General features: G+C 48.9%; 1 protein-coding gene and 1 long non-coding RNA gene across 2 annotated transcripts; one reads left to right on the top strand and one right to left on the bottom strand.

Moving 5' to 3' along the window:
• The first annotated feature begins 35,420 nt into the window (after positions 1 to 35,420).
• Positions 35,421 to 43,294, top strand: KLF6 (KLF transcription factor 6). The gene is made up of 4 exons (XM_060659396.3): positions 35,421 to 35,634; positions 38,522 to 39,095; positions 40,458 to 40,581; positions 41,087 to 43,294. Exons 1-4 carry the CDS (start codon positions 35,533 to 35,535, stop codon positions 41,136 to 41,138), a joined length of 852 nt encoding a protein of 283 aa, XP_060515379.1. The 5' UTR covers positions 35,421 to 35,532; the 3' UTR covers positions 41,139 to 43,294.
• A 14,651-nt stretch (positions 43,295 to 57,945) lies between these two features.
• On the bottom strand, positions 57,946 to 69,492 carry LOC132695156 (uncharacterized). The gene is made up of 4 exons (XR_009617769.3): positions 68,965 to 69,492; positions 60,988 to 61,191; positions 58,599 to 58,769; positions 57,946 to 58,221 (listed from the first exon to the last, which is right to left on the bottom strand). It is a non-coding gene; the product is annotated as an uncharacterized LOC132695156 (long non-coding RNA).
• Positions 69,493 to 71,340: the final 1,848 nt, after the last annotated feature.

The following is a 71,340-nucleotide window of genomic DNA, read 5'->3' as shown; positions in this document are numbered from 1 at the left end:
TTCTGCTCTCCAGCTGCAGGAGAGCTCAGGGTCACTTCACAAAGCCCGCTGCTTCACCAGCCCTGGGAGCGGCGGCTGACGCCCGTCCGGCTCGCAACCTCTCCCGTGTGCCTGGAACCACGACTCACCACCCCGTTGCTCCTACAGTTGCTATGACAGAGCCAAGTGCAGAAGGTTACATCAGATGATGCTAAGTGACCAGACTTAGGGTCAGCTCTGTGCAGAACAAACATGGTGATGAAGGTAAACACAATTGGCTGTGATTAACAAGATTTCTCTGTGCTCATCAACCAAGCTGCAAGTTTGATTGATCCCAGCCAATTAAGAACAGCAACAATTTTATTCCTTGTAACGGCTGAGTAATATTCCATTGTAGATACGTATATACCACGTCTTTATCCATTCACCTACTGATGGGCACTGGACTGCTTCTGGGTCCTGGCTATTGTGAATAATGCTGCAAAAACACAGGCATGTATATCTCCTGTTGAATTAGAGTTCTTGTCTTTTTTTTATGTTTATTTATTTTTGAGAGAGGGAAGCAGAGCACGAACAGAGGAGGGGCAGAGAGAGAGGGAAACACAGAATCCGAAGCAGGCTCCAGGTTCTGAGCCATCAGCACAGAGCCCAACGCAGGACCTGAATTCACCATGAGATCATGACTTGAGTCGGTCAGGCACTTAACCGACTGAGCCACCCTGGTACCCCTATGGTAATCGTATTTTTAATTTGTCGAGGAACCTCCATACTCTTTTCCAGAGTGGCTGAACCAGTTTGCATTCCCACCGACAGTGCATGAGGGTTCCTTTTCCTCCACATCCTCTCCAACACTCGTTATTTCTTGCTTTTTTGATATTAGCCATCCTGATAGGCGTGAGGTCATATCTCCTTGCATTTCTATGATGATGATTGATGTTGAGCACCTTTTCATGTGTCTCTTGGCCATCTCGATGCCCTCTTTGTAAACATGTTTATTTAGGTCCTCTGCCCATTTTTTAACCAAATTGTTTTCTTGGTGTTGAGTTGCACCAGCTCTTCATATATTTTGGATATTAACCCCTTATCGGCTGTATCATTTGCAAATATCTTGTCCAATTCAGTCGGTTGCCTTGTTTTGTTCTGATGGTTTCCTTTGCTGTGTGAGAGCTTTTTATTTTGATGTGGTCCCAATAGTTTATTTTTGCTTTTGTTTCCCTTGCCTCAGGAGACATATTCATAAATACGTTTTGTAAGGTTGATGTCCAAGAGATTACTGCCTGTGTTTTCTTTCGAGAGTTTTACAGCTTCAAGTGTCACATGTAGGTTTTTAATTCATTTTGAGTTTATTTTTGTGTAAGATATAATAAAGTGGTCCAGTTTTCCAGTTTCATTCTTTCGCATGTTGCTTTTCATTTTTCCCAACACCATTTATTGAAAAGACTGTCTTTTCCTCATTGTATATTCTTGCGTCCTTTGTCACAGATTAATTGACCGTGTAAGCACGGGTTTATTTCTGTTCCACCGATCTATGTGTCTCTCTTGCCATTTGTGACAACACCGGTGCACCTAGAGGGTATTATGCTAAGTGAAGTAAGTCAGACGGAGGAAAACAAATACCACACGCTTTCATTGATGTGTAGAATCTATAAAACAAAACAAATGAACAAACAGACTCTTGAATGCAGAGAACAAACCGGTGGCTGCCAGAGGGGAGGGAGGTGGCAGGGTGGGTGAAATAGGTGATTAAGAGGCACACATTTCCAGTCATAAAATAAATTCGTCACAGGCATGGAAAGTACAGCACAAGGAATACAAGCAGTAACACTGCAATAGCACTGCATGGTGATGGATGATGACCGTATTTATCGCAGAGAGCACTGAGTAATGAACAACACTGAGTCACTATGTCGTACACCTGAAACCAACATAACCCTGTGTGTCAATTATATTTCAATAAAAAAAGAAGCAATAGCCATGACCCAGGCAGCCTTCCCACTGAACATTAGGGCAGCAGATTTACAAGCGGGCTATGAATTGAGCGTGTGGTATCCACTTTAGATCTGACGGAACACCTTTCTCTCACCTTCTATCATGCCTTCACTCGTTAGACCTTCTCAAGACAGCCAGCCCAGGGCTATCCCTTCTACTTTCTACAAACTGAGCTGCAGAATGAGAAGTAAATATTTTTTAAGGGATAATAATGAGCTGTAGAATACATTTACCCTGAACATACATACGCTTGAAAAGGAACTTTGGCAACAATTGTGACGAAGGTGGTAGGCAATTACGGGAGACAGGATGTGTGATATATCCCAGCAATGTTCCCATGCAGGCACTTTTTGGAATATGAATTGATGTGCTCTTGGTATCACACAAGCGTGCCTCCTAGGGAAGGAACTTTTCCCCTAACTAACTGAGATTTCCATTAATCCGTATTCTTTTTTTTTTTTTTTAATTTTTTTTTTTTCAACGTTTTTTATTTATTTTTGGGACAGAGAGAGACAGAGCATGAACGGGGGAGGGGCAGAGAGAGAGGGAGACACAGAATCGGAAACAGGCTCCAGGCTCCGAGCCATCAGCCCAGAGCCTGACGCGGGGCTCGAACTCACGGACCGCGAGATCGTGACCTGGCTGAAGTCGGACGCTTAACCGACTGCGCCACCCAGGCGCCCCTCCATTAATCCGTATTCTTGAGTGGAATCTCTTACTTAGTGGTATATTTACAGATGGATCCCCTAATTTCTGTGGGGGAACAGTTACTTTTTTAGGTCCAGAGACCTTGAGACCACAGACAAAGGGTGGATGATAAGGAATGAAGCCCCCCACGTGTCCAACTGCTGGTGAACACTGGGTTGGTTTGGATTCATTCCTGCCCTGGGAGGGGACAGGGCTCTGGAATGGGAAGTGATGTCACAGCGGCCTCGGCCAGCTTGGAGAGCTTCTACTTTGGCAGCTTGGCTTGGGGAGTGGGAGCACGCTTAATACAAACATAAATGAGCCCTTCTCGTGGGTCGGAAGTCCCTTCGGCTTACTCGAGCTCTCGGAACACAGGACTCTTCAGACAGAAGAATGGGCATGTGCTTCCCAAAAGGAACCTTAGTGTAAAACATAGTATGCTCATGAAGACTCCCCAGTTTTCTCCTCTGATGTCAGAGAAAGACAGAGAACGGTCCATCAGCTGCTTCTGTTTCAAACCTTCTTTAAAACTCATGACTAGAACGTGGCGTGGAACACGCTTCAGCTGATTCCTAAGAGGTTGTGGAGGGCTGGCAAATCCCACCTCAGTGCTTACATCCCAATAGAAGAATGAGTCTGGGTCATCAAGAGTATTTTCTCCAGGGCTCATTTGTGGGAGGAACCATTTACGTTTGCCGTCAGAAACATCCCACACAAAATCTAATTGCAATTAGCAAACACCGACCCCCCAGTCGGCCACGTCTATCACCGGAATCCAACGTGTGATGATTCTGTGAGCAGAATTCTTCCAAGTGCTGTGCTCTGTTATGTCTAAGCAGACCAATGAAAACACAGAGTATAAGGAAGTATGGGTATAATGTCAATCTGGTCACTCAAAAAAAAATGCATCATTGGGGCGCCTGGGTGGCTCAGTCGATTGAGCGTCCAACTTCGGCTCAGGTCATGATCTCGTGGTCTGTGAGTTCGAGCCCCGCGTCGGGCTCTGTGCTGACAGTTCGGAGACTGGAGCCTGCTTCGGATTTTGTGTCTCCCTCTCTCTCTGCCCCTCCCCCACTCGTGCTCTGCCCCTCTCTCTCTCTCTCTCTCTCTCTCTCAAAAACAGAAAAAGATTACAAATTTTTTTCAAAAATGCATCATTGAATTTGGAAAGTGCATAACACAGCACTGGTTGGGGCTGTTTAAAAAAACGGCTCCGTGGGCACCTGGGTGGTTCAGTCTGTTAAGTGGCTGATTCTTGATCTCAGGGTCATGAGTTCAAGTCTTGTGCTGAGCTCCATGCTGTGCGTTCTTTTAAAAAATGGCTGCAAATTCTCTGACTTTCTCCCACTGTGGGGTGATGTCTGTCACCCTTCCCTGTGACTCTGGCTGGAGGTGGGGGGGGGGCTCCGACCCACGGCGTACGATGGAATTCACCCGCCCTGGGAAGCTAGCTGCTCATGTGCTGTCCGGCCGCCCCGAGACAGCCTTCTGAGGGGTCACCTGTAGGCGGCCCAGGGGGCAGCCCCGGCCGAGCTCCCAGACCGCGGGCCTCACCAAACTCCTCCCTAGCAACGGGGCCACGTGGTCCAGCCCAGTCGGCCTTCGGGTGACAGCAGCCATGCCAAGCCAAGTCCGGCACCAAGTGCGTGAGGGGCCCGAGAAGAACGGCTTGCCCGAGCTTTCCCCAGACTTCTGGCCCACAAAGTCACAAGACAAAAATAAAGCGGTCGTGTTAAGTCACTGAGTGTGGAAGTCACTCCCAGACGGCGCGGTCTGCATCCTAAACAGAACCAGACTCGGGAGTATGTCAGGTGCGCTCCCCTGGCCGCAGGGAGAGGGGAATTCGAACATCCAAGTCCCTGGATCTCTTCTAAAGAAACCTGGGAATTTGGGAGGAGGAAAGTAAAGAGAACAGATGAGGTGCCAGTCCCAGAAAGTGTCAACGGAGCCCCGGTTTTAATTCGACAAGCGCCTGTCATGTAGCATCGGTGACAAAGTGACGTGCTGGGGGGTTGGGTTCTCTTTTTTATCCCAACGGTTACACGTTGGGGCCGCATCCTTTTGAAGGCGTAATAACACTAAGCCATTTAAAGCTGCTGGGAGCCATCACTCGCGGATGCTCACGAAACACACACAGATGTGCCTTTCTCACGTGACTAACACTGTACTCAAGTGAGGAAGCACGTATTAGAGACCAGATTCGTAGATGCTTTTAAAAGAGTCTTCCTCCACCCCCCACCGCCCCGCTGTATATTTGCAAAGCCAGAAAGGAAAACGAAGGAGACACAGCCATTCCTCTAATTCGCACGCGACTCTCTTGTAGCAAGAGAGAAGACTTAGTCATGGGGAGTTCGTCCCAGTACATCCCCGGATGCCTAAAATGCGATGCCCAAAGTCACATGAAGAAAGAGCCTGTGGACTTAACTTCTTCCAAAGCGCTGGCGAGCCTTTGCATTCAGAAGCCTCTAATGCACCGTGCATTCAAAATGAATGTAGCAGTGATATTTTAAGTGCTCATGTGAACCTGGCTAATGGGACCAAATTATGTGGTTGCAGCTTTTGCAATCGTAAAGGGCAGGCGGCCCGGGTTCAGACTCTGGTAGGTGCTGGTGAGTCCTGGCGGCAGGAAGACATCAGAGACAAGAGACAATGGGGAGTAATTAGGCGCCTGGGCTGGGGAACCAACTCAACTTGGGCCTAAATTCTGGCTTTGAAAACTACCTATCGTGTGACTTAGAGATTGACCACAATTCTGCAAGCCTTGGTTTCCCTCACATGTAAAGTAGGAACGGTACCAAACAAAATAGGAGCATCTTTTAATTCCAACAAGGGGGGCTTCCATCTAACCCGAGGGAAGGTGTGGCTTGCGTGAGCGACTACTGTGGTATGTCCTCTTTCCAATGTTTAAAACTTGGAGCAAATAGGAGGGTGGGTGATGGGTATTGAAGAGGGCATCTTTTGGGATGAGCACTGGGTGCTGTATGGAAACCAATTTGACAATAAATTTCATATATTAAAAATAAATAAATAAATAAATAAATAAAAAATAAATAAATAAATGTTAAAAAATTTTTAAATAATAAGTAAATAAATAAATAAATAAAACTTGGAGCAAATAGTTCATGCTTAAATGCCAGCAGATTTGTAAAACTTACGCTGTATGTCCTCTCCGAGACATCATCTGATGGGAATGCAAATTGGTATCACTTTTTGAGAACATAATTTTTAAAATATTTTTAATGATTATTTATTTCTTTTTGAGAGAGAGAGCGAGAGAGAGAGAGAGAGAGAGAACACAAGTGGGAGAGGGGCAGAGAGAGACACACACACACAGACTCTGAAGCAGGCTCCAGGCTGTGAGCTGTCAGCACAGAGCCCAACATGGGGCTCAAACTCATGAACCTTGAGATCATGCCCTGAGCCGAAGTCGGACACCCAACTGACTGAGCCACCCAGGCACCCCCTGAGAACGTAATTTGGTGAAATATATGAAAGTCCCTAAAAACGTGTCTGCCTTCTGACCTAGCCCTTTGAATCTCCAGCCTTCTCGCTATAGGTGCACAGGTAGTCACTGCAAATTAACTATGTATTTATACAACGTTTTATTATGTAGATGTTTAAATGGGTATGTGTTCATTGATACGGAATAATACACCTAATATATATTTTTAACTATAGTTAGCAGGTTCCCAAACACTATGGTGACTATTATTTCGTCTTGAGAAGTTGAAGACATGCATGGCTGTGTCAATAGATAAACACAGAGGAGCGAAAAGTGGAGCCGGTTGGACACGCGCGAAAACTCAGAGCGATCCGAGCTTCCGTGAGGCGACACATCCCTCTGTCCATGGAGAAAGCTATTCCCCAACCCGACCGCCACTGCCACCCCCCCGCCCCCCGCTCCCGACCAGTGGCCAGGCCCGTCAGCCCTGACAGCACGTACCTCTTTGCTCGTTTCTGTTTTCTAGTTTTTCTACCCTGCGTAAGTATGATTATCTAGTTTGTGAAAAACGGGGCCCCGAAATCCCTTGCACCACCCAAAACCCCCATCACCCCCAGCCCCACCCTTCGCGCCGAGAGGCGTCATAGGTATGGGGTTGTTGGCCGTGAGGCCGCGGCCCGGCACCCCCTGTGTCCGCCCCGCCGACGGCGCTGATGTGGGATCTCTCTGGCCATTGGCTCCTGTCTGCTCCAATGGTCTGAACAACACAGACTCAAAAACTGGACAAGGGTCAGCAAAGGTGGCTGGAGCAAGGAGGAAAATGAACCAAGAACGTCTCCGATACTTCCGTTTCTTATGGACTTGGTACATGTGGGATGATTTACGTTTAAAATACATGGCTTCCGTCTTCCTCTGAATTCTTCCACGTGTAACAATAATACCTCTTTTTTGTCTTTTGCTTTTGGCCTGTGCCTGTGGCTGAAGAGATATGAATAGGCTATCTTCCCGCCCTCGGCCATACAGGAAACACAGTGCCTATGAAAATTGCCTAGACCAGAAATCTGACCATCCTGCTGGTAAATGGTGACACTCTAACCCGGGCGGGGGGAGGGCGGAGGTACAATAAGAACAGGTCACAGCCACACACACCCATCGCTTTCCAAGTCATGTCAGCGTCAGTCAGTACAAGATACATTCATGGGCCCATCCTTCCAAAATACCCAAAAATCCACTTAGGTAAAGGAAACAGTAAATTCCTGGGATTTCCGCCCACTGCTCTGTATTTTAATGGCAGCAGCCCTTTCCGTCTTGGGCATCTACTGACAAGAAAGAAATCGTCCCAAAACCTTGCGGCTTGAGGCAGTGAATGCGTATTATGAAATAGTCCGTGCTTGGAGCTCCAGCCCAGCTCAGCAGGTGAGCTGACTCAGGATCTCTCGGGAGGTTGCACTGAAGATACGCATGAGGCTGTCGTCTTTTGAAGACTTGACCGAGGCTGGAGAAACCACAGTGGAGAGAATCTGCTCACGTGGCCCCTGGCACGGGCCTCTTCCCGGGGTGGCTGAGCTTCCCCAAGGCAGGTGATCTGAGCGACCCAGAGAGGAGAAGGGGCACACGTGCAGTCAAACTCACTTCTGCCACATCCTATCCACGAGAGGCTACTCACCGAGTCCAACCCACACCCAAGAGAGGGACTATCAAAGAGCTCGTGGACATACTGGGAACCACCACCGAACCTTACTAAAAACAGGAAATCTATCTTTTATTTCTGACTTAGGACTATATCAAAACACATCTTTCTCTGACTTAACCCAATAGAGTGCAGGTATTTTTCTTACTTACTTGCAATTAAAGCGTATTAATTCTTACTGTCTAGACCTCAGCTATTTTGAGGAAGGTAAGCGAATTCTAATCTGCCTCCAGAAAACACAAAAACCAGCTACGTTGGGTCACAGACCCAAACCTTGGCCAGGATGGAGTATATTATCCCTGAGATAGACTCTCTATGACAGCATGCAGCCACCATCCTGGACGTTCCCACTTTTTCGTAAGAAACAAGCCAGGCACGGTTGGAGCCAGTTGAGAAAGATGAAGCCCGCGGGCGTCTGTGGGAGGATGGGGTGGCCACGTTCAGAAGTGAAATACAACTCCTGTTATGACTTCTGGCCTCCTTTTTTCTCTTTCATTGACTTGGAGAGCTGCCAGAACAGAAAAGGAGACGGATGGGGAGGCCAGTAACAGCGAGACAGAAAGTCAACTTCACACATGCACAGCTAAGGACTCTCCGACTCCGCGTGTTGTCCTCAACTACCTACCCACAGACACTCTGTGACTCCCAGTGCGGTGGCCTGTGCATCGTAAAACGTGGCAGCAGGAGATAGACCTATTTTAGGGGCATTAGGCTGATATGAGTGAGCTCTAATCCAGGAAGGGCGGTGAATGGTCGTGGTGCTGATGGAATCACCATCATCATCTAAATAGCGAATGCGCTTTCTATGGTACTCGGTACAGCTGGGCAGAGGAGAGAACCAGCTCGTGAGACTACGCGACGGGAAACCATGTCGCAACTCTGGAGAAGGTGTCCCAGTGGGTCCATCCTTGAGTTATGTCCCAACCTCAGTCCCCTAGTGCAAGTCAAGAGCTCATAGCTTTAGGACTTTTAAAAAAATAGAAATGCTGGCTCTCATGCCGGTAGGTTTTGGATTTACGGAAAAAGCGCTTCTTCAAATCACTGCCACAGATGTATTTATAATGTGCCACAGTACATTGTGTTTGAGGAATATGAAGTCATATAAGTACAGAGCAGTGTCTCAGGCATGACGGCTTTGGGGAGGGGTCGCTCTGTCACATTACAGTCCCATGTGAGTCCCGTCCAGGCCTCCTAGAGTTCCGTACTGCCCTCACAATCACTGCAGGAATGGCGAGTGTTACCATGGTGACATGGGACACATGTGAATAAAACGGTCACAAAGCCAGTGATCTGGAAGAAGACTAATTTTTAAATATCTCCTGATAATCATCTGCATAGCAGCTGTGTGACGGGCCCAAGGGAACTGGGGTGCTCACCAGCCCCGCCACGGACCGGCTGGGTCATATGAGTCCTTTGAGTTCCTTTGGGATCTCCAGCTTCTACTTACTCAAAAGCGCCCGGTACATATTTGCTGATAAGTCAAGGTGCTGGGTTGTTTTCTTTCCTCTCCAGCTGGGAAAAATTAGTGCGCTTATATTCTATTCTGCTAATCACCATTACCGTAAACGAGTAAACCCTACTTTCGAAAGCATATGATACGTATCTACTGGGAAGGGCCAAAACGATTGCCTTTGTGAACCAAGTTTCAAAAGTGATTGTATCTCCATTAAGGAGAAAAACTCAGATTCCCAGGAAATGTTTTAAAAGTTCTGCCTCTTTTTAGAATTTCAAGAACACAAGGGAAATCTCTCTCTCTCATTTCAGGGAAGTTTGTGGTCTGTAAGTTGTACTCTTTTAACCAGAACCCAAGCTCTACCAGCCATTTGATATGCGGCCATCTTTGATATTCTGAGTTGAAGACGTGAGTATTGAGAGAAGGAAATGTATGGTGGCCTCAGGAGGGGAGTTGCGTTTGGGGCATGGACACGGAAGAGGTCGTGCTGTCCTGGCAGGCACCGACCACAGAGCTGCAGGAGGTGGTGGCAGAGAGCTGAGCCAAGGACTCCACGTGGAGAACAGTCTGGGTAGTGGGGGAAGCTGCCGGCTACTTCCACTGGCCAAGGTGCAGAGAGTGGATGTGGGCATTGACTGGATGGGGCACTGGTCGAAGACTGACTTCCGTGGGCCTCCTGATGTTCCCAGCCCTGGACCCGTGAGGCTTCTCCCTGGAGGAAGGGAGAGTTGATGCTCTCTGGCAACTGGCTCCTAAAGGCCCCGTGTCCTCCCTCTCTTCCACCATGGGTGTCTCCAAGTCGATGATCTTTGACATTTTGACGAGATTGATGACAAAGAGCCAACAGTTGGATGCTGACCCTCATGACACTACTCCGCACCTGAATTTCCGTAACTGATCCATCCCCGAAATGTGTGGACACCGCATCCTTGGGACAGCATCCCGGCCCACAGCTGCCCCCGTGCCTTCCCACCTCAGCCCCTGCACTTCGGTCGGCTGTCTGGAGACTGAGTCTAACACACTAGCACTTTGGAGATACTATTATTATTTCTTAATACTAACAACAACAGCTGTCGTGTAGCCTTGCTTTGCTCAGCTTTGCATCCTGAGTTTGCCCAGACTGGAGTGTTCCTCTACAGCTTTCTCACCAGGAGTTTAAATCTCCAATAAAGAGTCTGCTTCTCTCGGCTGCCCTTCCACAGTGGAGCGCTCTTTTGAAATCAATGCGATCTTTAAGGCGACCATTAAATAGGAGGGACCTGTAATCTCCTTGGAAACATAAGTTTGGAATGCTTTCTGGACTCTGACCCGGCTGCCCAGGGTGCCAGCTGATGGGAGTCTGGGTGATGAAGTCACCTGATAGCATGCCAGGAAACCATATCGCAGGACTTGATTTCAGTGCCCGCTCCCTGATCTGAAAGGACGGCAGTGCAGTCTAAGAGAAACGCCACGGACACTTGATAACTAGCACCGATGAGTCCCTATCAAAGTGGATCCCCTGTCCGCGCATTTCTTGACATATTTATGTTTACCCCGGAAAAGCAAAAACACATCATATTAGTAAGAATTTAATTTTACTCTTTGAGCAAAGTAAGTTATGTAACTAAGCTAAAAGAAACACAAAAGCAATTTGCAAACATGAAATTGCTTTCAGGAGTAAATGTAGAATGGCACTCTGAAGATTATCATCAAAATTCAATTAAATGTTCACTGGATGCTCGTTACGAAACGGAGAACACATGCAGGAGAGGAACGCTGGCCAGCTGTTAAATAATAATTGCTGGAAGCAACGTTTCCTGATTTGGCCCTGAAAGTCAGTGAAGCATTTCAAATATATTTTATAAAACCAAAATTTGAAAACTACCTAGAATGTCACTAAGTCAGTCGTGGAAATCTGGCCTCTTTCACAAATGAAAGTGTAAGTACTTTCTGTTCTGTGCAAAAGTTTTCCTTTTTTTTTTTTTTTTTTTTTTGCTTCCTGTTGAAATTGTTACTTTCACCCATATATGGCTCCAAACAGACAAGCCATTTTAGAATGGTTGTTGAAATCATTCACTCTTGGCCTGAAGCGAGCTTGGGTTTTCCCTCCCAACTATATCTTCTGGGAAAGCTGTAAGTGAAAATAGGATCATAATGCCCGTGTAAAAACTGTGTGGCATTCTTCAGCAGAAACCACGTACTGTCTTTATTTTTCTGTTTTTGTTTTGGGCACATCTGTTAATCAAAGGGCGGCCCGTGGCCTTTCGGAAACACATTTTTCAGTGCGTGTGTGCGTGCTGGAGGACTTTGAACGCACTTGCTGATTCAAAACAAGGCAATATCTCTTCGATGACATAAACTTCCACTCCCCGGTACCGGGAACTCACCGCTCTCTGAACTCCAAGTTGGAGGTTGGGCCAAAGGGTGTCTCACCTGTGAGCGCATTTGCCGCGAGCCCGGCTGACTACGCGTGGGGAGCCGACCGGTTCTGACAGTGACGCAAACCTCTTCGGGTTTTACATGCATCGTCCTCAAGACTAATTCCCCAGGTATCTCTGGATTATGGAAAATTCCACATAGAGTGGCCACACTTACCAGCCTGCCCTGGTCCTCACACAGCTGCCCAGTCACCTGAATGACATCGAATGATCGATACAAAGTACACTGACCCCTGTGAGTAGGAAGCGAATCTTGTAGTTTTTAATAGGTGGTGTCAAGTCATATTAAGTACCCACGGCCAAAACTCCCAATGCCAGTCCCTCAATTATGAGACAATCACATGCTAATGTTCTTCGGGACACGAGTATTGACAGACTTCTCTGACGGGTGTAAGGAAAGCCTCTTTCCTGGGATCCCAGGAACAATCCCGTTCAGAAAACCCAGGAATAGATGAGGAATTTCACCCCCAACACACACACACACACACACACACACACACACACACACACACACAGACTGTAATCACCCCCAACACGCCCACACAGACTGTCATGTATGCATCTAGACATTCTAGAATGTTCTTTACAATTTCTGTACAATTTCTTCCCATAAATTTGCAATTTATAGAATGTCTAGAATGCTTATTACACAGAGACTGCAATGTACATATACAGACATTCTAGAATGCTCTTTACAATTTCGGTACAATTTCTTCCTATAAATTTGCAATTTATAGAATTTCTAGAATGTTCATTACACAGAGACTGCAATGTACATATACAGACATTCTAGATGTTCTTTATAATTTCTGTACAATTTCTTCCTATAAATTTGCAATTTATAGAATTTCTAGAATGTTCACTACATATAGACATTCTAGAATGTTCTTTACAATCACACATCCCTGGGTAAATCTGATTTCCTTTAACTCAACGTATAAAAACAAATTTTAAAATGTCCTGGGATATCTCCCGTGTTTAGAAAGATACTTTTAAAACCATTCTTAGGGGCGTCTGGGTGGCTCAGTCGGCTAAGCATTCGACTCTTGATTTCGGCTCAGGTCACGATCATGATCTCATACTTCGTGGGATCGAGCCACAACAGGCTCCTGCACACACAGTGTGGAACCTGCTTGGGATTCTCTCTCCCTTTTTTCTCTCTCTCCATGCCCCCCCAAATAAACAAACCAACGTTAAAAAGACACTCTGAATGAAAGATCATTGTTAACATCCCCCATCCCTTATTTCCTCCACGGGTGACATCTCACGACGCAAAACCAGATGGAGGCTGAGGAGGAGCCCCTGGCCACGACACAGCCTGCCCTTTCAGAGCAAGGCGGTGCCAAAATAGATGCTGAAGGAAACGAAACCCAGACTGAACACCACTGGCCCTAAAATAGCAGCAGGGTTTGTAACCACCGCAGCAGGAGCGGCTGCTGATCACTGGCCAGGGCCCTTTATTCAGCTCGTCACTGTTGGGGGGTGTGGGGACGTGGGGCTCAGAAGCGAGCGGGCCGCCCAGCACACAAGTTCAGAACCACAAATCAGAAACTCTAACAATAACACCTGGGGCAGAGTCACCTTTCTGGGGGGTTTTCACAAGAGACTAGCTCCCCCGGAGACCTGGGAGGGTCGGTAAGTGATGTTTGCCGCGCACCGGCTCTGTGCCAGCAACAGACCAGGCTTTCGCCCTCACGGAGACCCTACAAAGTCTGTCTTCGGGTCCTCATGCTTCGGGTCCTCATACAAATGAGGAGACCGAGGCCAACGTGAGACTGGCCCAAGGGCCCACAGCTAGAGAGCTCTTTCTAGCAAACCACGCATCTACCGGTGAGCTGGGGGTCAAGGAAGCAGTTACCACAGACACACCTAACGGAAGGCGGCCTGGCAGATGGAGTTACCCATTTCCAATTGCCGAACAAACCGTAGGACACGGGGCCCCGCAGACAGGCAGGGGAAGGACATCAATCAAACCAGGAGTGGCCAGAGGAAGGGAAGGGACGCCTTAGCAAAGAAAGGGGACGGGGACGGGGGCAGCTCACAGGAGATGAGCCGAAAGAGAAGATTTGAGTCTGCAGGTCTTAGTCGCGGGTAGGCTGTGGGGCTTGGAGATCAAGAAGCTTACAACTCCCGTGGCCGAGCTCTGGGACTCGGGCCGGAGGGACCCGTGGGAAGTGAGAGCGAGACATAGAGAAACACCTGTCCCTTTGCTGCAGGAGAACCAACGCCTCAAAGATGCTCGAGTGAGGCAGCAGGACAGGGCCTGGAGGGAGGCCACAGATGACCGACCTGCTGCCTTAATTGGAGCAGAGACAAGAGGTAACCAGCCCCATTCGCTGCCCAGCCCATAAGCTCTTGATAAGCAGAAACAAATTCAGGGGTCGACTTGGTATTTCTTGGGTTCTTCTCGGGACCCGGAGATCCAAATGACTTCTAAATGCTAGAGATGAGCCGAGTCGTTCTGGAATGGATTGAAACCCTGAAGTGAGCTCAATCCGCTTCAGCACGCCCAGATTGTGTCTGACTGGGACCCGAGCCCATGCCTACGGCCCATTACAGATTGTGGGCCCAGCTCCTGAGGACGATACGTTCCCCCTCTAGGAATTTCTGGCTTTGGCAGAAAACAGGGGTACTCATATGTCGTCAGCAGTTATGGGGCAGCATAATCTTAAACCGTGTCTGCGTGACTGAGGCCCAGGAGGAAGCACAGTGACATTAAGAGCGTTGGCCCCGACCGTGGGGGCCCAGGGACAGTGTGTGATGCGACAGGCCGACCGCACAGTTCTGTCCGCCCCAGCGCCACTCACACACCACTCACGCCGAAGGCCACCTTGGGCAATCGGGGACAGGAAAACAGGGTCATGCCCATTTTATTCATTCTTTATCACTGAGAGCAAATATTGACTTAGCAATCCTAGAATGCCTTCCACTAGATTAGACACTTGGGTAGAAGTCTACTGAATGTAAATAAGATGTTAATTATTATAACTTCATGATGCCTTCAGAGCGAGGCTCCAGATGAATTTTTAACACACACTTGAGAGCGCAACACGGTCATAACGTAATTCTCTACGGGGGTTTTGAAAGAGGAATGGTTAGTACCCAGATGCTGCCACATAGGCGACAAGATTTTAAATTGGGGCAAAACCATGACTTCGTGTTTGTCTGAAGTTCCCTTTCCACCACAGGAAGCACTGCTCCCCTCTGAGAAGGCCTTGCTCAATTCTCACTCTCAGGGCCGCATCACACCTCATGAGTCACGGAGGTGGCTCCCTGCTGGGACAGTCTGCAAGGGCCTTGGAATGCGTCTCAGTGCACAGAGAATCTGCCCCCAACCACGTTAACATCCGAGAAAGTTAAGGATACTATTTCAGAAGTGGTCTGACTAGATACACAAATTCTCTCCCTCCCCCTGCCCCGCCACCGGCCATGTCCTCAGAGGGCTGGACGACGTCTCCCAGACCAGCTGACCAGGGGCAGCATGGGGCCCTCCAGCTGCTGAGCTGCAGCGATTTGCAAAAACACACCGGGGCGTCAGCTGCCTTGTCCCGAAGGTGGTGTGGCCGTGAATCACACAGGGGAATCACTGAAAATGTGCCCCGTTGACATCTCTGGGGGGCCGGGTTCTAAACTCAGGGAGCATCGGGGCCCGATCACACAGAAAACTACCAGCGCTCTTTCGTGCTTCTGGGGAAGAGCCGTACAGGTCTGTCATTGGAAGAAGCCTGGGGAGATCATGCTAGTGGACGCCCACCATCATTTCGGAAATGTGGAAATGGAAGTCCGAGATCCAATGGTCACGTGACAGCCAAGCCAAGCCAAGAGTCCGCTCTTAGGATTTTCTCTCTGTCACACAGCTGGGGCCCATCTCTCAATCTGGGGGAAGTCATTGCTCATTTGTGTCAGGACTTTGAGGACAGGAGTAAATCACCACTTAGCCGGGCAAAATTACAACTCTTGTCTATGCTGCCAGGCAAGCACTCTCTCTTCCATTAGGGAAGCTTTGGTTCTCGCATAAATAAGAAACAAGGCAACAGCCGCGACCACAACTGCGCACCGAAAGTTTCTTTTTTGGTATTAGAATGATGAGTGTATTTTCCCTAAGAACTTTCTGGCAACGCGTATACATAAAGCCACACACACACAGCGACAAACTGTGCTGGTTAGCATTTAGCTGATGACACTGTTGTTATTGAAACAGGAAGTGAGTCAGCCAGGACAGATCATATATTTTATTCCGTTGTGTTGGCTCCCTTGAAAAAAAAAAAAAAAAAAACCTATCGCAAGGCAACAGCGTTTGTTTTCCAAATAATGCATTTTCTTTGGATGAAAATGTAACACAGAGACTCATACTTTGAAATTTTAATTAATGGCTTCTAGGAAATTAAGAGAGATTTCCTCCATCAATAGCTCATCATTAAAATATTGCAAAATGGGTTTCACGAGTATTATGATAGAACCAAACGAGTGTTTTTTAATGAAAGAGAAAGCACGTTTCATACTTTCCAGGGCATGGATTTTGGTATTTGGTAGACTTCGTTAAACCTACAAACTCAACACTAGTGTGGTCACTATACCCTGGAAGCTTAACATCAGTCAGGGGAAGTTTTTAAGACACTAAAAGGTACTGATTTTTCCAAAGTGACTGGGTGGCTCAGTCCGTTAAGTGTCAGACTCCAGCTCAGGTCAGGATCCTGAGATTTGTCAGTTTGAGCCCCGCGTCGGGCTCTGTGCTGACAGCTAGGAGCCTGGAGCCCGCTTCGGACCCTGTATCTCCCTCTCTCTGCTCCTCACTCACACTCTATCTGTCTGTCTCTCTCTCAAAAATTAAACATTAAAAAAAAATTTTTTTAAGGCACTGACTTTTTTAGATATTACTAATTGCAGAATTTTTATTCATTGTGACCAGGGCTGGGGATAAAACCTGTCTTTGTCCACTAAATCTTTGCATCTATACCGTGTAAACTGGCAATATAAAACCTATATTTCAGGACAAGCGCTTAAAACATTGAAACGCGATTCCATATACAGAACTGAAGCTGTCTGTCTATTGAATACTGAGAGTGCCTTTCTAGTGTGTGGGCTCTTCAAGAACAATGCCTCTGCTGCGGAAATATAGAAAAAAAGGGTTTTAAAAATTCTACGATTAGGTGCTCACAAATGGCCCCACCCAGCCTTTCAATGAGTCAGACAGAGAGGCTTCTCTGGGTTAGGCAGGTGGTGTTCTCGTCAGTTGCCGGCTTTCCTGGTGGAAACATTCTCCACCTGACCCACCGCTTGCTCTGAAGGAGTGTCTGCTACGGTGGGAGGCTGTGGACGGACCCTGGGAGACAGGGCCCTGGGACGCGTGCCCAGGCATGGGGGGGCGGGGGGCAAGGAGAGCCAGAGCCACCGCAGGGTCCCTGTGCCTCCCTCCCTCCCTCCCCACGTCCCCCCTGTCCCTTCGTGGGCCAGTCCGGATCGCCCGGGCTCAGGTACCTGCAGGGTGCTCCAGGGGTCAGGACACCGGCTCTTGTCACTTTGCGTTCGGCTTGCCCTGCCACTTACATCTCAAATGAATAATTTCTAGGTGTGATCATCGCTTTTCTATTTTTAAATAGCGAACCAAGAGCCCTGACATCGTCTCTGAAAGGGCCCCTGCGTCCGCAGCATGTGACTGTGGGGGTACCCCCACGACCGCCATTTCACTTTGTCTGGAGGGAGGGATGTGCTTCAAGAAAGTCCCCCTGAAACGTCTGTCTTGTTAGCTGCTATTTCCACGTTCTGTGTAGATCTAATTTAGGTATTTAAAAAAAAAGATACCCCAGACATTATCCTGGATTGGCAGTTTCAAAAAACTGCGTGTGGTTTCGAGCCTTCGTTGCAGATCTGAAGCAAATTATTTCTGTAAATGTGTGAAAAATTGACTTTCCTAAAAAATGACTTGTGATGTATAGCAGCTAAAGCCTCTTCAGGAAAACCACGGTGCCTGACATTTCCTCTCCATTATTTTCCTCGAGACATGAAGAGTCCTTGATAATTTTAGCTTTCCGAAATGACAGATTCCTTCCATTTGCTTTTTAGAGGAACATGTTTTCTTGTGCTCTGTCATGTAATATTTTACCTTAAAGCATTAGGAAAACATCTGTGGCACCTGTAAGGGCTTCTGGGCTCAGGAGGACGACAGGGTTTCTCACCACGGAGTTCGAGTCCTGTGGTCGTGTGCTCCCTTCACAGAGAGACAGTCACAGTCTACCATTTCCATGCTGCCCTGACAACATGTTATTTTAAAGTACCACTTTTGGGGCGCCTGGGCGGCTCAGTCGGTTAAGCGTCCGACTTCGGCTCAGGTCATGATCTCGCCGTTGGTGAGTTCGAGCCCCGCGTCGGGCTCTGTGCCGGCAGCTCGGAGCCTGGAGCCTGCTTCGGATTCTGTGTCTCCTTCTCTCTCTCTCTCTGTCCCTCCTCTGCTCACGCTCTGTCTCTCAATAATAAATAAACGTTAAAATAAATAAGTTACGGTACCACTTTTTTTCTTTTTGTGCCAGCCGGTTCCAGGATTTAACTCCTAATGAGATGTTGCATTTCAACAGGGTAACCTTTTAAAATAGTGTTATAAATAGCTCATCCTTCCGAGGATTTTCTTTCAATTGCACTGTCTGAGGACAGGTAATTCTAGCCAAATATTGCTACACGCTCAGTCCCTAAAACTAACCGTTAAAATACTCCTGAAATCTGGCTTTTTTTTTTTTTTTTTTTTTTTACGAATCTGTTTATCACCACAATACTATACTTTATACTTTATTCCAAAGTAAATCTAAAGTACTCATTCAGACTGTAATTTTCTTAGGTCAGATACAAACTCTAATAGCCCATGAATTAATTGGCTACGACATAACCAGGGTACCCTAGCTTATTTGTGTCTGTGTGTCTGTGTGTGTCCGAATGTGTCTCTGTATGTGTCCATCCGTGTGAATGGGGGTACGTGTGTACCTCTGAGTATGCCTGTGAGTGTACCTGTGTGTATCTCAGTGTTTGTGTGTGTGAGCCTGTGTATCTCTCTATGCGTGTCCATGTGTGTCTCTGTGTGTGCCCAGTCCCAACCAAGACTATTCTAGGAGAAATAAAAACTCAGTTAAGCCTCCGGCTTTGACTCAGGTCACGATCTCACGGTCCGTGGGTTCCAGGCCGGCATCGGGTTCTGTGCTGACAGCCCAGAACCTGGAGCCTGCTTCGGATTCTGTGTCTCCCTCTCTCTCTCTCTCTCCGCCCCTCCTCCCCTCTCAAAAATAAATAATCATTAAAAAAAAAAAAAAAAAGCCAAGCAAACAAGCAAACGAAAGCCAAGCAAAGAGTGAAATCAAGGCAGACGGTGGGCACTTGGACCATGGTCACGAGGACGGCTGGATACAGACGATGCCGAAGTCCTCTTACAAGTTAGCCGTTAAGAACCAAGAAGGCACCACAACAGTGGGACGTGGGGACTTTCTTGTGGTCTGAGGCCGTTTAGAGCCAGTGCATGACCAGATGTCAGTACACCCGAGGAGAGATGGAAATATGGGGGGTAAAAAGCCAAGAAAACAAACGTTCCTCCTCCAAAAATTCACCTGTCCCCCCCCCCCGTCCACAAATCTGGCTGTCCTTGCACCCCAAAAGAGGAAAACCACACCTCTGTAGTCTGCTGGCAAACGCTTCCCCACATTTAACGTCCGTGGAATCTGCCTGGGAGGAAGGCGGGGTTTGTCACTGTCCCTCACACAGAACGTGTCTGTAACTGTGGGCTAAGCACACATTATCTCATTTAATCCCAGCCAATCATCTAAAGGAAGCATGTTTGTAACTGAAATTCAGAAGAGTTGAGTCAAGCAGCCAGTTAGACATTAGAGATTAGGTAGAAACCCAGGTTTGTGTCCAAGAATAGACCCTCTGCTTTGACAGTAAAGGAGGTTAAATGAAATGAAATCAGCATCCTGTGTTTAAACTCCATAGACTAAGGCCATGTTATCAGAAGTCACTGATCCCAAGTCCCCCCGACTGGCTTCCAAATTCTTCAGTAACAAACAGGGAGCGGGAAATCACTAAGCTCTTTGCTGTTAAAATTCCATTTCTGCGGACGGACGCTTAAATCTGTTATCACAGGCAACACTGCCCAGAGCCCCTCACAGGTGTCGGGGACTCTGGAAAGTGTGGAGCGGACGAGTGCCTCGGTATCAGGCCAGTCCTTGACATCACCTCTGGCTTTGGGGAAAGGTGGGTTGGCCCACCAGGCTGCCCAAGGTTTGTGTGAGATGCAGGGCTCAGAGCAGCAAGGTTTCCCGGTCTGCGGCCACTGACCCCAAGAGAAGAAAAGGATCACTTATTAAAACACAAGAGAAGTAGCTCCAAGTACCCAGCTGTGCAAAGAGCCCGGTCGTGCACATGGCCCAGCGGCGCATGTGTCCCGAGCAAACACTGCGGTTCAGAAGCCAGCTTGTGCTTGCCTCACTCTTGGGAGTTCTGGCCCCACCGGAAATAAATCTTGCAGAACATTCCAGGAAGGAGGCTAAAGCACTCCGGCCTCTGGAGCTTCTAGAAGACCTCTCTGTGTCTCAGGCTGTTCTAGGCTCCTTATCGGATCAACAAAACGACAGAACAGAGATGTGGCACTGGCCGGAGAGCTGAGGGGCTTTTCAAATGGCCTCATCATCCCTGGGTGGTGGTCGCCCTGGTTTCCTGCCTCGAACTCAAATAGTCGTACAACATATTCAAACACAAGACTTTCTAGGCACACACTTACTCTAAGTGTTTAAGTACTTATTTCCTCCAAAATGTTAAGTGCAGGTCTCCATGACGTCCTTGGAGTTTATATTCGAGATTGCCAAAGAAGAAACATTGTCTGACAACCAAAAAAAGCGATTAATAGGTAAAGAAGTCCTGAAGTGATAGGGAATCCTTAACTGTCTTTTAAAATCATGGTGGAAGAGAAAAGATCGTCGCTTGATTATTCCATTCTGCAGGCACTTCCTGCCAGATACTGTTTCCCCCTCTCTGGGCACAAATGCGCCTCATCGAGAACCATCCTAAGATAACATTTACTAATTCCTCCTGCCCAGCATGCCCAACCCCACCCCTTCGTGGCGGCATCTGTCATCACCTGAGTTGTTATTTGTTTACCTTCTTGTCCTTCTGATAGAGCAGGAGTGGGGTGGGGACGTAGTTTGGGATGCCATTGTATCCTGATGCCATAGACCAATGCCCAGAAAGAGAGTAAGGGCTTGGAAGTAAACTGGGCTTTTCTCTGAGCACTCGGGATGTTTCTGCCTACGTGCACCGGGGAAGGCGTTACCGGAGATGATACGGATTTGTGAATCGTCCACAATGCGGACGTTTCAAGGAAAGACGAAAGTTTCATGGAAGGGTAGATGACCTTCTGAGCTGCCTAAGTGGGAGATCACCTTTCTTCAGGAGACTTCTCTTTTCAGAGAAAAGTGGCACAAAAATCTGGCCCACGTACGGATTTGCCAAGTTCCCAGTGTGGTCCCTCTGGTTATGGGAAGTTCATTTTGGGTTCCTACTGAAATACCAAGCAAGCATTTTAAAGGTGCTCTGTTTCTTCTCATTCTTTCTTCCCATCCTTTCTCTCCTCCAAGCCTCATGTTTTCTCTCCCTCTCTCTCTCCCTCCCTCTCTCTCTCTTTTTTACATCTTAGGCTTATCAAGCATTACAAAACCCAGTACGTGAAAACGGAAAGAAAATAGATTCTATCATTGGCAGAGTAAGAAAAAACATAACCATGATCATTATTGTGGGTTGTTCAACTTTTTTTTTAATGAAATTCACTCCCTTTGGTTTCAGCCAACAGACCAGGCCCATAATGTTGCCCCCCTTCTCTCTAGGCTCCATTGAAATAAAAATTCACCATTACAACCACAAATATGTAAGACGGATTAAATAGGGAGATATACAGGAGATCTCAATAAGGGTCTAGAGGACAAAGCCGTCAACAGCAGGTAGAGCGAGGTGTTAGGCCGAGAAGTCTGCAGCCTGCAGCACAGTGAAAGTGGGTTTCAGACGAAGTGAGAGTCAGTCCACCCAGCTGAACCCCAGAGACGCCTGTCGCCGAGTGACACACAGCTGGGTGTGGGGGGAGGTCAGGAGAAGCAACTAGATCCCAGCTGTGGGGTAGGGCACCAGGCAAAACTTCAGTCCCCACTCCCCTATTCCGGCCGTCCCCGTAGAGCTCAGCCACTCAGCAGGCCCCCTCTTCCCAAAGACGCTAGAGACAATGATCCAGACAATGTCCAGCATCGGGTAAATACACAGCCTACGGGAGCTCCCTGCCCACTTGCCCTAAATGATTTGTCCCTTCGGGTCCTGAAAAGAATTACTACCAGAAGTCATCTACCTGGAAGCACTGCCAGAAATGTAAAATACCACAAGGCCATAGGTGTGCAGATGTCCCCAGCCACGTGAGAGGAACCGAGAAGTTCCTGGAGGGTCCGCTCCAGAAAAACGGAGGAGTAAGCACAGAAAACAGGAGACAGTGGAATCCACAGAGAGTGGTACCGTCCAGGAGCAGCTGCTGTTTGTAACCAAAGGGTCACCCTGTCCAACAGTTCATTGTGTTTTTTCTTCCTTCAGTGTCTCCAGCAAACTATAAAATTTTCAAAATACCTCTGAGTTGTCGTGTAATTTATCCCATGGGCATACACGTATTCAGCACTACCACTCATGTAGTTAGTTCCTAAGTGCAAAGCAATTTAGGACCTAAAATAAAATAAACTATGACTTTTTTAGGAGAAAAAGGGCCATCCCTTTTGTGAATTTCTAGAAGGGCAAAAAGAGGGAAGAAAAGTGAAGTAAAACCAAGAATGAATTGAAGAACCCATTTTATCTTCACTTACTAAAATTAGAAAACACTTTGAAGTGACATCGTTGACCTAAAGATACATCCCTTATTTGTACAGATGCGTAAAATCGCTCATAGACTCAAAAAGTATTTATTGAGCGACTGTTAGGTCAGGCATTATGCTAAACGCTGGTTACAAAAAAAAAAAAAAAGAATAGGTACACCCTTTGTACAGACTGTTCGAGGAGACAAGGGCATAAGCCAGTAACAAAAGACGTGAGTGTCTGTGGCGGTAAAAGGCGATATAGACATCCTCCAAGCGTGGGTCAGTGTGTTTATTTAAGTCGTGCATCATCTATTTGTAGGTGTCCAATACCTGTAGGCCATCTGTGCTATTACCTGTGTGTGAAATTCAATTTCCTTGGAAAATGTTTAGCGATTGCTACGTTTTTAGAAGGCATTACTGGTAGATCCTTTTTATTTAGAACAGACTAGGTGAAAGTGAGATCCAAGATGTTCACCAGCAAACATAATCATACCTTATTTAATTTATAAGAGCAGACTTTAATCTTGCTTGCAATCGCCAGTCTGCAATTCTTTTCCTCAACTGTAATTCTTCTGTGTTCTCTCTCTCTCTCTCTCTCCTCCTCCTCCTCCTTTTTCCTTTCTTTAACAATTTAATGCTCAATGACAGGCTTTGGATGTATACCAAATGCATCAATCATTAACTTCTGGCAATCTTCCCTTTTCTTTTTGCCCTCTTATAAACTCGAGCTCTGAATCTTAATTTTTAGAGGCTGCCTTATGGAGTAGGCAACATTACAGCCTCTAGAAAATTCTCTTCAGACGGGTGCCTGCTGATCTGCAGAGGGAAGAAGGATGATCAGACTCAATTATCACTTCCCGGAAGCTGACAGTCTCCTAGGGAAAAGAAGCATTAGCAAACAGCTGTCATTGCGGACAATGGCACACTTCTGGACAGGTAGACTCGAAAAATTTGCCTTCTAAGCACCATCTCACAGGAAGTTAACTGAGTTACATTTCTGTCTCAGCCATAAACCCTGTGCACCGTGCCAATGAGATATGGACATGGCAGTCAGTGCCCTTCCTGGGGGAGCTCGCAGACCTCGGGGAGACAAAGGCACAGCAAGCCCCAGCCCCAGCCCAGGGCCATTAGAGCGGAGGTGACAGAGTACAAGACGAGGTGTCTGGCACATTGATGGAGTACTGGGGGAGGCTTCTAGGAATGCATTTGGGTAGAGTCGCAAAGGACATGCAGGGGACAGTTACAAAGGCCTCTCAGGGATTGAAACGTGGGACACACATGTGGCTGACCAAATCAGGAGGAACTTGGAAGAGGCAGTGACACCAGAGGTGACAGCCCGGTGCTTTGCAGGGAGGTCCAAGGGAGCGATCAAGCCATAAAGGCTGATGTGTAAGCCCCATGGCTCACTACCCTGAACCCGAGATGGTATCACAGTGCGCCTCACCTCCCCGCAAGCAAATCCTGGTGGAGTTCCTCAGAAACAGACCTGCCGTCTTCTTTCTGGGAACCCACGGCTACAGTTACACAGTGTGGCTTTGGGCTGGGCTCTGCTGCCCTGACTCAAAGCCCAGCTGGACCCCTCTGCCCTGAGGCTGCAGACCCTGTGCTGTGGGCTCCGGAATATTCCCCTCTCCGCTCACTCCCAGGTTTCAACCTGGATCCGCCACTCCCAGCCAAGGGACCTCAGGCAAGTGATCTGCCTCTCCTCACCTGAGCTTCTGTGAAATGACATAACAAAAACATTTCTCTCAGAGGTTTCTACCACCAGACGCGTAAGACAGATCACGTTTTCCTAGCTAGATTATTTCGAACCACACTCCTGCCACAATTTCTCTGCAGGAAGAATTCTACCCTCATCCTCTAGCCTCACCTTCCCAGACCCTCAGCTCCAGGAGGCAAGGAGACAACAAGCGCCAGGCTGCATTGCCTTGGGGTCTGGCCCTCCCTCCCTGAGCTGTCACCTCCCTTCAAGACCATCCCCACGAAGCTGCTTGCTCCCTCCTACTGGCGAAATCAATGTCTCCTCTGTGTCTCCACTGCCCGCTGTGCCCACGGCCGCCTTCTCTAGGCTGCTGATTGGACCCTGGAACGTAGGAAGGAACGGGCCTTATCCCTAATCTCTCCTCCACCAGATGAAGAAACCAAGACAGGGCAATACTGACATTTTCACAAGTCCAGATAATCCTTTGTGTATTTCTGAAACAGGCCAGAAAACCCATTCTCCTCTGCAGTTAGCAGAGTGCCAGCCCTGGACCCTGGACCAACAGCCCTCAATTTGAAGTGATTAAATGTTTGAAGGAAAGCAACAGGTGTTTCTGTCCCTTGCCGGTTTGTATCTACACTCTACCAAGTTTTTAACGGGAACATTAAGACTTGGGCCCCTAACGGCTGGTGGATACTAGTTTTAAACAGCACCAAAATGATCAAGCCCTAAAAGGTACCATATTATCTTAAAAAAATCTCTAAAATTGTAATTAACATATTCTCTATCGTATGAAAATGCTTACTGCTGACAACCTAGGAAACTAGGTGGAGTTTGTCATATCCTATCACTCTATTGCTGTATTATTTAATACAAGTACATTTACATTCTTTTCACAAAGTACAAAAAATGGCCTCCCGAAAGATATCCACATCAAATCCCTGGAACTGAGGAACTTGACCTTCTTTGGGAAAATGGGTCTTTGCAGATGCAATTAAATGAAGGATCTTGAGACGAACTCACCCTGAGTTGCACGGCTTGGCCCTAAAGCCAACGACACAGGTTCTTAGAACAGGGAGGGAGATCTGAGACAGAAGAGGAGACAGCTGTGTGACCAGGAAAGACAAAGAGCGGTGATGTGGCCACAAGCCAAGGAAGCCAGAGGCCATCAGAAGACAGAAGAGACAAGGCAGTGTCCTTCTCCAGAGCCTCCAGAGGGAGTGTGGCCCCCTAACACCTTTGTTCAGACTCACGACCTCCAGAACTGTGAGAGAAGAAACTTCAGTTGTGTTTGTGGTAATTTGCTGCAACACTCACTGGAAACTAATACATGATAAACATTAATTTCATATTCTGACTTATTACATGCTTTAAATCAAGATAGCACATTCCTCCTTTCTGTCTCTGTCTCTCTCATCCCCTCTCTCTGTATCAAAACACACTGCAGACCTTAGTATACCCCCCCTCTGTGGCTTGCACATCATTAATTATAGTTCAATATTTGTTTACAGTTCTTTATTTTGGTGGAGGGGGGCAAAATTTACAGAAAGTTAAATGCGCAAATCTTTTTTTTTAAGTTTATTTTGAGAGAGAGAGAGTGGGGGAGGGGCAGAGAGAGAGGAAGAAAGAGAATCCCAAGCAGGTTCCTCACTATCAGCACAGAGCCTGACGTGGGGCTCAAACCCACAGACTACAAGAGCATGATCTGAGCTGAAATCAAGAGTCAGACGCCTAACTGACTGAGCCACCCAGGTGCTCCAAATGCACAGATCTTAAATGTACCATTAAATAAATGCAGTCACCTGTGTAACCACACACCTAGATCCAGATCAAAAACAGGTCCATCATCCAGCAAACATCACACCATCACCGTCACCAGGATGACCACCATCAGCAGGATCGGATCGTCCTCACCATCGCCATCCACATAATCACCATCACCACCATCACCACCATCACCATCATCACCATCGTCATCATCATCACCACCATCACCATCGTTATCACCATCATCATCACCTTCATTACCATCATCCCTTTCACCATCATCATCATCATCACCACCATCAACATCACTGCCAACACCATCATCACCTTTACCACCATTATGACCATCACCAACATCACCATCATCACCATCACCATCACCAACATCACCATCATCACCATCACCACTATCAACATCACCATCATCCCCATCGTCACCATCAACATCACCATCACTTGCCAACACCATCATCACCATCACCACCGGCAACATCACCATTGTCATCACCATCACACTTGCCATTACCCATCATCATCACCATCACTGCCAACACAATCACCGTCATCATCACCACCACCGCCATCAGCATCCACCCATCACTATCACCATCACCATCATCCACATCCTTTACCCACCATTATTACCCATCACCAAGAGCCAAGAGGACTCCATCATGTCCTTTCTCAGTCAATCTCCACCCCTGTTTACCAAAGGCAACCAAACATCAGTTTTACCTTGTCTAGAACTTAATGTATCCTGAGTCTCTCGGTAGATATTCCTGTGTGCAAGGCTTCTTTCGCTCGGCCTAATGCTTCTGAGATACATTCATGTTGCCACATGTACCAATCATCAGTGCCAGACGATATAGAAATACCACAGCTCCTGCTGATGGACACCTGGCAGTTTCCAGTTTTTGACCATTATGGCTAAACTGCTGTGAATGATCTTGCACAAATTTCTTTGTGAACATGTTCTTCCGGGGCTTTTAACTAAATGCCTACAAGATGGGAGAGCTGAGTCACAGAGTAGGCATATGTTTGACTTTATTAAAAGTGGCCAGAACCTTTTCAAAAGGGGTTGTAGCGTTTCACATCAATCTCCACCAATCAAGTAGGAAAGTTCTGGTTGCTCCCCACACATCTTCACTGGCTCTTAATGTTCCGGGTCTTCTTAACTTTAGCTCCTCTAGGGGCTTTTATTTCATATTTCCCCGATGACAAAGTTGAACGTATTTTTATGTGTTTGTTAGTCGTTTATATATCTTTTTCAGTCAAGTATCTGTTCAAATCTTCTGCCTATTTTTTATGTTTTTGAAAAAATTTCATTGACTTGTAGATACCCTGGATCCTTGTTCAACACAAGATGCACGTTTCAAGAGTATTTTCTCTCAGTCTATGACTTGTCTATTCATGTTTTTAGTGGTGTCTTTTGAAGGACTCTTAAATTTTGATGAAGTCTAATTTGTCAAGCAGAAAAAAAATAGTTTTTTTTCTTTATGGCATGGCCTTCTGTGTTTGTCCGAGAAGACTTTGCCTACCCTCATAACATGATGATTTTCTCCCATGTTTTCTTCTGGAAGCTTTATTGTTTAGTCCTTCATTTCCTCTTTAATCTGTCTCGAATTGACTTTTGTGTAAGATGTGAGATTGGGCTGATGTCCGCCCCCCCACCCATATGTATACTCAGGTGTTCCTTTCATTTGTCGAAGAACTTCTGTGCCCATTTGGATTTCTCTGCGTTCTGCTTCTGACTAGTATGAAGAAAGTCATAGGAGAACGTTGCTCGCTTATACCCTGGTAACAAGAAAAAGCCAGATAATCTACAAAATCCTCATTTTCTTTGGCCTATTTAAGAGCAGAGGGCAACAGGCCCCCAGAGGAAGTGAATCTCAAAGGTGACCAGACACAGTGAGGAGAAATCATGCCACACACCGTTCACCTTTGGCAAAGTGGGAAGAGGCTCCCACCCCAGGAGAAAACAGTGGCACTGTAATAATTTGTTAAGGCCTAAGTGTGGGCTGGGATGATAGTCTGGAATAAATGGGAGCCTGAGACACAAGCTGACCTGTGAGCTCTTTCAACAGGCCCCCACTGGGTGCTCACGGGAGAGATGGGTAGGCGGGGCAGGAGAGCAGACACCCCTTGCCCCCCCACCACCGCACCCCCAAGTGGAACCAAGGCATGAAGCCCCACCCACACTCCCAGACCCTCATCTCAAAGGAAGCAAACCCTTTCAGAGCTGGGGCAGAGTCCGGGAAGCAGAATTCTCTTGCCAGGAGAGGGGCAGGACTCCCTCACCTCACAACCCTCCCCTGACAGGTGCAAGGACTCCTGGCTGCCCAAGGGGAAGAAGCAGGAACATGGAGAAAAGCAAGTCCCAATGCGCAGGTGCACAGGGCACTTGCAACAGCAGTTAGATCTGAGCCGAAAACACACTCCGCTCTCGCTGCGAGCCCAGAGCTCCGTGAAGAGTTGCTGCAGCCACTGCCAGGCAGGACAGGTGTCCCAGGTCCCTTTGTCAAACAGGTGTCCCTTCCATTTCAAATTTCTGAGCAGTTACATCTTGAATGGTCTCTTTGAGCTTCACCTTCTTCTAAAGGACATTAGAAGGTGGCCCACCTAAGGGTCAGGCCCACCCAAGATAATCTCCCTTCTGATAAACTTCAAGTCAGCTGCCAGGAAGGTGATGTGGGAGGGCTGCCTGGCCCACCAGGCAGCGCTCAAGTGCAGGTCAGGTGTCCATCGGCCACCTTAGAGCTCTGCTCGCCACGGGCTCCTGGTGCGCCGTCTGGCGTGAGAATCCCACTTGACGAGGTCTGGGCAGGTGAACTGCGGGCGTCTATGGAAACGAGAAAGACCAGGATGAAACATTCATCCTGCTACTTAGCAAATTGCACACTTTCTCTGAGCTTTAAGTTTGATTTTTGTTTTTTTTTTCAACTGTTGATTATAACAGCTACTTCGCAGGGTCCTGTGGGCACCAAATGGAACACCGTGGAAAGCGTCCAGCACAGTGCCTGCCATAGGTCACATATTTATCCAGCGTGGGTTACTTCTCTTCTTCTCCTCTTTTCATTTCCTTCTATAAAACTCTGATATATAGCAACATATTTTCCCACCGTTCCCAAACATCCCAGAGTTTGTTACTATATTTTAAAAAGAGGGCCACTAAAACTGAGGCCTTAGATCTGTACGAATTCTCCCCATCTGCTGCTCTCTGGGCCATAGTACTGAGCATATTCCATATGTTGATAAATTAAGTTGCACATCTATTAAAAACTATCAAGAGAGAACTTTCCTTATTAGCTCTTCTCAGCACTAATAGTTATTTAAAGAGCAAATCGAGGGGCACCTGGGGGGCTCAGTCGGTAAAGCAACTCTCGATTTTGGCTCAGGTCATGATCTCATGGTTCATGAGCTCAAGCCCCATGGGGGCTCTGTGCTGACAGCATGGAGCCTGCTTGGGATTCTCTCTGTCTCTCCCTATCCATTTGCCCCTCCCCTGCTCATGCTCTCTCTCTCTCTCTCTCTCTCTCTCTCTCAAAAGTAAATAAACATTTTAAGGATAATAAATAATAAATAAATAAATAAATAAATAAATAAATAAATAAATAACAAATCTATACCTTCATGTCATATAGTAACTGCTGTTTTGGTAATAACACCAAAAACAAAATAAAACAAAAGCAGCTTTTGCCCAACAGAGCATATCCTCAGTTAATATTATTGGGGGAGTTATTGGAATGACCTTTGGAACAACTTCATAAGACTCCCTGCAAGAGCCCTACCTAAATTATCTAAAAGAATAGGAAGGATCAGGGGTACCTGGGTGGCTTAGTCGGTTAAGCGTCTCTGACTCTTGGTTTCAGCTCAGGTCATGATCTCACGGTTTGGGGGTTCAAGCCCCACATGGGGCTCTGCACTGGCAGCGTGGGGTCTGCTTGCGATTCTTTCTCTCGCTCTCTCTCTCTCTGCCCCTCCCCTGCTCGCTCTGCCTCTCTCTCACGCAGAATAAATAAGCTTTAAAAAAATAATAATAGGAAGTACCAAAAGTTTGTATATCATCCCCAAATCCTTAAGCTGAAAGTTAGGTTTAAAATGCAAACTTTGGGGGCACCTGGGTGGTTCAGTCGGTTAAGCGTCCGACTCTTGATCGTGGCTCAGGTCATGATCTCACTGTCTGGTTGGCTACGTGACCTGCAAAGGGGGTTTCATTTTAGTGTCTCCATTCATTCATCCGTTTAAAAAAGTGGGGGAGGGGCGATTATAAAATAAACATCAAGAACACACGGAAGAGACGGACGGACGCCGAATAAGTGAAATATCACCTTCAAAGCATTAAACGACTCTCTGTCATAAACCAGGGATTTTAATGCATTATTTCATTATTTCATCTACACGCATGCCACACGTCCCCCCCTCTGAACAACTCTGGCCTTCTCTGATTCTTCTGGGCTGATCTGTTTAGAAATCAGATGCGACTAGTTGCACTGAGACCCCACACAGACACTTCTCCCGCAGGAAGCGGACACTGCTTCCCCACTGAACAGCTACTCGAACCAGGAGCAGCAACGCCTCTGTTAAGACGGCTCCTGTCCTGTGTATCTCTTGCCTCCTGGATACGTGGCCAGTCACAGGGCGTGAGTCATAGGTGCTGGGTGGCTCATGGGTGCAGGGGGAAGACACAGAACTCATTCTCTCTGAAAATCAGTCTACCTATCCTGTTTTTATACTATTGCTTTTCTTTTTGCTGAAAATTACCATGTTGAGTGTATCTGTATCAGGTCCAATTAGGTTCACTATTTTAAAAATAGACTATACAATCTTCGACACATTTGTCAGTGCGTGCAAGAGACAAGGACAAATCTACATTCTATGGGAACGTAGATAAGGAAAGTATTAAAACGATGAATAATTAATTGTCCAAAAGGTACACCGGCACCATAGCCACGACACCCGTACGCGTTGCACGGACAGCCACGTCCTAATCTTGATTCGGGGAGGATGCCCTTCCCTTCGCTGGAATTTCCCCCATCTGCCAAGGAGGCCAGCTTTGGTCACCTGCATATTCCCCAGACTCTTGTTTCCTTTGGCGATGGCCAATGACAGAGAAAGTCCTATCCCCAATATAACCACGCTCTTGGAACCATCTCCCAAACATGACCAGCTGCTGTTCACCAGGGTGGGCTCAGCCTGTGGGTGGTTCAAGGCCAAACCATCTCTGTTCCCGGAAACAGACTCAGGTACAGGTCCCACCTGCAGAAGGCTAGTCATTCTCTTTGTTCCCGGGGTAAAATGAGCTGAACGCAGGCCAATGGTAATTTTTATCAATTCATTCTGGATCACCATCGCAGACTCTGTAACAGGTACAGTATGTGGATAATAATCTTTTCTAACTTTAGATTCTGATACAAAGGTCCCTGCCTAGAACCTTCCAGGGTCATAATCCTGGTATATTCTAGTCTGTTAAAATCTAACACATAAAATCCTCTCAAAATTCTTTTACATGCCCCATTCCTTAAAAACTTTAAAAGGATGTTCATTAAACTCCATCTTGAGACAAAAATGAAAGAACTAGTTATAATTCACTTTTCCATTTTGAATTTTAAAATGCACATTCTTTGTGGTCTTGGCATTTGTCTTGAAAATGAACATGATGGTATATTTTAGGACATAATTCATATGGGAAGAAACACACTGAATGTCAGCATCACCCTAATTTAAACGGTTTGCACATTCAGAGGAAAAGCTTAGTTGCTAACCTCGGTGAGGGTTCTTGAGGTTTGCAGCCCTACCAGATAAACAGATGCCTTCCAACTAGAACTAGATGGCATCGTCCTAGGATGAAGGCCTTGTGGTAGGTAACAAGTAAATGGACACTAAGTCCTAGATCCCTGGCAGCGGGCTTGTTGGAACACAGTGGCTGGGACAGCCCCCGCACCCCAGCTTCAGATTCTGCAGGTTTGGGAATTGACCCTGAAAACTGCATTTTTAACAAGTACATGATGTGGATGTGGATGCTGTTCTAGGCCTGGGACCTTCCTGAGATCCAGTTATAAGGCATCTCTTTTTTTTTTTTTTTTTTAACTTTTATTTATTTTTGAGAAACAGAGAGAAAGAGAGAGACAGAGGGTGAGTGGGGGAGAAGCAGAGGGAGAGGGAGAGACAGAATCCAAAGCAGCTCCAGGCTCTGAGCTGTCAGCGCAGAGCCCAATGCAGGCTTCGAACCCACCAACTGTGAGATCACGACCAGAGCCGAAGTCGGACGCTCAACCGACTGAACCACCAGGCACCTCAAGGCATTTCTTTTTTTAAGGCCAAATTCTTTCTCACAGAATCCGAGTGTAAAACCTATACGTTACCCTAAACCATCCCACTCAAAGACAGCAGATCCAACATCGGCCTTCTGGGTATTTTGACCCTTTTCCTGCAATTGCAGGTTTCCCAGGCATACGGATGTGTGTGCCAGACAAGGAGTCACAAGGGGGGACTCCGATTCGCACCCAGCACTCAGGCCTTCCAGACCCTCACGACACAACCAGGAGTCACCAGCACTATGGGCCTGAGGCCTGAGTGGGATGAGGCAGAGACAAGGGGAACAGAAGAGAGGGTGGACCCAGAGTTGGAAGGGGAGGGAAAGAGGGGGCAGGCTGGAATGAACAGAGCAGAAGGAGACTAGGGAACAGATGAGATGGAGAACAGGGTGGGGGGGAGCAGAAGAGAAGGGGGAGCAGAGGATGGACAGGGACAGAGGAGAATGGGGGCAGGGGAGACAGAAGATGGATGAAGGACACGGGGGGTGTGGTGGACAGAAGATTGACGAGGGGGGACAGAAGATGGACAGGGAACAGGATGGGAGGTGGTGGACAGATGATTGACGGGGGGGACAGAAGATGGACAGAGGACAGAGGAGAATGGGGACAGCGGAGACAGAAGATGGACAGGGAACAGAGGATGGGGGGGCGGTGGACAGATGATTGACGGGGGGGACAGAAGATGGACAGGGGACAGAGGAGAATGGGGGCAGGGGAGACAGAAGATGGATGAAGGACACGGGGGGCGTGGTGGACAGAAGATTGACGAGGGGGGACAGAAGATGGACAGGGAACAGGATGGGAGGTGGTAGACAGATGATTGACGGGGGGGACAGAAGATGGACAGAGGACAGAGGAGAATGGGGACAGCGGAGACAGAAGATGGACGGGGGACAGAGGATGGGGGGCGGTGGACAGATGATTGACAGGGGGACAGAAGATGGACGGGGGACAGAGGAGAATGGGGGCAGTGGAGACAGAAGATGGACAGGGAACAGAGGATGGGGGGGCGGTGGACAGATGATTGACGGGGGGGACAGAAGATGGACAGGGGACAGAGGAGAATGGGGGCAGGGGAGACAGAAGATGGATGAAGGACACGGGGGGCGTGGTGGACAGAAGATTGACGAGCGGGGACAGAAGATGGACAGGGAACAGGATGGGAGGTGGTGGACAGATGATTGACGGGGGGGACAGAAGATGGACAGAGGACAGAGGAGAATGGGGACAGCGGAGACAGAAGATGGACGGGGGACAGAGGATGGGGGGGTGGACAGATGATTGATGGGGGAACAGAAGATGGACGGGGGACAGAGGAGAATGGGGGCAGTGGAGACAGAAGATGGACAGGGAACAGAGGATGGGGGGCGGTGGACAGATGATTGACAGGGGGGACAGAAGATGGACAGGGGACAGAGGAGAATGGGGACAGCGGAGACAGAAGATGGACGGGGGACAGAGGATGGGGGGGTGGACAGATGATTGATGGGGGAACAGAAGATGGACGGGGGACAGAGGAGAATGGGGGCAGCGGAGACAGAAGATGGACAGGGAACAGAGGATGGGGGGCGGTGGACAGATGATTGACAGGGGGACAGAAGATGGACGGGGGACAGAGGAGAATGGGGGCAGCGGAGACAGAAGATGGATGGGGGACAGAGGATGGGGGGCGGTGGACAGATGACTGACGGGGGGGGGGGACAGAAGATGGACGGGGGCAGAGGATGGGGGGCGGGGGAGAGATGATTGATGGGGGGACAGAAGATGGACTGGGGACAGAGGAGAATGTGGGCAGCGGAGACAGAAGATGGACGGGGGACAGAGGATGGGGGGCGGTGGAAAGATGATTGATGGCCGGGACAGAAGATGGTCGGGGGACAGAGAATGGGGGCAGCGGAGACAGAAGATGGATGGGGGGACAGAGGATGGGGGGCGGTGGACAGATGATTGACGGGGGGACAGAAGGTGGACGGGGGACAGAGGATGGGGGGACAGAAGGTGGATGGGGGACAGAAGATGGGGGGTCGGTGGACAGAAGATTGACGGGGGGACAGGAAATGGACAGAGAATGGGGGGCGGTGGACAGAAGACTGACGGGGCGGGACAGAAGATGGACAGGGGACAGCGGAGGACGAAGGTGGGGGGACGGAGAAGGGTCAGAGGAGATGGAGGCGGTCGGGGGGAACAGAGGGTCCTAAGGGGGCAGGGCGCCCAGAGGTCGGAGGGAAGGGAGGGACGGGAGGGACGGGAGGGACGGAGCTGGGGACGAAGGAGGGGAGCAGCGCGGTCCCGAGGTCGGAAGAGGGTGCACGGAGGGGACAGGGGGCCCGCCTGGCTGCGCTCGGCCCCGCCGCGGCGCCGGAGCCGCTTGGCCGGGGAGCAGGGGACGGGGACCCGGTGACGGGGCCCAGGTGACCGGTCCGGGAGGCGGGACGGGAACGAGCACGCCGGCCTGGTGACCGGGACGGGGCCTGAGTGACGACTGACGAGGACCGGGGGCCGGGGGGGGGCACGGCGATGGGACTGCCGGCCCGAGCGCCGGGCCCGGGCGACCCGGACGGGGACCGACCCGGGCACCGGGGCGCGGGGACCGGGGGATGGGACGCGGGCCGGGGACAGGAGGAGCGGCTCCCTCGGCCGGCCGCGGGCGCACTGAGCCGCTCGGCCCGCACCTCCCAGCGCCGACTCCTCCGGCGCGCGGCAGCCCGCGCCTTATATACCCTGCTAAAAATAGCCTGCGAGGACGCCTCCCAATCAGAGCCGCCTGAAGTTCGAATTGAGCCAATGGCGAGGGCTGTGATGGAGAGGCTCGGTCACGCCAGGCGGGGCCGCTGTGAGTCACCGCCTGCCATTGGCCGCAGCTGACATCACCGGCGCGCAGCCCCCGGGCCGGGCGCAGCGTGATTGGGCGGTGCACGGGGCGGGCGCGGGCGAGTCACGTGGGGGGGAGGGAGTGGGGGGAGCCAGGCGGGGAAGAGGGGGAGGCTGGCAGGGAGCTTTGAATAGGGAAGTTTTGCAGGGGTTACGTTTGCAGTCAGTCCGGTGTTTGCAAATATTGTGTGGGCTCGCGAGCGCGTCTCTGGGCTCCGGCAGGATCCGAACCCGCGGCGCCTAATTGCTGTGCACTGAGTTTGCATGAAACTTTCCCCGGCGCTGCAGGCACGGCTGCTGCGCTCTCGACTCCAGACCGCACACCTCCCTGTTTTCACAACAGCAGTGACTGTCTTTTCCAACCCGACATGGATGTACTCCCAATGTGCAGCATCTTCCAGGAACTCCAGATTGTGCACGAGACTGGTTACTTCTCGGCGCTGCCCTCCCTGGAGGAATATTGGCAACAGGTAAATTGGAATTTTCGTGTGCCAGGTGCCCGGTGCACCGAGGAGGGAGTGCATGCACGCACGGCCAGGATGGTGTGTGGTTGGAGGTGCATTTATTTTTCCTCTTCTTCTTCTTCTTTTTTTTTTTTTTTTTCTTGTTCAATGGTTTGGGTACATTAAAAACAAAAATTTGAAATAATTAGTCCTAAAACGTACTTCTGCTGCCTGCGTGCGGAAGGCACTTAAAAGGGGCCTTTCACGGCGTGGAGCGGAGTTGTCATATGAGTGGGGCGCAGCGGCGCGTCGCCTCTCGGACTGTTTTCGCCCGTTTGTGGGGCTCCTGGACTGCATCCTCCGGAGGGCAGTCCCAGCCCCGCGGCCTGATCCCGGCCCGAGCCCTTGGCGGAAGTTTGGTGTTTGTACCAGCTCCAGACTCCACAGCTGGATCTTGTCATATGAACTTGCATGGACTGCCAAGGGTATTTTTTTTTTTTAATGGGGAATTTGTTTTTGTTTTTGGATTTGTTTTTTGTTTTTTGGGGTTTTTTTTTTTGGTGTCTGTACATAGACTCTTTTTTTTTTTTTTTTTAAATTAAAAATGTCACCAGGGACACATCCACCGGCTCCTTCTCTCTACTGGGCCATTTCCAGTGTCTTTTTCCTCTTTGGAATCCTTAAAATGTGTTTGGATCCGTCTTGTTTTTCTTACCTGCTTCTTTTGTTGACCAGGAAAAAAAAAAAAAAAAAAAGAGCCAACAATGTTTGCACAACCAGTGACTTATCAGTCATATGACAATGAGCCCGTCCAAATTGCTTCAAGTCTGAGTTTGAGAAGAAGAGTCCTAGTTTCCGGCATTTTTTTTTTTTTTTTTTTTTTTTTTTTTAGTGGAACTGGAATTTTTGACATTGGACATTTAAGAAAGTTATTACCCCCCCCCCCCCCAATTGTTAGGATTGCCTGAAGGGAGAGAGGAGACTCTGACACTCGTCCCATTGTCTTTAAAAAGATAGAAGGAGGGGTCAGGGCTGTCTCTGCCCCTGCTAGGCTGTTCGCTTTTTGTCACTAAGTGAATTAGCAGATCAAATATATTCTGTGGGTTTCAAAGCCTAGAAAGCTTTTAAAGGGGATGAAATGCAAAGTGTTGCAACCTTCACATGCCTGCTTAATCGTTCCCAGCCCCGTTCTGCCTTCCTTTCCCCTCCCCCCCTTTTCCTCCTAAAGTAGCTGCTCCCCAGGACGTGATTGAAATTGATCTAAGTAGTTTCCTTCGGGCATTTGGGATTTGGGCCCCAAGCCAGGCTGAGCTCCCGGTGGCCTTCAGAGGCTTTTAAACTCTCGGAGAGAGAGCTGCGTTTCGGTCCCTGGGGCTGATCGGCATAATGGAGATTTTTAAATTAGCCAGATTATGAAAGTTTAGCACGACCTCAGTAAATGTGCTTTCCTTTTTCTCTGGAACATCAGTTGGAGCCCTTGGTGTCTGTCCTTAGAGCACCTAGTATGCCCTGTAACTCAGACGTCTGATTTTAGGGGTAAAGAGAAAACAATGATGTTTTTTTTTTCCCCCTTTGCTTGCTCATGCTGGCTATGTGACGAATCCGTGGGGAGGGGGAAGGGTATGTGCTATATTCTAGCAGGCACATTTGCTCAGTAAGCAAGCACGAGCCCTTTGGGTAGGCTTTGCGGGTCCTGAACGTGATTTGCAGAGTTTGCTGTAGAAACTGAAATCTGTAGAAATGCAGTTGTATGGACAGCCTTATATGGGCACCCAGGCAGTTGATCCTAGTAGAGATAAGGGCGGACACGATGTAATCCTAAAATGTTTCCTACCGTTTTTCTTTTCCAGTGGCTAGGAAGTTTGAGATGGTGGGGAGAGGGGATGCTGCTCTCTCGGCAGTTGTAGCTTCTTGAAAGGTTGGTTGTGGGGCTGGGGAGGGGCACTGTCCGTGACACCTGCATGTATGTTTGAACCGGGTCCTTTTCTGGCCGCTGATCAGAATTTCAAAAGGAAGTCTCCTTTGGCATTGCGTGAAAGAAACAGAGTGATGACTCATACAGTTGTACTCTTGGCCAGTAGATAAAGTTCTTGTCCATTGTGGGACTCCCAGCAGGGCTGGGGAGGAATTTCCCCTCCTGCATTCTTTACAATAGCAGATGGCCATTCTGGAACTACTTCTCCACTCCTGTTGTTGAAGCTCTTGTTTTTCTCGGACCACTGTGGAAGTCATTAAAGTTGTGGGTGAGCACGGCCCCTGCACTTGGGAATGGCATTCTTTGAGAGCCTCCTGGGTCGGGGCTGTGCAGGAAATGGGGTGGTTCGTCTGCAGCTCCACTGATGCCCCCGAACACAGACCGTCAGCGGGCTGCGCCTGCTGGCTGAGCGTGGCCCTGTGCTCTCAGCTGTGTCTCTAAAGACAGACACAGGCAATGTCAGAACACATTGCATTGCGGGCTGGGCAGCCTTTCTGTCTTGTGCGTGAGAAGGGAGGGCGGCCGGGGCATTCCTTCATGCACATGGTGCTCCACACTGTCAGATAATCTGGTTAAACCTGTCAGGCGGGGAGGGGGGACTGTCTCAGGCCGGTTTTCTTTGTGTGGCTCACGGAAACTCATTAGTAACGTCAACACCGGTAACTGTAACCAAAATGGCTTCGTGACCATCAGTCCTTGTGGCCACAGGTCCGACCTGGGAAGGCCAGGAGAGGCTCCACCTCTGGTCTTTCTTCCGAGTGCATATCCATTCCTAGAAACAGCCTCCCCCTCGCTCTCCTAGAGACGCGATTCGAACAGCGCCACGGCCACGGCCACGGTCTACCTGCCCTTGATTCCTGCATGTTTTTTGGCAACTTGCTTTCGGTTCCATTTTCAGTCGTCACAATCACGTGCCTTCTTGTGGTTCCTTTCGCACAGACCTGCCTGGAGCTGGAGCGTTACCTCCAGAGCGAGCCCTGCTATGTGTCGGCCTCCGAAATCAAGTTCGACAGCCAGGAAGATCTGTGGACCAAAATCATCCTGGCTCGGGAGAAAAAGGAGGATCCGGACCCGAAGCTTTCCTCCACTCCCCCCGAGGATGCTCTGAACAGCCCCGGCTGTGCTTACAACGTGGAGACCCACAGCCTCAACTCGGACGTGAGCAGTGAGTCTTCCGACAGCTCCGAGGAACTGTCCCCCACCACCAAGTTTTCCTCCGACCCCATCGGCGAAGTCTTGGTCGGCTCGGGGACCCTGAGCTCGTCCGTCACCTCCACACCCCCTTCTTCTCCAGAACTGAGCAGGGAGGCTTCTCACCTGTGGGGCTGCGTGCCAGGCGAGCCGCACCCTCCCGGGAAGGTGCGCAGTGGGACTGCGGGGAAGCCGGGTGACAAGGGCAGCGGGGACGCATCCCCAGATGGCCGCAGGAGGGTGCATCGGTGCCACTTTAACGGCTGCAGGAAAGTTTACACCAAAAGCTCGCACTTGAAAGCTCATCAGCGCACTCACACAGGTCAGTCCCTCCTGCCACGCGGGAGGTGGGCCGCTGGTGGGCGCCGCTGAATCGCACCAGCCCTGGGAGGGGGCCGGGGCCCCGGCGAGCGGACGCGTCCTCACCTCATGCCTCCCCCAAAAGAGTTGGGTCTCTGGGGAGGACAGAGTAGGAGCGGAAGGACTGGACATGTGTGCCCGATGAACGGTTGACACTTTGAGATTACCCGGATGAGGTAAATCCCATTCTCTGCCTACACCCCACACCCCTCACTCGCTCCAACCTCCCTGCCCATCCAGGCCCGCGGTGCCCCGTCTGCGGCATCCGTGCAGACCGTCACGTGAAGCGGCCCGTGATTTTCTCCTGGGGTGGGGACAAAGGGTGGCCGGGCAGCCGGGAGCACGCCGGTGTCAGCCGTGCTGCTGCGAGACGGGAGCTTGGCCAGTGCGCAACGTGGGAGGCAGTACTGATGTGTGGGTACTTCCTGAGAATTTCTCTGTGTATCACGTGGCCTTTGTTTTCTGAAACCAGTTGGAAAAAAAAAAAAAAGACTTTGTCACAGAAGACCACAACTTAGATGACAGTCGCATGTGAAATTACCGTGATAGTCTGGGGTGACCGGGGGCAGAATCACACAGGCTCCAGAGGCGGGAGGGATGTTGTGGATGGAGTCGCGTAAACCGACCCACCCTGTGACGAGGCAGGGACCTCGGAGCCCCCAAGTCAGGGTCCCCGAGTCCCCGTCTGTCCTGACCGGCGTCACACTTGAGGACAGGTCGTGGCAGAACCTTCACTACCCTCAGGTAGTGCTCGTAGTGAATTCGTGTTTGCTGTCTGACCAACGGGTGAAGACAGCCTGGCCGTCGGATGGCCATTTAGAAAGTGCTTTGAAGGCCTGAGGATGGGGTTTCCCAGAAACTCATGACCTCAGTTTTGGAGAAATGTCGCTTCCCGGAGGAAACTACAAAGCCTCATTCCACAGGGAAGTGAGTAAGGAACAAAATAAGCACTTGAGAGAAACCGTTTCCATGGAGAGAGCTATAAAAGCCTACCCCCGCCAGGGCTGTGGGTCCAGTGGGCTGACACGTCAGCCCAGAACTATTTCCCCAGTCTGAGTAATTGTCATTCTTACACGTTAGCGCTGATTACCGTCACATGGCCCAAGGCTAGGTAAGGAGGGGGCTCCTGGGTGTCCCCTGGAGTGCGGGCTCCGGGCTCCGTCCTTAAGTCCTTAATGGAAGGGGGACTGAATTCCCGAGGAGGCCGGCCCCTGGGCTTGCCCCTGAGCTGACTTTCCTCCAGCCCCTTCCTTGTGCGCGGTCACAGCACACCTCCTCCTGCTCAGTGAAATCACGGTGTGCCTGTCGTGTGCTCTCTTCCCAGGAGAAAAGCCTTACAGATGCTCATGGGAAGGGTGTGAGTGGCGTTTTGCAAGAAGCGATGAGTTAACCAGACACTTCAGAAAGCACACTGGTGCCAAGCCTTTTAAATGTTCTCACTGTGACAGGTATGTGTTCCCAAAGTGCAGGGGCGCGGAATGCCAGCGAGGAACAGGCGTGCGGTGCAGAAGGCAGGCATTTTCCTGTCCCGAGATGGCATTTGTCATTTCAGCCTGGGACTTTTTTAAAGCGTCTGTAAGATGCCAGTTGCCCAAATTAGGAAGAACTGTGTTCTGTGCGCGTGAGACTAGAGTGATTTCATTCATACTTTGTGACCCTTGGAACTTGAAGGCTGGGTAGTGAGGTCGGGTGAAGTGCTCCCCAGAGCTGGGTGGAGGCCTTCATTCACGTCCGGGGAATGAGTCTCCCTGACTCCGTGGATCCCCACTTCCCTTCGGGAGGGGTGGGGGGCGGGGCGTGGGGCAGGCCCGGAGGGGGACGGGGCGAAGGCCGGGCCCGGAGGGGGGCGGGGCGAGGCCGGGCCCGGAGGGGGCGGGGCGAAGGCCAGGCCGCAGGTCTGTAGCCTCAGCGCAGGCGGACACCTAACGTGTTGGATGCCTATTTGCTCTGCAGGTGTTTCTCCAGGTCCGACCACCTGGCCCTGCACATGAAGAGGCACCTGTGAGGGGGCAGAGCGGCGAATCCTGCGGGCTAAAAGGCTTCCAGGCTGAGAGACAGCCGTGGAAGGAGGGTGCGTGTTCCAGCCAAAGCATGCCATTTTGCACCCCACCCAGCTGCCTCCAGGACCTCTACTGGGAAGGTCTCTCGAGGGCGAACCACGTCACGTCAGAAGCGGCAGGGCACCCGCGGTGTGTGGTGTTTGGGTGGCCCCGACTCACCACCGGTACCTGCCTTCCGAGTGGTCCCCAAGCCCTTGCCGTGAGCATGTGCACTGAGAATGTTACCGGTTGGGTTGCCTGTCTGTGGAGGATCTATTTCTGACTGTGTGATGAGGCCGAGGCTTCTCCCTCGCGGTGGCAAGGCCGCGAGAGGCAGCAAACGCGTAGTTTGAATGTTTTGTGTGTGCGGAGTATATACCACGAGAGGAGATGACCACCAAACATTTCCTAGGGGGTGGGGTCTGCGCCTTAGAATAAAAACTAAAAAAAAAAAAAAAAAAAAAAAAAGAAGGGAACATACGGAGGGCGGGAGTGGGTGGTCTTGACCCCCGAGTGGCGAGTGGGTGTGGGGAGGGGAGCCCCTTCCCGTGCGAGAGAACGTTCGGTGTCTGGTGCAGCTATGAAACGTGCAATGTGTCAAGTAGCTTGTTTACCGGCTACAGGAGCTCATGTGTTACCCGTCGTCTAAGCTGTGTATTTACAAATATAACACATCGATAACTTTTCCTTATAAGACAAAAAGTAATGCATGGTCTGGGGAACTATCTGCTTTTCCATTCTTCAATCAGGACTGCAATGTCGATCCCGGTTACTGAGCAGCTAACGTGTGGTTGGTCAACTTCGGCGATCCCTAGCCATCTGGGCCTGGCAATACACAATCCTCCCCCCCTCCCCCTTCGATTTTGTAACACTCCCTTTCAGAAAGGCAGTTGTGCAGCATAGGATTATTTTTTAAATGATTCTGAATTTGAATTCCCTTTTTGGAGAATTTCGTGATGCCCTGTGAAGGCATTGGGCCTGCGTTGGGTATCGAGTGCTAGGGCTGGGAATTGCCAGTCTAATGTTTCATTAGACTCAGAACCTAAAGTTTTTCTCAGTTGGGTGGATAAAACCACTAAAGCTTCGAAACTGTTTTCTCATGCAGCTAAGTTTCTCTTATTTATGCCTTGAGGACTAATTTCTGGTTTTCTAGCTGTTAATGCACTGTAGATCTTAATAATGGTGCCTTATGCAAGTGGCCCTTCTGCGGGGGGGTCTCATACAGGGGTATGGGTGATGCATGCTTTATTAAGGCTCTTTTTTTCACCTGGCATTGTACTGTATCAATATACAATACAGAAAATCGAATCTCGTACAAAAGTCCTCCTTCACCAAGACAAACGGAGAGATAAAACTCCCCAAACAAGTCAGTATTTACGCGATATGTTTTGACAACTTGACTGTCAGTGTTAAAGTGAAAACAGGATCATTGGAAAATCAGACCATTTCTGCCACCATGAGACTTTCATATAGACTTTGCACAACCATTGTGTATAGATCACACACCGGCTGTATTTAATATGTAACGTTGTCACGCATATTAAAGACACAGAAGTATAAAAAACCATGTTAATGTATTTGCTTAAAAGGCACAAGTTCCACACATGTATCTGTTGGTAATACAGAAAGTATATTACTTTTTTTAAAAAGTGGGCGGAATTCTTGTGTATGTATATTTGTGTGTAACGTATGTGTATGTGTGTGTGTGTATGTGTGTGCGTGCGTGTGTGTGTGTATATATATATATATATACATATATATAGATAATATATAAATATTTTTTTAAGGAGAACTGAGAATGTTTAGCTAGAAAATTCCACAGCCTGTGAAGAGATATTTCAGAATGGCCATAAAGGAGGTAAAAATGAAAACTATAACTTTTATAAAGGCTTTATCTGTAATTTAATGATTTGCTACAGATTCTTGCCATCAGATCTCTCCCAGACTGCTGACTTCGCTCGTCATTATTGGCAGGTCCAGAATAGGAGACCTTCGGCCATTCAAAAGTGGCTCGAGGGGAATACTAGCCCACTAATTGGTCTCAGACACACCAAGGTTTTGATTTTGAATTTCAGCCTTATTAGAACATCTAACCTAAGAGTAAGCTAGTCACAGGGATTCTTTTTTAGAATACTTTTTATGCAGATGAAGCTATTTTTTCCAGCAAATAGATTGTTCCAGTTTTTCCAACGAGTCATTTCCCCGAATTGGCATACCACAGCATGGCTGATATTTCATCCAGCTGCTGGCTTGTGGGTGTGGATCTTGTCTTTATATATATGTATATATATATATACATATGAGTCTGGCTGGCCTGGTATTTTGTTTGATCTTCCTGGAAATGAGCAGTGATGAAAGCTCACATAACTGGTTTTTTGTTTTGTTCTGTTTTGTTTTGAAATCTGGGCTGATGAATACACATACCTGAAGAACTCATTTCATTTTGCTGAGGGGAAAAATGCACTTTTCTTTTGGCAATTCCAAATCCAGGCGCTTGATTTGCTGGGTTTTGGGAAACTCCTTTTTTGGCCCTGCTCTGTTGCTTAGCCATAACAATTCCATTAAGCAAGAAGGTTAACGAAAGACAAAAAAGGCAAGAAGAAGAAGGAAAAAAAAAAAAAACAACAAAAAAACGCAACGGCTTGCGCTGGCTTGTCTCGCTTACGAAACACCATGGAGTTGTTTGATTGGGTGGGGCTCAATGCCATATGTGTTGATGCCTGTAATTTTCATAATAAGCAAGTACGGAAAGAATTACATTCTGTTCAGGTGATAACTGAGCCTCAATCAAGCAGAAACTTTTTGCTTGACGTTAAAAAAATTTCTATTAGTGAAATTTCTTTCTTTTTTTTTTTTGAAGCACCCTGTTATCTAAAGAATCTTTGTAAGATTTTTGTAAAATTTTGTTTTACAAGATTTTATTTGAAATTGTTTTTTGCAAGATTGTTATATTTCTGTATGAATGTATTTTTTATTGGAATAACATAAAAGAATTCTTATCAGCATCTCGAGTCTGGTGGTTTTTTTGGGGGGGTGGGGCGGGGCTGTGAGGGTGTCGAAACAGATTCCTGTTCTATTAATCACCCTGACCCTCCTTGGGAAATCTCCCTTGTGCAACCTTGACGGCCACCCCCGCCCCCCCGCTGACTTGTGGCTTCTTCCTGTCCTGGGAGCTGAGAGGCATCTGATACAGAAATGGTAGGAGGAGGAAGGTAGAAATGACAGGAGAGGCAGCCGGCCCAAGAGTCACACCCTCGCCTTCAACTCACTCTTTTATATAAAACGTATATTTACCGGGGCACCTGGGGGCACAGACGGTTAAGCACCCGACTTCGGCTCGGGTCATGATCTTGCAGTTCTGATTTCGAGCCCCGCGTCGGGCTCTGTGCCGACAGCTCAGAGCCCGGAGCCTGCTTCGGATTCTGTGTCTTCCTCTCTCCGCCCCTCCCCCGCTCATGCTCTCTTTCTCTCTCTCTCTCTCTCTCTCAAAGAATAAATAAACATTTTTTAAAAATTAAAAAATACATATAATCTGTATTCACTGATTAGCCCAGTAAAACAGGGCAAAAAGAAGATTGTTTACATGATCGTCACCTGATTTTACGTGTTTGTTTTTTAGGGCCAGCAGGATGTCCTAAACGTAGCTTGTGCGAAAATACAACAGCTTTTAGTTTTCAGAAGTGTTTTGTGTGGGTACCTTCAGATCTTAGTCTCAGTCTTACTGAGATTCGTAGCAACTGGTCCACGTGCAAGCCCATTTTCCAGATCGTATTAAGAGTCAGTAGAGGCGGGGTGAGATCAACGTGCTGTCCAGAGAACCAGGGACTCTGGGATTATGGAAATTTCCGGAGGAATGAGCTCCTTAACGTCCTTCCTAGTTTAAGGAAGTTCTTGGTTTCCACTTGCTCGCTGCGGATCTTCATAGCGGATCTTCATCTTGCTAGACGTACGGGGTTTACACTAGTTGGCTTTTAATTTTATAATTAGGGAGGGGAAGTTTAAATGCCTCCCCAGATGAGGCATGTTAAGTAACTTTCTAGAACTGCAGTAAAAATACCGGCGATTTGCAGAGAGTTGCAGTGTGGGAGGCGGCAGGAAGCAGATGGGATCCCTGCCAGGACTCATGGGTGTGCGGCCCTCTGGAGCACATGTCAGGATGACTAATACTTGGGTTGCCCTGACTGTACGGCTAAATAAAGGCCTGATCGTACATTCTCGGCTCCGAGTGAGGCTCGACCACTCTGTCATGCGGAGACTATGCCGAACAGCTCGGTTATGTTCAAATAAGGCTGTTCGGAGGACTGTCATGTAAGGAATCAGCTGTAAACCAAGGGTATTTATAGAAGGAAAGAAAATTTCACTGCGCTTAACGCATTTGCCGAAACCCAGCTAAAAAGAAAGGATGTGCTTGCTTCTGTTTGAACCGGCTGTGTGCTTTGGGACGATTTGCTGTGTGGCACCAGACCTCCATCTTCTTATTGCTGAAATATTTGGGGGCAGCTCACATGTGTCCGGCATTTTATACAGCACTACAATTCTGTGGTCTATGAGTATAGGGTGGATTTCAAATTACACGCTCACCATTTTCAGAATGCTCGGCTCAGATCTAGAAAACGTCCTCTTGTGCTACAGTAGAAACTATTGTTGAGAAAATTGCTCTGCCTGAGAATGGAAAACGGAACGTTCTCAAATTGCCCTTTGCCCCTTTAATTATAGTTAAGTTATTCAGGCATTTGGTGCTTTATGGCATACCATTTATTTATTTAAAAAAAAAAAAAAAAAAAAAAAAAAAAACCTCTTTGAAAAGCGCCATTGTAACCATGGCCGACCCAGTGTGTCAAGTTCTCCCAAGGCACCGATCCTGTTCTGGGCGTCCCAGCTGACCTGGGCGCTCGAGGGGCAGTGGGAGTGATTGGCGTCAAGTTGTTTATCTTCATATTTTAATCGCCGTGGAGAAAGATCATAGCTTTTTCTGTGTAGCTCCTTTCTTAGGATTTAACTTCATGCTCCTCTGAGCTATTTTTTTTTTTTTCCACCACGGTCCTTCTCAAACTGAATCACTCCCCTGCCAAAGTCGGATGATGACAAAGATGATTACTATTTGTCACCCCTTACGGGGGAGTCGGGTAGGAAGTATGTTCCCTCCCTGTGTCTGTCTCTCTGTGCGTGTGTATCTCTTGTATTTCCCAGAGCTCGCCACACAATGCTGTCATCCCCGTTTCACAGCTGGAGATACTGAGGCTACGTGAGGTTAAAGCTCCTTTCCCAAGAGGCTCCACCAGAACACAGCAGGCCAAGCATTCCGTCGCGTCCTCTCAAGTGCCAAAGACCAAGGTTTCCATCACCCCCCCAGCCCCGCTTTCTGTCTGGTCCAAGCTCTCAAGAGAGCTTTCTGCTTGTTCCATAGGATGCACTTTAAAATGAAGTTACGTTTATGAGACGGAGACAGAACTTTCTTACAATTCAGAGGCACTAAAGCTATAAACTGTGCTGTAATCCTGAGCAAACAAAAGTAACCATTTTGAATTGCTTTCAAGATATGAGACAGATGGCATGTATTTATTTTTAATGTTTAAGAAGATAGAGAAAGCAATTGGGGATGTGACATCCTGCATTAATTGGCAAGCATCACCTAATGTACATAGTTAAGACACAAAGAGAGGAAAATTAGGTCCATGCATCACACAAATGAGGCAATACAACAAACTGTATTTAACTAGGTTTATTTTATAACATGGTCTCTCTGTTTCACTCTAAGTAATTTTAATGAGGATTCTCTAAACGTCTGTGAGTAAAATGAGTCTACGAGGAAGAGTCTGGGTACCACATGTCCTTATGGGAGCTATGCTGAGCTGAGCGGTCACCGTAGAATTCTCAATAAAAGCAGATTTAACAAGAATGTCCACTGTCGCTGTCAGTTCCTCCAAACTTGGGTTTCCAGGCCTTGCACTGACTTCCCTTTACATAATCTGTACCAAAAAAAAAAAAAAAAAACCACACACACACACACACACACACACACACACACAACCCCAAAGATATCATATGACCTGGAAGAGTTCCTTAAATTAAGAGCCCCCAATTCAAAGCTGCCATAAACAGTTATTAACTTTCTAAAAGGCTCAGCGACTTAGATAATGGGTAAGTGTTCCCCATGCTGCAGATCAGCACTTTCTGGAGCTCTGTGCAGGGCTGGACGCCCCAGCACGTTTAGGGGTAACTTGCCTGTACCGACTAAGCATAGTTCTGTGCTCATCCATTTCTTGAGTTTCACGTTACCACACTTCGTTTGGGTTGGGCGAGATTTCCTTCCAGACGTGCAATCTACGGGATGGCATGTGCTGGCTTTTTCAATGAACTCTCTGTGGAAGCAGGCAGCATTGTTGGGGGTGGCTTTTCCGCCTGTGCAGGTGAGGAGATGGAAGGTGAAACAGCCCTGAAGGGATTGCTTCCTCTCTCTGCTTTGAGATGGGAATGTAAAAAGCTCTTTACTGTCGCCCCTGTCCTGACTCGTACCATTCACCATCCTCCCCCAAACAGCTCATTTCTGCACAGCTCCAAAGCTGGAGCGAGCCAGCTCTCCATGAGACATATTCTATGTGCCTATATTTTAACTCTACAAATGCAACTCCTTATGGTAAAACTGTTTTGGGGGGGATTTCTGGTCTATACATCGTTTAGTTAAGGTAATTGAAAGGGAACGTTCCCGTTCACTCCAGATTTAAAATACCCTGAACCACGGCCTTCCTGTGTTAATGACCTATCTGGCATCATGCTCCAGGTGGGGACGGGCAGCCGGAGGTACCGCAGGACTGCTGGGCAACAGGCCACTGAACATCCAGCTTTTCTGGAGTTGCTCCTGCAACATCCTCGAGCCCCGAATGATCTACATAAGGGAGCAGTGAGAGTGGTGAGGGGCTCTTGACCGAGTGGAACAGCAGCGGGCTGTGCTTGTGCTTCTCTCATCATGGGCTGCAGCAGTCAGACCTTGAGTATGTCAGGAGCGGGGGGGGGGGGGGGGGGGTTGGGGGGGGTGGATGGGAGACAGGAACCACTTCCACGCCCACTGTGACCAGGAAAGTTTAGGGGGTTTGAGAGAGGAAGGCAACCAGCAGCTTCTGGTTCCCCGGGAATCAATCACACCCCTCCCACGGACTTTCCTGTGCTTAGATAATCAGTAGTCTTGCCTTTTAAGGACCTATGTATTCCAGTGACAGCTGGAGGGCACCTGCCAGTCAGGCACCTGCACAGGAATGTGGGAAAGCTGCTGTCCAAATGCCCCAGAGCCCTTTCTTCAAGCTGTGAGTTTCCTTGGAAGCTTTTAACAGTGACCCAAGCTAGGAGTCACTGTTTTTTAAGGGAATTCCAGCAGTTGTGTTTACTCTCCTATGTTCTGGGGACTCAGTGGTGAGCCTTCCGACACAGAACTTTACAAATAAAAAGATTCATTAGTTCCCAGCTTTTTGTGATGCTTTCTTAAACCCTTCAAACTTTGTTTTTCTCATCCCCAAAATGGGAATCATGGAAATCCTCTTGGGATTGTTGACGGACGTTGACGGATGTTGGGGAACCCAGCGCGTGGTCTGGCACACGGCAAATGATGGACAGTTGATGTTCATTATCATTGTGTGGTGGGTATTTATTTCTCAATCAGAAGAATAACTCTTGTTTTCCCCGCTGAATTTCTTTAAAAAGAGATTTTTGTAGGTCAGTATTAGGCAAATTCCACTCATGTTTATTTTCCACAGCGTTTTCCAGGGACTCCAGTGAAGGACAGGCTTGGCTTTATGGGTTGTTTTTATGATCATAACATAGCTTCCTCTTGGAAGGCTCACCATGCTACTGAAATCTTCAAGTCAAACACTTTCCTGTTAGAAGCCGTGAACGTGGTGACCCATGGCAGAATGGAAGTGACCAACAGCTTCAGTGAGCTGAATTCACGGTGTTTTGAACAAATGACCAGGAACCAAGAAGTCCCAAATGTTACCACAGTTTACAGGAGCGGCTATAAATCCCAAGTCTCGTCCGGTTGTTCTAAATCAGATGGGCCGTGCTTCAGTTACCGTTACACGGACGTCTCATCAAAGTCCAGTGGAATTATTGCGTTATTCAACTTATTACCTTCGTCCTTGATTCCGTGGATTAGGTGCGTGGAAAACCTCATCCGTCACCAGGTATCAGCCTCCATGCTAGAAGCCGCTTTAATCTGGCATATGCTCTATCCAATTAAAATTCCCATGCTTACATTCAGACACACATGTTGGTTTGTTTTCTTTCTTTTTTTGTTTCAGTTAAACTGATGTTTGCTCGTTTGCTTGTTTTTTATTTTCACCCCCTTTTTCTACGACTCCATTACTTTTAGTGAAAATAAAATACCATATGTTTGCAGAGGTTTAGGGGTTTTTTCTCATTGTTTTTTTTGTTTTTGTTTGTTTGTTTTGTTTGGATGTTGTTGTTGCTGTTGTTATTTGGTGGTGGTGTTGTTGTTGTTGTTTGTAAAATAGTCTCACTGGCCATTATCTTTTGATAAATGAGAACCCGGTGGATTCTGATGCAGGCAACCCCTCTGGGTAACAAAATTGACCAGCAAGAATGTGAGAATGGCTCTCCTTTGCTCCTCAAACCAGACCCCCTCCCTGTGGGGAGCCGTGGCTGTGAGCATTCTCATTTTGCAGACTGGACCTGAGGCGCAGTCAGTTAACCAACACGACACGCCAGGGGAGGCGGAGCCAGAGACACAGGCCAGCCCATCTCGTCCTACTGTCATGATAGGTCCTGTTTAGCTGTCTTATTAATGTCAGGGATTAGACTCCATAGAAAGTAGCAGGTGCTCCTGTGTGAAGTGTGTGGGCTCCTGATCAGACCCACGTTTACCTTCTCAGCCTACATATAGCTGAAGTCCACATGAGCCAGTGACAGAGCATCTGAGGGCAAAGCCCATATTTCATTCATTCATTCATTCATTCATTCATTCTGTCAACAGTCAGTGAGTGGCAGTGAGGTGATGGTCACAGCCCCCCTCCCCCCAGGTGCCCAGACGTTACAGAGAATCATAAGACTGAGTCCAGACCCTTTCCTACAAGACTTAGGGTATAAGCTGACCCCTTCTGCCAGCATCCCAGGCCACGCCGGTCCACAGGTGTCTCCTTCTCTGAGTTTCTGTACTTTGCTTTTTATTTGCCTTATCTGATACTCAGTGCGAGACACCTTTGTGCGCATTTGTCCTTTGTAATTCGTGGCCAGAAAGGTAGGGCTTTCAAAGCAGCCCTTGTGTATTTGTGGTCCCCTCCCACCCCCCAAATCACATTACTGCCTGTCAAGTCGGTGCTCAATAAACGCTTGCTAGCCTGGCAGGGACGACGAATGTGCATGTGCCTACGTGTGCCCAACACCCCTTCACCAGCTCCCTCAAAGTCCCTGTAACTCATGTTGGATCAGATCTGAAAACAAGTTGCCACGACCACTCCTCCTGGCCACAGAGCATCCCCTGCTGTCAGGAATTACACCCACGGGGAGAACTGGCACACGCACGCCCTCGTTTTTGGACCTGTGCCGCACATACTACCGCCAGACACCGAGGATGGACCCGAACAAATGCATAAGTGGCATTTGTCTTCATTTCTACCATGAGGCGGTTGAATCGTAGTAAGAGAATGTCTTGCCCGTCCTTCCCAAGGTGTGATGGCACTTCGGGAATCGCGTCCCGGGAGAGCCACCTCAGAAGTCCCTCCCGGGGCGTGTTGTCTGCTCTCCCGAACCCCTGTCACCTGCCTCTTCTCTGGGCTTCTTCACTTTCTCTCTCACTCCCCACAGTAGGACGCCCTGTGGGCCGTGAGCTGTGTGCTCCCTCTGACGGCCCGGCCCCTGGCGTGGGGGCGCTCGCTGCACCTGCCTGCCCAGTGGATGGGTGACCACACGAATGAAGGAATGCACGAATGCTGTGTCGCTGCTTCGCTCCTTTTGTCAGCAGCATGCATGCCTGAATTCAATCTTTTTTTAATGTTTTTAATGTTTATGTTTGAGAGAGAGACAGAGACAGAGCGTGAGCGGGGGAGGGGCAGAAAGAGAGGGAGACACAGAATCGGAAGCAGGTTCCAGGCTCTGAGCCGTCAGCACAGAGCCCGACGCGGGGCTGGAACCCACAAACCGTTGAGATCATGCATGGCCTGAGCTGAAGGTGGAAGCTCAACCGACTGAGCCACCCAGGCGCCCTCATACCTTAATTCTAAATAAAGCCCAAACACTCATTTGATCCAAAATGTTAGATGTCTCTGGTAAGCCTCCTGCCCAGTTTGTGCTCATTCTTCCCCCCCATCACCGTAGATCCCGGGTGGTTCAGACCATTGAACGTCCAACTCTTGATGTCAGCTCAGGTCACGATCTCAAGGTTCGGGAGTTCGAGCCCTGCATCAGGCTCTGCGCTAACAGCCCAGAGCCTGCTTCGGATTCTATTTTCCTCTCTCTCTGCCCCTCCCCTGCTTGCTCTCCATCTCTCTTAAAATAAATTAAAATAAACTTTAAAAAAAGCTATTTCAAGGACACCTGGGTGGCTCAGTTGGTTAAGCATCTGACTTCGGCTCAGGTCATGATCTCACAGTTCGTGGGCTCGAGCCTTGCATCAGGCTCTGTGCTGACAGCTGAGAGCCTAGAGCCTGCTTTGGATTCTGTGTCTCCCTCTCTCTCTGCCCCTCTCCCACTCTATCTCTCTCAAAAATGAATAAACATTAAAAAAAAAAAAGCTTTTTCAGAAGATGACACTGTTGAAGATCAGAGGAAAATAATTGGGGAAATACACAAACCTGCCGAAACTCGGTTCCCAATAACACAGCAGCGGCAACATCACCTACCCACCTGAGTTCCCTTTTTTCACCTTTACATGAATTAAAAGGACTTACCCCTCCTACAAAGGCACTGAATGCTCCAGAAAGAGCCACAAGCCTCTGAGTAGAGCTGCTGGGGGGAAATGAAAGTGAAACTTTTTAAGAGTGAGTTCTGTGCCTGCCAGTCAAATTTAAATAAATAATCAAGTGTTTTGACATATCACTTCTTTTTTTAATGTTTATTTATTTTTGAGAGAGAGACACAGAGCATGAGTGGAGGAGGGGCAGAGAGACAGGGAGACACAGAATCCCAAGCAGGCTCCAGGCTGTCAGCACAGAGCCTGACGTGGGGCTCGAACTCATGAACCGTGAGATCATGACCTGCGTCAAAGTCAGATGCTCAACCGACTGAGCCACCCAGGCGCCCCTTGACATATCACTTGTAAATTAAACGCAACACCTTTTAAACTCCGGAATCAGCTGGGTGCTCCCAGGTGGCTAGTTTAAACGTCTACAAACCCCAAACGTCCTTTCACACAGCCTGCTGCCTTTCCCCGCTTCCCATCTGCAAGCTGTCTGATGTTGATTTTCCTCCATGCCGTCAGAGTGCCCTCTTTTTCTTCAAGGTCAGTAGATGATTGAGCTGCCCTTGCGAATCACGCACTCGGTCCAGGCTGGCCCCTGCAGAGTGCATGCTGCCTCTTTCCAGGTGTAGGTGACAGGACTCGGTGACCGAGGCGGGAACGATGAGTTCGAATCCCTCCCTCGAGCATCTGCCTAGCCGTGGGCTGGGCCGCAGCTGTGAGTCTGCTCGGTCTCAGGTGCCCCTGCAAGTATTGAGCACGAGGCTTGTGCCCGCGTCCCCTGTGCAGTCCCCGGCGCTAAGAGGCGGCAGGAAGTGAAACCCCAATCCGGTTTTCTCCAAATGGCTCACTCCGGGGCACGCTGCTGCTTTTGTCCCAAGTCCTTGGATGGAACCTTTCTGAGCCATCGTTCCGTTTCAGGATTCTTCTTCATGCCATCCATCTCTGTGAACAGTCCCTGGGAGACATCCTTTCGGGACATCTCAGGAGCATATAAAACGCACCAGAGCCTGAAAGCCTGGCGCTCTTCTGGCATCTGCCACCGGCTGGGTGGCCTCGGCCAAGACGCCGCACTCCTCTGCGGTGAAAACACCTGTCCCCCGGATCCCTAACGTAGGTGTGCAGCACTCGGGGGCTAACGCATGGACAGACACCCTGGGCGCGTGGGACTCTGCCCCTGCCCCACGCTGCTGCGGCCTCTCCACCTCCCTCAGCTTCGGCTCGTACCGGTGGGGCCCATAAGGGCCAAGGTGGGGACTCGTTGGGACCACAAAGCACGTCTGCCTCCCGCCTCACCGCGGGGTGCACACCGCCAAGATAAGGCTCATCTGTGCTTAACGGTCAGTCAAGTTTTTACCATCTGGGAGCTCTTTTCTCATGAAGACGACAGGTGTCCCGGGCGGACCAACGCCACTAAGATGATGACGTTACTAGGCGCTGGGTGAACTCACCGGCGGCCGCCTTGTTAGGACACGGCAGCTCGGGAGCACGGAGTTCAGTGTCCGCACGCAACACCGTCATCCCGAAGGCTCGCGTTCACGGCGGTCCCGGGATGGGGAGAACGTCGGCGCAAAGCAGCCTCAGAACAGCGGCCACAGGACACATGCAGCGATAATTGTCAGCGTGCCCCCATCACCAACAGTGCTCGTCTCTACAAAAGGAACAGGAGGGCACGGCTCAGGTCATGACCTCACAGTTCGTGGGTTCGAGTCCCGCGGCGGGCTCTGTGCTGACAACTCGGAGCCTGGAGCCCGCTTCGGGTTCTGCGTCTCCCTCTCTCTCTGTCCCTCCCTTGCTCGTGCTCTGTCTCTCTGTCTCTCTCGGTCTCAAAAATGAGTAAACATTAAAAAAATGAACAGGAGGGTCATTACCTTGGTGAAATGTCCCTTTTGCATTCTGGACGCGTCCCTTCCCGGCTCAGTGGCCCACACTGGCTGCCCATCCTTCCATCCCATTCCTCCAAGTGCAATAAAAGGAGTGACAGGACGAGTCCAGCGCCCTTGGGGACAAGTCTCTGAACAGGCCGTAGGTTACAAGAAGGAATCCATCAGAGCTGCTCTGGGAGTTGTGAAGTCACTTAAACCCTGGGAGCCTCCACCTGTGATGTCTAAACTGGGGGACGTGGGACGTGTGCCTCTCGGAACCCGGGAGCCCAGAATGGCTCCCAGACAGACGTGGGAGGGGACAAGTTCACTTCCCGGCCGGCACTCAACACCCAGCGAGCCTTTTCTGCTTCAGTTCCTGGCTCGGTCCTGAGCGGTAACATCGTGTACAAAGGGACCAGAACAACTTGGGTGTTTGTGAGGCTCGGGGGGGGGCCGGTGGGTGGATGTCCCCTCATCAAGAGGCAGCAATCTTTGCAGGACAGTGGAGGAAGCGACGGTGACTCAGTTTTCCCGGGCTTGCACCCCACGGACCGCCCGCGACTCAGAACTCGGGCACCTGGGGTGAGGCAGTCGAGCGAGAGTCTGCACTTTCCCGCCCATCCTTTCTGTGCTGGGAAAATCTGTCAAGCCTGACACACTTCACCGGACTTAATCTCCTAGGCATGTGCACACAGAGGAGCTGCACCCTTAACCTGACAGACAGAGGCCCGGGCGAGACTCCCCGAAGAAATGTGAGGTGTGCCCTTGAAAAACTGGCTCGTCGGCCATGACTTATCCCGTGGGAGGCTGCGTGGGGTCCCAGCGTGCGGTGGGGCTGGGCACCGAGTCTGGGTCCTGCCTAGCACATCTGCTCCGGCCGGCTGTGGCCAAGCCACCCGACCTCTCTGAGCCTTTGGGACAATAGCTGTGTAAAAAGGACTGTGTCTTCTTCTCAAACCTTCATGGGGACAACAAAACAAAACAACAAAAAACCTAACGGGGATCATATAAAATACGTATTTGGCAAATACGGATTCCATTCTGTCCAAATGTAGGGAATTTACTTTTCTGGGGGTACAGAAAGGGATGGCCAGGGGACCGCCGTGGAGGACAGCGTCCGTCAGGTGCCACACTGTCGTAGATTCGGTGTTGTCAGGTGCAGAAGTGACAGGGACCGTGCTTTCGCCTTGCCGAGGACTATTGGCCAGAATAATTTATTCTCAGAATAATTATTTTTGGGGTAATTTTATATTAGCTTAAGTAGTATTCTCTAATGTTATTTTATCCCGCAGAGTTAATCCAATAAAGAAACTATGATCCTCATTTTCAAGACAGCTTATGACGTGCCTACGAATTCTCAGGCTTCAAGCTATCCGGCTGCCACACACACATGCCTTGGCTAAGTCCTGAGTGACAGGACGTTTGCTTCAAGTACTCCCCATTAAAAACAATAAAATCCGCAAACAAATGTAAAGGAGTATTGCGTAAGCTCTCCTAGGCTTAATAAGTAACGAATGCTTCTTAAACTATGTTGACATGGTAACATTTTACACAGCACCGTTCACAACATAAAAGCCTGGGTTTGCAAATTTCTCCTCATTTGAAATCTACCTACTGGTCGTGACCTCAATGGAAAGAAAAACAAACCTGTCAGCCCCAACCAGCAGGTCGCTGGGAAGGTTATATACAAGTCCAGGGATGAGCTCTCCAAATGTTTCCCAAGAACCAAGGCTGGAGCATGGTGTTACCTCGTAAGGAATTCGAGCTTAATTATTAGCATTAAAGAGAATTCTGAAGGCTGGTAACAATGACCCGTTCCCTTTTTTTCCCCAAAGTGCGAAAAACCATACACATCTGGCCTTCTAATGTTTTGGGGGGAGGGGTACGGATCAAAAGCTAGACTCCCAAGGATGTGCAAAAAGTTGTGGGTGTGTGTGTATGTCCTGTTTTCTAACTTTGGGGAATTCAGCAAATCAAAAGCAAAAATCCAAGGGGTGAAAGGCGTGCACAGCTGGAGCAGAAACCTTGCGCAGATCACCTTGGCTTGCAATCTTTTGTGCAGCCCATTTGGTCTTTAACAAATTAAATAATACTTAATACATATGAAGAACTTATTTTCTGCCTAGCCTTCCTTTCCGCAGTTGATGACGGTTTTATCTCAATTTACTTTGTTAGAAAGCCCCGAATGTGTAGTCCAGAAAGAAAACCAAAGGTCAGGGTCATAGGACTTTCTCTGCTTTCCCAAACATCCAGGAGAGAAGGTCAAGCTGAGCACAGGTAGGTCGGGTCTGGCGGAGCATCCCAGAGCAGGAGAAATGCCTTTCCAGTGTTTCACGTGCAGAGCAGGGGAATGCGGTGTTTTTACTATTTTGTTTTATTGTTTTCCAAGTCAAATCTAAATCAGGAGACAGAAACCAAGATGACTCGCGAGCTCTTGAAAAAAGGCAAGGCTCTTACAGAATCGCATGTTTTCGTGCAGCTTGTGCGGGGGGGGGGGGGAATGTGAGGAAGGATCCGTAATTTTTATTTGCAGACTTTCGGTTCTGCTCTAACTTGGTGGAAAACATTGGTTCCCTCTTTCATTTCCTGTGTCGAGGGCCCCACGAGAGAACAGCCTCTCGCATCTCTGCGTGCCCACCTCTGCCCTCCGTCCGGATGGAGGATTCTAATCTGTTCTGAGGAGCCCTCTCCAAGGTAGAGGTGAGCTTCGCACAGTGTAGCCCTTGCAGAGAGCGCCATGATCATCCATCCCCGTGCCCGCGCACGTAGCCCAGAACTTGGCACCAAATGCAGAAGTCATGGACGGGGGAAGATGCCATTTCAACTGTGCATGGAACTGTGGTTTTGAACCAGTGTAAAAATCAGAAGACTCAGGGGGAACTTGAAAGTCACCCAAGGCCTTTGGCTCAGAGATTAAAACTTGAGGCCAGAGCAATCATCGGCAGCCTTCAGTGTTCTCTGTAATGCTAATAATAATTTAGCCCCAATTCCTTAGTTAAGTGTGAAAGTGTTTCAGAAGAAAGGTGTCCTGGGCACAGAGGTGGCGGGTAGGAATCTTGCCGGCCTCCCCTGCCTGAGCTGGACACACTCCCTCGAGCCCTCGTCATGACTAGCCACGTCCCGTGGCCGTGCACATGTCAAAAGTGTGAGAGGACATTTGTGGCCACTCAGGGGCATTCTGAGAATTATCTAGAACATACTCGTTGTCTCGATTATGGATAAGGACCAGGAGAAAAAAAATCATGAAATGTTAGCTCTGTCATCTGGCCACAGAGCCTTGCCCTGCCTGATATTTGCATCTCAAAACCATGTCCAGGCTGCAGGGTGCATCCTGGGTCTGATGCCTGGGGAACGAGCCAGGGGAGGGCATGGGCCCCAGCACCCAGGGGACTGCGCAGCAACCCAGCGCCCGGACCTTCCCCACCTCGGATGGGTGGGGGTGCGATGCACACAGCATCTCAGCCCCAGAAAGAGTAGGGGCCCGGGGTGGGGGGCCGAAGGAGGAACAGGCTTGTATGGATCATACCCGCTTCCTTCCAAGTCTCACCGGGAGGTTCTTGATGTCTTTGAGGCAATGTCCATGTCTGTGCTGCTCCGAGCCTGGAAGCTGGCTGTGTCGGGACCTGGGCTTGGGTCCTGGCCCTGGGCAAGGCATTTTGACCTCGCTTTTCATCCGGAAATAGTCGTACTTCTCTCGTAAATGAACCTCGGTTGCGATAATATAAATACGTCACGGAGGCCCCAGTGAGCACGGTTTGCTGTTTTAAGCACACGACACGGGCTGCAGGAGGCCTGACCTGGTGCCAGGCCCGGGTGGGGACAGGGAAGGCCTCCTGGAATGGGACACCATTTTGTTGCCTAAGTTCTGAGAAGAGATTCTCGGGATGAGTTATTACTGTGCTTTTTAGAGTCTCCACTTACTGCTAAGGATGAGAAACCACGAGCTTCAGAAGTGACTGTGAGGTTTTCCCCTCATTCCAAAATCAAACACAAGATTCAGGGGTGCAGGGACCCACCGTGCTCTCCTGTGGAACCCCTCGAGGACCTCAAACCATCGTTAATTAAGATTGTGTCAGTAAGGCCTTAAAACACACAAGGAACTTTCTCTCTGTCCCTCCCAGTGGCTGTAACAAACACCACAGACCGGGCAGCTTATCAACCACAGACATTTATTCCCCACGGTTCTGGAGGCTGGATGTCCAAGTTCAAGGCACTTGTACATTTGGTGTGTGGTGAGACCCCGCTTCCGGGTCCCCAGATGTCTTCTCGCTGGGTCTTCACCTGCGGGAGGGGCGAGGGGCCTCCCCGGGGTCTCTTTCATAAGGACGCTGATCCCATCATGGGGGCCGCACCCTCACGACCGAATGACCTCCCACAGACCCCACCTGCTGGCACCGTCGCCTTGGGGGTCAGGCGTTCAACACACAGGGGACACAACCTTCCGAACTCACGCGACGGCCCCGGCCTGGCCGTGCAGGGTGCCGCTAGGATCCGTTTGCTCTCGGGCACCCTTCCTCCCACCTCCCCGCACAAAAGCAGCTGCTTAGCCGGAGGAATGTGCGTGGATGTGTGTAACACAGGTGTGGTGGGCAAGACTTGGCCGCGGCCCCACAGCAGTCCTGAGCGCCCAGAAAGAGCCCGTGCAGGGAGGCGTTTACCTGCGAGGTGGAAGGACGCAGCGGAGACCGGTCCTGAGAGGACGCCTGGCTGTTCCTGTGCCTGAAGGCCAGCGGCTTCTCTCTCTCCATCTCAGCGTTCTTACCCGTCACGCTTTCCAGATGATTCCGTTTGCTCAAAGGTTCAGAGACCACGTGGGACAGCACCGTTGGCTGAAATAAAGAAAACAAACAGCTTCAGTAAAGGCCGGGCACCAGTGTTTCTTTTCCGTCCTCCTGGGGTGCTGGCTCAAAACCCGGCCTCCCCTCCGCATTTCTTGACTCCACTTCCCCCCGTGTGGGAGCTGATCTGCAGGGATAGAGAAGGAGTGAGGGGGTCGGGGGCCGGCGCTTCTGGTCAGACCCAGAGACAGAGCGGGCTGCCCGGCCAGGCCTGCCCCTGTGACAGCAGAAAAACGCAGGGATGTATCCCTTTCCTGCGTGCAATGGGGCTACCTCCGAGGGGACACGGGGACACGGGGCTCCGGGGCCCCTGAACGAGGACGCCTCGGATTTAGGTCCCTTTCAGCAAAACGATGTCCACCGGCCATGGGACAGACCCAGGCCCCCGGGAAGCACTTAACACTGGAAGACATTCCCTGTTTTCAGAGTGTATGTGACATTCTTTAATTCTCCACTCTTTGCTGGCGATGTCTGCTCGGCTGTAAGCAGGAACCTATGCAAGATGCTCCCTTACAAAACCTTGAGGTCGTAGCCGTCCTTCGTTATCTGCTTTTGAGTAAGCGGGACACTTTCTTCTCACACGTCCCTACTTCCCCAAACAGCACCAGCCCTTTATTATTATTGTTTTAAGTTTATTTGTGTATTTTAAAACAGACGGAGGGAGAGAGAGAGAGAGAGAGCACCGGCAGAGGAGGAACAGAGAGAGAGGGAGAAAAAGAATGCCAAACAGGTTCCACACTGTCAGCAGAGCCCGACGTGGGGCTCAAACCCACAAACCACGAGATCGTGACCTGAGCTGAAATCAAGAGTGGGACGCTTAACCGACTGAGCCACCCAGGTGCCTCAGTACTTTATTCTTTTCTTAATGTTTATTTATTTTGGGGCGCCTGGGTGGCTCGGTCTGTTAAGTGTCCGACTTCAGCTCAGGTCATGATCTCGAGGTTCATGGATTCTAGTCCCATATCGGGCTCTGTGCTGACAGCTCAGAGCCTGGAGTCTGCTTCTGATTCTGTGTCTTCCTCTCTCTCTGTTTCTTCCCCGCTTTCACTCTGTCTGTCTGTCTCCCTCTCAAAAAATAAATAAACATTAAAATAAATAAATAAATAAATAAATAAATAAACGTTTATTTATCATTAAGAGAGAGAGAGAGAGCGCACAGACCAGGGAAGGGCAGAGAGAGAGAGGGAGACACAGAATCGGAAGCAGGCTCCAGGCTCTGAGCTGTCAGCACAGAGCCCGATGTGGGGCTCAAACCCACAAACCACGAGATCATGACCTGAGCTGAAGTCAAGAGTCGGATGCTCCACTGACTGACCAGTCAGGTGCCCCCGGCATCACATTTTAAATCCAAAATGCCAGAAGCCTGAAGGACTGTTGTTACAGAAGGAAACGGTGGTTGTCCGGGAACTGCAGATCCCCTGAGTTGTTGGCAATGGCCATGGGTAGAAGGCCCTGCGGCTGTAGCCTAGGCCAGGGTTCCGTCCGTCCATTTGTCCTTGTGTCTGTCTGCCTATCTAAAGAGCAGGGCTTAGACATTATCCAGGTAAACAGAACCCGGGGAACTTCCATCACTAGGCTTTCCGAGGATCTTCAGGAGCTTAGCTGTACTGTTTAATTCGTGACCCTTCACGAAAGATATGTGTCCTTTCTGTTAAATTAGTGACCTCATCACACGGCTGTTGGTTTGGGGGCAACCCCAGGGGGAAGCTGTCCAAGGTCCTAAGGAAAATAAAACTTCACCCCACCCCTGAGTGTTTCCACAGTGATGACTACAGATGAGCGACCCCATTGTGTGTGTAGTGTGGATGTCTCCTTTCCACACACCAGACAGGGACCACCACCACCACCCCCACCCCCCACCCTCCGCATGTGAGAATTCAGACAGTGATGGTTGCCAACGGCCTGACTGAATCACCCAGCAGCCCGGGTGTCTGAGCTCACACAATGCTGTTGGGCAAATCTCAGTTGAGTCAGCCTCAGTGGGTCCCTCTCCAGACGGAAGGTGATGGGAAGGCTGGTGGTTCCTTTTCACCTGCAGGCAGGAAGGTAACATCTGACTCAACCGGCCAGGATGATTGGTTAGCTTCTGGGAGCGTCCTTGCATGAATCACAGACAAGAAAGCTTGGCGAGGCCATTTTTAAATTTCGAATTCTACGAGAAAATAAGACTGTTCATACAAGCGAGTGCCCTGTCCTCAGAAACACTCACGAAGGCACTTAGGTTTCATGGAGAATGTGGGTTAGTGGTTGTTGGCTGGCTCACAGGCCGTCCTTCCTGAAGATCTCAGTCTGCTCGATGTGAAGTGGGTTCTTCCCCAAGATGAAGGATAATTTTCAGACCCTCTCCTGCCCCTCCAGGTGGAGTTCTATCCACAGATGCCGCCTTCACTCACTTCGCGGCTGGGAACCAGGGCTAGAAAAAAATAACTCTAATCATGAATTTATTTGATTTTACTTCTTTATATTAACCAACTCCAAAGATCCTACTTTGACGTATTACTTTTGTTAGTCATTCTGAATTTAAATTTGTCTCCATGCAATAACTCAGGTACAATGCCCAAAACGGTAAAATAATAGCAAGTATTTATTCAGGGTTTATTGTGCACAAGACACTAAGATGACTGTTTTATACTGTTTCACACTCTGGGAAACTCTGAACTAGATGCTGTTTTTATCACACTGTTACGGACGGGGAAACTGAGGCTTAGAGAGGCTCTCACGGAGCTGGGACACTGACTGCATTGGTATGGTCTTTCTCTGCAAATCGGAAGGTCAGCTTTATATCACAGCATTGTCTTCCTCGTCATTTTTAAGGAAAAACAGGGGCACCTGAGTGGCTCAGTCGGTTGAGCGTCGGATTCTTGGTTTTGACTCAGGTCATGATCTCAAAGTTTGTGACTTTGAGCCCCGCATCAGGCTCTATGCTGGCAGTATGGAGGCTTCTTGGGATTCTCTCTCTCTCGCTCTCTCTCTCCCCTTGCCCTGTTCACGCTCTCTCTCTCTCTTTCTTTCTTTCAAAGTAAATAAACATTAATAGAAATTAAGGAAAAACAGCTTTTTAACTTAGTCAAGAAAATATTGCTTTATAAGATCTGACTTAACTCCAGAGCAGTGAGTGAGTTCATACAATGGTAAGATTCATTTAAGACCCTATGACTAGGGTTATAGATATGGATACAGATAGAGATAGAGATACATAGATATAGATAAACATTTCTTATATGCATGAAAGAATTCACGGATCACATACATAAATTTCATACCCCCTTCACTGTGAATAGTTTAGACTGTTTTCTATGGACACTTCAGCCCAGATAATTCTCTGTCGTGGGGGGCTACCCCGGGCACTGTTCAGGTTCAGACTCATCCCTGGCCCGGACTCACTAGATGCCAGTAGCACGCCACCCCCCGGGGTTGTGACAACCCGAATGTCTCCAGACGCTGTGCAGTGTCCCCCGGTGGGGGCAGCGAGACGGGCCCCCATCACCCCCCGCTGAGAACCACTGGTTTGAGCGGTGAGGACAGAGGCCCCATCTGAAACACAGAATGCGTTGGTGGCAAATATTCCGACAGTTGTTTGCACGGCAGGAGGAGACTGGACAGTCCTCTCTCCTTACATGCCACCGCCATGTAGCCCGAGCACACAGCTCACCCCAGAAAGTTTTCTTTCCTCTGCTCCGAGACTGTGCAAGAGAGTCTTCAACTGCCCACTAGGCTCTCAGGACTCTGCCCACGAAGGCTGTAGTCTTTCCCGGGATCTGATCATGTCGCGTGACCCTTTGCCCTAAGTCTTCTTCTTCTTCTTCTTCTCTCTTAAGGTTTTTATTCTTCTCTTAAAACAATACAAAACAACCCAAGAGCACCATTGTTGGCTTGCCCCTCACCCCTGGGCTGTTTTATGGGCTAACTTCTTCTCTCTTCAGAATACCTGGAAGAAAATCCTCACAAGAAATTGACTTTAAAACAGTTGGTTCTCTTGAGTCCTCGGAATGGTTTTTGTCATCCAGACCACCTGGTGGTGAGAACTTTCGCATAAATGACACAAGTACTGTCTAAAAGTACCTTCTGGAGCATCTCACAGGACCCTTGCATTGTGGCTGCAGGTAGATGGTCCTGCATCAGGGCCACTGGGTACCAGGTGCTGAGATGATGATGCCTGGCCCAGGAGCTGCCCCATCCTTTCCGAGGCCCAGGGTGGTGGACAGGATTTTCTCCAAGAAACTAGTCCCCCTTTCGCTACAATTTTGTCTTCACCTGCAGCCCTGGTTCCCATATAATATCGATACATGGGGACTTCTCTCCCGAGTCCTGCCTTAAAGTCAGTTTTCTGGGTCACTTTCTGCCTCTTTCCAGTTGCATGTATGTCTCAGACCACAGTGAGGTATTCTTGAGAAAACTGGTCAATTCAAACCCCTGAAACCGAAACTTAGCCTAAGAGCTCTGGTTCTTAAATTGTTGTTGTTCGTTGTATGGTTCAGAACGAGTTTCTATTCAGATCGAGGGTAAAAAGGTGAGATCAAATTCAAGAAGATGTAAGACTTATTTTTAAGAGATTTACATATTCTAAGATTTCTGAAATCTTTTACAAGGGAGACGAATCTTAAGGAAGACATTCTGTGTTATTTTTAACTGAGGTGAGAAACATTTCCTGATATTAGTTTCTTACAATGGAAAATAATTTTTTTACTGCTTATTTATTTTTGAGAGAGAGAGAGACAGAGACAGAGACTGAGTGTGAGCAGGGGAGGGACAGAGAGAGAGAGAGAGAGAGAGAGAGAGAGAGAATCTGAAGCAGGCTCCAGGCTCTGAGCTGTCAGCACAGAGCCTGATGCGAAGCTTGAACCCACGAGCTGTGAGATCGTGACCTGAGCCAAAGTCGGATGCTCAACCAACTGAGCCACCCAGGCGCCCCTGGAAAATACTATTTTTTTATGAAAAAGACTTATGTGAAGGAATTTAATGAAAAAAAGCATATTCTAAAATAACACCTAAAATTGTCTTACCCTGCACCAAATTTATTATTGATTAATAGAAATCAGGGAATAACGGGACTGGAATATACTACAATGGAGAAATTTTTCCTCGTACAAGAAAATCAATAGTTGTCAGTCGTCTTCCTCCACAATAGCTGATTGCTATTATCTTTTCAAGCTCTCCCACTCAAAACCATTTTAAATATTATACGACTCACAGTACTTATTTTCCTTAGTCCCCTACATGGTGTTAACTCAGTTAAATATGGTATTTGCAGTCCTAAAACAGACCTGATAAAGCACTTGGCCCCCAGCTTAGTTTCGATGTAAGACTCGTGCAGGGTTTTCTTATAAAATCGAGCAATGTGACATCACATTCTTTGCTCCAATATGGCCTGATAACACTGATTTGTGTCCCCAGTTTTCTCCGTGTGAATGAAAACCCACAGAAATGCTTGAAACAGCATTGGATTCCGTGAGCTTCTTATCTGAAAGCTTTGCAGCCTGGCTATTATGACTTATCTCAGATATCGAAAGGAACCCAGCTCCAGGAAGTAAACTTCAGCCGAGCAGCATAACAAACCAGGCCAGCCTGTGCCCCAGTCACCCTCTCCTTCCGGGTCAAGGTTCCCACAACACTGGATTCCAACCAGAGGCCTCAGTTTCACCCCTGGGTGGTGGGAGTTGGTCCCCGTGTGTGTGTGTGTGTGTGTGTGTGTGTGTGTGAGAGAGAGAGAGAGAGACAGAGAGAGAGAAAGAGAGAGAGAGAGAGAGAAGTATGTTTTCTTTATCAGAAACCATTGCCTCTATGGGATTGTGATTTCTATAGGTACCTGCAGCCTGAGCTAAGTTTGAGGCAGAGAAAATAACAGACGCACAGAAAGCTTTCTCTCTCATGTTTAGGGATAAAGACTTTGTCTAGCTGTGTCAATTCAACCACCCATGTTTTCTCTCTCTCTCTCTCTCTCTCTCTCTCTCTCTCTCTCTTTCTCTCCACCCATACCCTCCTTTTAATATCTTGCTACAAGGATTGGACATTCACTGTATGTTTACGTTAACTACTCTATTTCACGTAGCTGAGAATTTAAAGTATCTTAATAGGAATGTGAGTGAAGCAATCCACTCACAGCTTGAAAACTCCCTATTTAATTTTTCAATCCTAACACAGACAGACAGAAGGGGAGATAGGCGGTCAGATGTATTGATACAGAAGCATAATAATGTGACCAAAAATTAGCCCGAAAGAAGCCAAAGAAACAGTAGCAAAAATAGAAGAGAAACATTGAGCTTGAACTCCCCTTTTAGAACTACTTCTCCTGTATTAATCATACCAAGTTCTCAGCATACAGACATTAGTCAAATATTCCTTAAAAATTCAAGCCCAGGGGCACCTGAATGGTTCAGCCCGTTGAGCGTCCGACTTCGGCTCAGGCCATGATCTCGTGGTCCGTGAGTTCGAGCCCCACGCCGGGCTCTGTGCTGACAGCTCAGAGCCTGGAGCCTGCTTCGGATTCTGTGTCTCCCTCTCTGTCTGCCCCTTCCCTGCTTGTGCTCTGTCTCTCTCACAAAAATAAATTAACATTAAAAAAGAAGAAGGAGAAGAAGAAGAAGAAGAAGAGAGTCTGAAAAAAAAATTCAAGCGCAAACACACAAAGAAATTTTAGTTCCTTTGTTAAATATCAGCTATCAAAAAAGTACTTGGAGAGAGCTGTTTTCAGTCCTTGGACAAGGGCCAAACAATCTATGATTTGCACTGGGGACAAAGAAAGGCCAGTCTTTCTGTTTCCTTCCGCACCCTTCCATCGGTAGAGTCCCAAATGTCAAGACGGCTTGTGGCTGAGCCGGTCCCTTGGGGGGCCCCGACCCCATCTCGGGGCTGCCGGCTGGGCCGAGGGTCAGCTGTCAGCCCTAAGTGGGCCATTGGCTTTAATAGGCTCTCTGACGTCGCTGAGCCGCGGCGAAGAGGTGAGGTAACACAATTTTAGACTCAGTCTTAAGCCCAGAGGATGTGTCCAGTTGGCTACCACTTTATTTATATCCTTAAAACATCTTTACAAATCTAATTAATGGGAAATCAACTGTCACATCCGTCTTTTAGAAATCAAATCTCGGGTGTCTGGATTCAATTTAGTCGTGCGTTTCCTGATGGTTCAGGTTTTACTCGATGCGGCTCTCCGGCCGTCCACCGTGTTCCCCTGGCCCTGTCCACAAGCTCGGGAACAACTATTTTTAGAGCCAGGCGAGCCCCAGGGCGTCAGACGGTAAATTATTAGCTGTGACTTTAAAAATAGTCACGGAGCCACTTTGGGCACATTTCTTCCTCCATAGCGTGTGGCCTTGAACGAACATCCTACCTGATGGGCAGTCCAATCCCCGCAAATCGAAGGAAACCAACCAGAGACGCTCCCCACAGCTGCCGCGTCTGAGCCGGTCTGAGCCGTAAACTCCTCTCTGGGTCTTCCTGGGGCCTCACGGTGTTTAGCAAACAGACACTCTGGGCAGGGGAGGAGGCCGCATGCCTCTGACAGGTTCTTTATTCTGTAGGAACACACAGCGGCGGGCAGCCGGCCCGCCGTCAGCAAGGGCTCGCTCTGGACTGTTTTCTACATTGTACTCGTTGGTCCGTATTTGTTTCCATAAGGTGATGTCAGCTGAGGACAGAGCATTAGCTCCTGGAACCAGCCTGTGCATTCTGTATCTCGGCTAACACTTCTGCTGCCAGCTGTTGCCTCCTATCTTCCGTGAGTCGTCGACTGTCAAAATCGTATCGTTCAGGGGCACCGGGGCGGCTCTGTTGGTTGAGCGTCCGACTTCGGCTCAGGTCAGGATGTCGCGGTTCGTGGGTTCGAGCCCCGCATCGGGCTCTGTGCTGACAGCTCGGAGCCTGGAGCCTGCTTCCGATTCTGTGTCTCCCTCTCTGTCTGCCCCTCCCCTGCTCACGCTCTGTCATGCTCTCTCTCTCTCTCTCTCTCTCTCAATAATAAACAAACATTTTAAACAATTAAAAAATAATAACTTTTAAAAATGGGGAGGATTCCATAGTCACCATACCATCTCGTCTTCTCCCTTAAAAAAGAAAAGAGCGTTATTCCAGATTCCTCGTTTTACACCCAGGAAACTGAGGCCGGGAGCAGGGATGTGACCAGGAGCGCATTGTGGGGCATCTCATGGCGCCTGAGGCCTCCTGCCTCGCCAGCGATCCCCCGATCCCCCAGATGCGGCTGCGACACAGAAGCTGTCACTCATCAGAGTGTCCCTTCCAGAGGAATTGTTGGGGAAGGAAAGGAGAAGAGACAGTGCGCGAAAGGTGGGGAATTCAGATCGCCCATGATGGCGTGTCACATACTCCTGCAGGGTCACAAATCCTGTCTGCACTCACGCCCGAGGGAGAGGCCAGCATCCTACTCACTTCAGAAAAGGAAGAAAAGAGAGTATTAGTCAGAAGCTTCCATTTGGGTACGCTTTTTATTTTTTTCCGGGGGAGCGCTGGGGGGATGGGTAGAGGAAACCCTTTCATTCCAGATTTAAAAAAGGAAGGCGTCCCAGAAGTGACAGGTGAGAATATCGTCCACCACTGTTTGTTCAGCTTTCGCCAAGTTAGAGGTCAACCTCCAGTTGTCGATGGGGGAAAAGTCTAGTGAACAAAATATCCTTATCGTTAAATATTATCTTGCAAAAATATTTACTGGGGGGTAAACGTAGAACATTGTGCTGATAATGAGACGCACAAAATTCGAAACTGCGGCCAATCCCACGAAACAATACCCAGGAAGAGGCCTTGTTTCCATCAGCCCCGGTGGGCCCGAGCCGGTATTTAGGGGTATTTAGGAGTTTGCCTGCGGCTCTGGTCCTTGTCGTGAGCTTCCGGCTTCAGGGGCCACCATGCTTCTTGGCCAAATGGATTATTTTTTATTACTCTCCCAGGGTGAAGGTAAAAAAGCTTTTAGTTTACATAATAACCTAAGCGTCACTCCTGAAAATCAAACTGGGTTAAAGCCGTATTCCTGTTTGGGAGAACATTCTCACTCCCCCCATGTTTGTTCATCTCATTTCCTGAAAGCCTGGGTGTATCCCAGACCCTTCGCTCCCGGTGAGGAGGACAGTGAAAACAGACGCGTGCAGCAAGGATCAGGACAACTCGGGGTGGAGGATGAAGTAACCTCTGTGCGCCCCAGGAGCTCAGAAGCAGCAGTCTGGATGGATTCCCCGCTTGCACACCGCCCGCCCGAGCGTCGTATCCAGGGGCCTGGGGTCACCATCCCGCCTGGTGCTGTGGACGCATCCTGTGCTCAGTCCTTCGTGCCCAGATTGCTGCCGTGGCCTCCTGGCTGAGTCCGCGTCCCGGTTCGTTCCGCCCACCTGCACCTGCTGAGCCTCCCCAGACCCGCCCTCCTCCAGGGAAGCTGGTCTCCAGGACGCCCTCTCTGAAAGAGGACTTCAGCTGCCTCCACTTTGGCCACAGACTGTCTAGTTGGGGTCTTTCCAGCTGGTCCCTGGGCTCAGAAGGAAGATACTGTAGGCAAAGCAGCCCCTGATGGAACTAAAGTGCCCGCTCACGCGGCAAGGACTGTCCCCAGCCAGTAAGATCCCGCCCGTGACTGACCCCAAGACAGCCGTCTGCTTGACCTTCACTGTCCACCAGCAGGTGGCCACCCACCTTTGCCCCACATTTTCCGTATGTAAACCTGGAAGTGTGTGCAGTACCTTGGAGATAGTCAAAAATATTTAAACTCCTCTAGTTTACACAATGAAATGCAGAGGCATCGGGGGTTGCGGAGGAGGAGCCCTGGCTGCCAAGAAGTCGCCAATGGCACCTTCCGGGAAGACATGTTGTGCAAGGTGCGTTTGAGCCTTTGACAATGTGTTTGGACAGTGTAGTCTAGGTGGGTAGATAATAGAATGAGAAACAGAGGTTTAAAGCATCCATCGATGCAAATTTTACAGCCATTACTGAAGTTTAAAACGTATTTATTTTGAAGGCGGAGAAACTCAGGCTCACGTGGTTGAATGATTTCCCTAAACATCTAGGCAGCTGAGTTAGAAGCAGGACCCAAGCATCCAGGTCCCAACCAGGGCTGTGCCCCAAGCCCCCAGGCCTCTGCATTTTATCTTGTAAACTATAGATGTTTACATATTTTTGACTAGCTACAAGATACATACTTATTTTCATATCAGTGAAAAAAATAAAAGGAAAAAAACAGAAAACAACTCACCATGCGGTGTTAACCATATTCACAGATCCTACCAGGCTTTCCATTGTTTTCCCCCTTACCTGGTTTTACCACACAATCTTATTTTGCTTACTGTTTGGAACCTGACTCTTTCTTATAAAAGATCATGAATACCCTTTCAATTCAATGCGTCAGACTCTACAAGACCATGTATCCAAAATCCCTCGGAATTTCCTAAGGGATCAGAGCAATCAAGGTGCCTTTTGTTAGGTTAATGAAGTGACTTTCGGACCCCTTCAGAGGTTGGGGCTGGTTGCCAGGGGAACGGACCAGGTGATTGGAACTTTCAGTCCCACCCCCTCAGACCTCGGTGGAGGTTGAATCCATCACCAAGGTCGATGATGTAATCAAGCATGCCGAGGTAATGAGGCCTCCATAAAACACCAAAGGAAGGGCTTCGGAGAGCTTCCAGGTTGGTGAACACGTGGAGATTGGGGGCGAGACAGGTCCCCTGAAAAGGATGTGAGTTCCATGTGCTCTGGCCATACCTCATCCCACACGTTTCTTCCATCTGGCCCGTTCCCTAGCTGTATCCTTTCAGGATAAGCCGGCGATCTGGTAAGCGAAACGTTTCTTTGGGCTTGTGAGCCACTATCGAATTAAATGAACCCAAGGAGGGGGTCGTGGGAGCCTCCGGTCCACAGTCCCGTCGGTCAGAAGCACAGGTGACAACCTGGACCTTTGACCAGCGTCTGAAGTGTGTGTGTCGGGCAGATAAATCTAGTGTATTTTATTTTCTTTTTTCTTTTTTCTTTTTAAAAAAAAATTTTTTTTTAACGTTTATTTATTTTTGAGACAGAGAGAGACAGAGCATGAACGGGGGAGGGTCAGAGAGAGGGAGACACAGAATCTGAAACAGGCTCCAGGCTCTAAGCTGTCAGCACAGAGCCCGACGCGGGGCTCGAACTCAGGACCGCGAGATCATGACCTGAGCCGAAGTCAGCCGCTTAACCGACTGAGCCACCCAGGCGCCCCTGTATTTTATAGTCTCTATGTTGATGGGTATTTATACTGTTTCCAACTTCATTATGCTTTCAAGGTAAACATTTCCCTCACAGTTTTATATTGGTGTTCCTTCCGCTTGTGAGTGAATTCCTGAGACGTGGGTACACGGCTGAGAGCGGTAGAGCTGTAATATTTATTTCATAGGCTGGTTTCCGAGTCTAACAGACTTTTAAGCAAAAGTCTGCTGTGGCACGCTTTTGAGTTTGATATTAAGGTCTTACTTCATTATATATTGTATATTATATAATATTATGTTATATAATATTTTAATACTTATGTATTCTTGTACGTTAGATGCGTGTCTTTTTGCCCAGTGTTCCCTCTGTTTCATGGGGACGGGACGAAAAGAAGCACCTTCTGAGGGTGGAAGGGGGTGGTCTTCTTTTCTGTCACGCCCATCACCTGTTTGAGAATGCAGCTAAAGTAAAAAGCAGGAAGAAAACCACAGGCCCAAAATGGAGTCACTCGTGCTAGCTCAAGTAACCAGACTGGGCCTTTCTGCCCACTCTAACTGCAGTTTCAACCTCCTCCAGGAATGTAGACCTAACTGGTCACCTGGGAACTTGGCCGTCTGTACCTTGAGGTACTCTGTCGTCGTCTGGGCCCTCACCATCCTCCCCAACCCCCACCAAAGGAGGATGAGGTCACTGGCACTGTAGACCTCCTGCCTCTCCCCCTCGCAGAAACCTTACTTTTCTTTGGCTAATAGTAACTTCTTGCCCCACCCTCTTTCCTATGAAAAACTTGAGTTTTATGCACCTCTTCTGCTCGCTAGCTGGGAGGCTGCCCTACTCACGACTCACTTCATAAAGCCAACCACATCTTCAAATGAATTTTTGTTCTTAACAGTGACAAGATTGTTATGAGAAATGAAGGATTTGGGAAAATGATTTAACTCTGAAGATTAAGAACATTGCAGTTCATGGAGTCCCCAATTAACAGAGATTATTGGTTCTAATGAGTGACGACTGGAAAAGGGACAGCTACATTCAATGTATGGCAAGAATGACGTGGTCTGCCAGCTCTCGGGTGTGTGAATGCCCAGTGCTTGTAGATCTCTGTGAATGAGGTCTCATGCACCAGGAGCAAATGAAGAGACTCCTTTATCACCTGACTGGCTGGTGATAAATATTCTGGGGGATTATAGGGATGGGTAGTGACTGTAAGATTTTTAGGAGTAAAACAATGTTTTTACATTATAATTTAATGAAGAGCTCTTTTGAAAGCCTGGGATTGTTTTAATATGACAGAAGATGGCAGGGTAAAATAAATGTTTCTCACTTTCAGTGCTGGAGGTCAAGGGCAAAGCCTTATTCATCCCGGATCAGCAACACCTCTATTGGTGAGTGCCCA

Source organism: Panthera onca, chromosome B4, assembly GCF_046562875.1.
Source record: "Panthera onca isolate mPanOnc1 chromosome B4, mPanOnc1 haplotype 2, whole genome shotgun sequence".
Classification (NCBI taxonomy): domain Eukaryota; kingdom Metazoa; phylum Chordata; class Mammalia; order Carnivora; family Felidae; genus Panthera; species Panthera onca.
The sequence above is the reverse complement of the archived record's forward strand: the minus strand, read 5'-3'. Positions and strand labels throughout refer to the sequence as shown.

Bases quoted from the DNA above. Each gene is read 5' to 3' on its own strand.
- KLF6 (XM_060659396.3), top strand. From the start codon at position 35,533: ATGGATGTACTCCCAATGTGCAGCATCTTCCAGGAACTCCAGATTGTG. The intron at 35,635-38,521 runs GTAAATTGGAAT...CCTTTCGCACAG, and splicing joins TGGAGGAATATTGGCAACAG to ACCTGCCTGGAGCTGGAGCG. The intron at 39,096-40,457 runs GTCAGTCCCTCC...CTCTCTTCCCAG, and splicing joins TCATCAGCGCACTCACACAG to GAGAAAAGCCTTACAGATGC.